This window comes from Monodon monoceros, unplaced genomic scaffold (genome assembly GCF_005190385.1).
Source record: "Monodon monoceros isolate NGI ecotype Baffin Bay Population unplaced genomic scaffold, NGI_Narwhal_1 Super_Scaffold_12, whole genome shotgun sequence".
Classification (NCBI taxonomy): domain Eukaryota; kingdom Metazoa; phylum Chordata; class Mammalia; order Artiodactyla; family Monodontidae; genus Monodon; species Monodon monoceros.
This window is the reverse complement of record NW_021703768.1, coordinates 158,418,065-158,489,085: the sequence shown is the minus strand read 5'-3', so window position 1 is coordinate 158,489,085 and position 71,021 is coordinate 158,418,065. Positions and strand designations below refer to the sequence as shown.

The following is a 71,021-nucleotide window of genomic DNA, read 5'->3' as shown; positions in this document are numbered from 1 at the left end:
TGTATCATGTTTATAAAATTGTCTTGTGAAAATTCTCTGTGAACACTTAAGATCTGACATATATCTACACACTTATTAATATCATGGCACTCTCTCCTGAGACCTACTTTCTCTAATGTATGTGTCACTCACCTCAAATGTGTTCCCTGGTTCTTGTGCTGATCTTCAATGCTATGGCATTTCCAGTTTTCTCCTAAAATGGAGAATCAGGAATCATTTCTTCTGAAACTTAACTATATTCTGTTCATTTCATACTTCCCCAAACATTCACTGTAGAGGACTTAACCCACTGATTTTAATTTGAGTGCCATAATATGAAAAATAGTAACAAGTTTACTTTCTTTGGAATGAACTGGTGGGATTAAGGCAAGAAAATAAGTAGGAAATATGTACATTTCTTTCCAAGAGCAACCCAAGAGATAAATTTTATAAGGAAAAATGCACTTTTGAGTAGAAAAAGAATTGGAGGAGTTCTGGCTACTTGAGGACTTTGACAATAATAAGGACAAGAAGACAAAATGGTGGGCAATTTACTGGAAATACTTCCATGAAGACTGAGACTTCTGGTGACATAAATGCCCTATTGTCAGGAAGCAACATAGGATGGAATTGGACAAAATGCATATGCCCAAATATAAACTTTCAAAGAGGAAATATGGAAGGTCTTTCAATGTGCACAAGGCCATTCATGAAGATGGATGAAAAGTCAAAAAAAGGGAAGCTAACGTATCTGCAAAATTCAACTTCCACAGAAAGAAGAATAATTTCTTTTGCTAATTAATATTTCCAAATGTAATGTTCCCCAGCAAGGGCTGTTCCTCTTAAGGAACAGTTATAACCCTTACAGAGGCTAAAAACATTTAATGAGAAAGTAGTAGGTTTCATACATACATGAGAAAGCTGTTAGTCTATATGCTCCATAGTAATGTGACCATGTCTGTCTTACTTAGCAATAAATTCCCACTGTTCAGCCCAAGTTCTAGAGCAAGCTCAATAGCTTGGGGATACCTGTCCTCTAGAGAGTCAGTAAAGGAATGATGTCATCCTTACCCACTGAGGCCAGGTTCCTGAAGGTCTCCAGCATCACATCTCTGTAGAGGTTCCTCTGAGCTGGATCCAACAAAGCCCACTCCTCTGGGGTGAAGTCCACAGCTACATCCTCAAAGACCACTGACTCGAAAACATCCAACAAATTCTGGTTTAACGAGGTACCACTCTCCACCTGTGTGTGCAGAAGGAAGGGGGAGGCTGACAGCATTGGGGAACCAGGACTCAATTCACAGCAAGTTCATCCATGGTTCTGTGGTCTCCCATCAACTCTAGGGTTCTGCCATCATCTCTTCCCCTCTCTTCAGCGCTGACTTCCTCTGAGGTGCCAGCCTGCCTCATAGATTTAACACCCATCTCTCTAGTTTGACTCTGGCTCCTTCCACTCTTCCCCTCCATCTGAAGGGTCCAGAACAGTCCACAATACATGGGAGATACGTAAGAAATACTGTACAAATAAAACAATTATTTTATCTTTAAAAACATCAGTTCCTTGTAATGAAAATGATTTCAACTCCTTCTTCATGGTCCAATACAGGCCAAAGCACGATATGAAACCAAGTCAGACCTGGATGAGGTTTTAATGAATTAAAACACAGTGAGGGTCCAGGGGCATTTCTTGCTTGCCCCCTCACCAACAATTTGATTCTCAAGAGGCCTGATTATGCCCAACCTTCAACCCAGGCCCTGAGATGGATATAGTTCCTTGGAAAATTCCAATCCATCATAAACTGGCAGGTCCACCTTTATGCGAAGCATTAATATTTACTTATCTGTCTCCTGTTCTTTTATGAAACAGCACCTTTTCCTTTCTCTCCATGCTCTCCAGGAGGCAGTCAGTGTATTGACAAGTTGGAGCCCAGCCAAGAGAAGGGAAGCCTAAGACTTCAGACCTCACGACAGTGCCTGCAATCAGGGGCCTGAGTGCTGATAATTATGAGTGATGTCAAAATTATGGGTGGTGGCTCTTCCTCAACTGATGTCACTGATGTCACAAGACACCAGAACAGCCTTGCCTTCCCCAGAAAAGAGTGCCCTGGTCCTTCCTGCCTGTGAAGAGGCAGTTCTGAGCCCACTGTGGAAATGAATTAATTGAAGTCCAGAAGGGTTTGGCTGTGAATCTGCCCAGATCATAAAAGGTATAAAGGGATCAGGTGGCACCTTCCTCCCGAAGGACATCTGCTCCCACTGAAAAGCCAGAGGTACTGACTTATACACCAGCCTCCTAGGGGCACTACACACAGCAGTCATTTCTGCACCCCGTGGCATGCAGACAGGCATAACTGCCCAACCCCTGAGCATGGAATCTGATGGCTTGCAGGGTCCCCCAACAGCCTGGCTTTTGAGGAAGTGCATCACTCCATCAGCTTCCACACGCAGAGGTGTGAACATAGGCTGCCACACTCCAATGCAGGGGATACGATTTACCTGTTCAATAAACAGCAGCAGAACGAGAATGCTTCAGAATGGGAACACTCTCTCATGAGGCTGGTAAGTAAAGTCAGCTGCTTTGGGCATCCCTAATTACTAATTACCAAGGTACTCTGGTATCTAGCACTGTCTCAAGACAAACTTTTATCCACAGATAAAATTCAACTAACTCTTCCACCACTGTGTATCAGGTGACATTTAAAAGCCATCAAAACCTGTAACAATCTCACAACAGCATTAATAAGAAAATGTGCTATTTGAGCATCCATGATGTGTGAAATATTTTGCACACCTGAGTTCATTTATGTCTCATAATAAATCTCACAGTAGATATCATTACAATCAGTATGTAGCAGAGGAAACTCAAAAGGACAGAATAAATTAATAATATGCTCAATGTTACCCAATTAGAACCTTGTATGTAGGTCTGACTGCTTTAAAAACCTAAATGTCTAGCAGCTGCATTTCTGTACATACATGTTACAGGATGATTATGCCCATTATTCCTCAAAATATGTACAATGACCTAGAGCAGAGATCAGCAGACTTTGTCTGCAAATGTCAGAGAGTACATTGTTAGGCTTTTCTAGCCACGTGGTCTCTGTTACAACTGCTCAGGTATGCCTTTGTCACACAGAAGTAGCCAGAGACAACACGTCAAAGAATGGATGTGGTGGTGTGCCAATAAAACTTTATGCAAGTAGGTGGCAGGCTGGGTTTGGCCTGTGGGCTGTAGTTTGCCAACTCCTGATCTAGAGCAGTGCCATTAAATAGGAAGACAATACAGACAACATATCCAAATTTGAATTTTCTTGTCACTACCTTATAAAAATGTATTGAAATTTTTAATATTTATTTACCTATTTATTTATTTGGCTGCGCTAGGTCTTAGTTGTGGTACGTGGGATCTTCATTGCAGCACGCGGGATCTTCACTTGTGACATGTGGGATCTAGTTCCCCAACCAGGGATCGAACCTGGGCCCCCTGCACTGGGAGCATGGAGTCTTAACCACTGGACCACCAGAGAAGTCCCTGTATTGAAATTTTAATAATTTTCATTTTGCCCACTAAATACAAGTATACAGATCATTTCAGTACATAACCAACATAATTACTGAGATAGTCTATGTTATTTTTGTCATACTTAATGCTAGAAATCTGGTATGGATCTCACACATGCACCCAACTCAATTTTGATAGCTGTACAAGAGCTCAAGAGCCATGTGTGGCCAGGGGTGCTCTAGTGGACAGTGCAGATCTAGACTCTGCCTGTCTCCTGGAGAGGACAGTGGAGACTAGAAAAATGGAACATTCTCTTCACATCAGACATCCTTGGGCTCTTTCTACTGGCAAAGCCCTCTGTCTCAGGCGAGTTGCTTCTCTATACAGCTGTAGCTCTGACTCATTCATTTGCTGAAAATCTATTTAGGTGGTAATTCCTACTACATGCAGTTATAGAGATACAGCACTTGAGAAAAATTCTGAACCACATGGATCTTAAAATCTCACTGTGGAAGACAATAAGTAAATTGAATATTATCTAGATGAAAGGGTAAGTGCTGTAGGTAAAATACAGGACAATGAAGGCATTTGGAACTAGGAACATGAGCAAAGGGACTGGGGCAGAATGAAATCATAACAGTGACATAACCATCTGGGTAACATTGGAAATGGATACTGTGGCTTGGTTTTTTGTTTGTTTTTAATGCCACTGCATTTTTAAACTATAAGGATTAGAAACAGAATGTTGTGATTTCACAAAATCTCTGGAAAGGTTACAAGTGCTTGTTAACTTCACCATGTCCCACTGGAGAGACACTAGAATCAAAGTGTCCCCAGCCAAGAGCAGAAGCACCATCTACTCCCAGAAAAAGAAAGAAAGAACGAACAGTACCAATGGGCTAAAAATGAACTCAAGAATCTGGAAAAAGAGAAGCAGAATAGAAGAAGAAAGCACAGAATGAAATGTGAAGGGCAAAATGAACGATATAAAAGGGAGGCTAAAAACACATCTCTTGGGAATTCCCTGGTGGTCCAGTGGTTAGGACTCTGTGGTTTCACTGCCAAGAGCCTGGGTTCAACTCCTGGTTGGGGAACCAAGATCCCACAAGCTGTGCGGTGAGTCCAAAACAAAAAACCATACAAACCACATCTCTTAGAACTAATCAGATTGCAACCTCTAACAATTTTTTTCAAGAAAAACAAAGCATGGGCAAATAAAGTTACAAATGAAAAAGCAGGCATAATTAGGGATGTTCTAGGGATTAAACACGAGAGGAGAGGAATGGTCTAAAATAAAATTTTAAAATATGAATACTTCCATACTACTCAGTAGTCGAAAGTAATTTAAAGATAATAAAAGGGTATTTTCAAACATTCACAAAAAGGAAACAAAAATCCCAAATTGTTTTACAGGCTAGTTTTATTAAATATTAACGAGATCAATAATTCTATGTGCAGAAAACAATTCCTTTTTCAGAGACATGCCAAGAGCAGAATGGTACAAATGAAAAAAATAAACTATCATTAACAAACACAGGTGCAAAATTCTATTAAAAATTAGTTCCCTAAATAATGAGTAATGTGCATAATCAAGCACGACCAAGCTTTTTTTTTTTTTTTTTGCCAAGCCATGGGGCATGTGGGATCCTAGTTCCCAGACCAGGGATCGAACCTGTGCCCCCTGCAGTGGAAGCATGGAGTCCTAACCACTGGATCGCCAGGGAAGTCCCACAACCAAGCACATTTTACTCTAGGAATGCAATAATGTTTAAAAATTAATCCATTTTATAAAACCAGGAACTCAGTGCTCTGTGGTGACGTTAATGGGAAGGAAATCTAAAAAAGAGGGGATATATGTACACGTATAACTGATTCATTTTGCTGGACAGCAGGAACTAACACAACATTGTAAAGCAACAATACTACAATAAAAATTAAATAGATTTTTTTTGTAGTTTTCAGTATATAAAAGTTAATCCATTTTACTATATAATAGAAATGCAGAAAAATCATAATTCATCCTCAAATCCAAAACAATGACTATCATTAATGGACATAAAAATTTAATACATCAGAACTAGAAGGAACATGGCTACCTGGAGAAGATGGTGCATAAAAACACTGCAATGGTAAATGAAAAATCTGAAATAGTTAAACAGCTCTCTTGTCAAGAAGACAAGACACACAGAGTACCTTATTCTACACTGGACAGGAGGTCCTGGGAATCATTTAAAAAGAAAAGAAAAAGGTAAAATGACAGGACAAGAAAAAAGCTGAAGTATCATTATTTGCAGGTAAGATTTTGTAAGTAAAGATTCAAAGATTTTACAGATCAATAATTAAAATCTATGCTTGCACCTAACAAAGACACTAAGAAAAATGCTCAAAAATGAGTTTACTTCTATGTACCAGGAACAGTATTTTTTTTTAAGATACCATTTAAATCAGCATCAACATTACATGCAGAACAAGTCTAACAAAGGTTTTGTAAAACATGACGAAAACAGTAAAACATTATTAAAGGAAATTAATGGAGAGACATACCAAGACCGTGGATCGCAAAGTTCAATACCGTAAAAGGTGTAGATCCACCCTCGAATTCATCTACAGGTTCAATGTAATTGCAACTCATTCTTTGTACTTGAAATGCTGACTCTAATCCTAGTTTTCTATATGCGAGAAACTCAATCCCATGGGCACCAGAATCCATCCATTTAATGAAAAATACCTTGAATGTCTAATAAGTGCTATATACCCTCCCCCCTGTGGTTGCGATAAACGAACGAGAAATTAAAAGATCCCCTCGTTTAAAGCCTCATATTTAGGAAGCTTGGTGAGTCACTAAAGAAAAAGGGAATACAGGGGGACCCCCCACCCCCACCCCGCGACCAAGGGCGGGGACTCTGGCCGGGACCCTGGGGGAGGGGCGTGGAGACCCCGGTCCGCGTCAGCTTCCAGCTGGTTCCTGCCGGTTCGAACCAGCCCCTCGCAGTCTCCGACCCGGTCAGCGCACTCACCATCTCCGCCCCGCTCCGGACTCTGCCGGAAGTCCTTCCCGCGGTCTCGCGGCCCCGCGACCTGGGCAGGTGAGAGCGATGCGGAAGATTAACCTCGGGCTGCACGGGGTAGCGAACCAGCACCACTGCCGGCCGAGAACGACCCCCTACATGGGCTGGGAGCGTGCCCGCCCCCAGGCCCTGATTGGACGGTGTTCCGGGTCCCGCGCCCTGATTGGATAGAATTGGGATTCCCTGCACTCTGATTGGACGGTTCTCCAGGTAATCCCTCCCCATGGGGACTCTGATTGGGTAGTTTCCCGAGGCACGCATCCTGATTGCACAGCGCTTCGGGCACCACTTTTGGAGCCTCTGAGGATAGTGCTACAGGCCCAGGTGCCCCTGATTGGGCAATTTGAGTGTCTGCACCGACCCTGCCTGGGAGATGGGCGGGGGCAGGGATCACGTGGAAAAGCCGGGCGGAAACGTGGATTCTCAGCTTCTGCCCTGTCTTTGTCCGGTCTTCTACCCTGGACGCGGAACTGCCTGCCCGGGATGTGGCCTCCGAGCAGAACTCGCCCCGGGCAGGTCGGACTTGGCGTCAGCCCGCAGCTCGACGGCCCCTCTTCGTCCTCCTTTCTGGTCTTGGATGTCCTGACCCAGTTTCCACGCGGAGCACCCCGTGTCTGGAGGCGGGACTGGACAGGACGCGGGAGACTGGTGACTTCCAGGGTCAGGGGTGGACTTGGGGCTTTAGGGACCACGACCTCTAGTATATCAGCACCTATACTGAAAATTGATATCATTGTGTCTGAGTTTTCTGGGAAACCGTATTTTTTCCACTTTGGTCTCGAAATCTGATTTTTTTTTTTTTAATGCACTTAGATCTGATTCTGGTTTGCTTCTATAAGATTTCATTTCTATCATTTTAGCGTATGATCAGGATTTTTCTTGTCAATGTTCCCATTTATATTCTTTGTCCTTCCCTCCGTTATTTTCTCTATTATTTTTCCTTTGTTTCGCCGCGCGGCTTGAAGGATATTAGTTCCTGGACCAGGAATGGAACCCATGCCCCCTGCAGTGGAAGCGCCCTGTCCTAACCACTGGACTGACAGGGAATTCCCTTCCCGCCTTTATTTTGTTTAAAATCTGTGCGGAGGCACCCCTACTCCCCCAGCTTCTGTTGCCATAGGTCTGCAGGGGTCCAACACCACCCTCTCTCCATTCTGCAAATCTAATTCCATCAATTAAAAAATCAGTGACATTTTCCCTGTAAGAAAACATCCCCTCCTCTCTCTCTCCACAGTCGGACACCTCGTATTCTACTCCTTGGTCTCAGTGTAAAGGTCTGTCTCTCACGTGACCTTTTGAGGAGTCTCCCCGGAAGCATTATCTCTCCTTTTGTTAATTGCTCTAATAGGAGTCTCTCTTGCATTTATACTCCCCATTTTCTGTGAGTTTATTTGGTGCTTATTGTCTGTCTCCCCGACGTAATTTCAGCACTATTGGAAAGAAGTCTGTGGCCTTATTTCACAATCTTAGCTGCTAGAGACACTGCCATTATTATTATAATTACTAAATTTTCTCTGATCGATTTTAGGCAATGACTGCCGGGCCAGGCTGCGACTCATTGAAGGTGTTTGAGAGCAGGAAGTGAAGAGGAACTGATATCAGTAGGACTTCCGAATGAAAGGAACAACCAAACAAAACAAATAGTCTATTTTCACCTCAATTATTTATCATTGCTTTAATCTGTAATAAGGTCATGTCAGAATAGACAATGAGCCCTATAAAGGATAGGAATAAATATTGTGATTGGAGGTGATAGCATTGCTTTCTTGAGCAACTAAAGATGAAACAACTATAAAACTGTTAGAACTATTGGCAATTTACTAGTTACTGATTAAATATATATGATTTACATAATAAAATACATTATTGGACTAAAATTGCATTTTCTGGGAAACTATATATTAGATATTGCAGGATAGGCTTAATGCCATGTGCAGGATCCATATAAGAACACTTAAAAGTGTTTCCTGGGGCTTCCCTGGTGGCGAAGTGGTTGAGAGTCTGCCTGCCGATGCAGGGGACACGGGTTCGTGCCCCGGTCCGGGAAGATCCCACATGCCGCGGAGCGGCTAGGCCCGTGAGCCATGGCTGCTGAGCCTGTGTGTCTGGAGCCTGTGCTCCGCAACGGGAGAGGCCACAACAGTGAGAGGCCCGCGTACCGCAAAAAAAAAACAAAAACAAAAACAAACAAAAAAAAAAACAAAAAAAAAGTGTTTCCTGATGAAGTGACAAAGGTGTCACCTTCATGGATATATAAATAACATTGTTGGATTGAAGACTCCTCAGTTCAAAGATGCAGGTTTCTCTAAACCTAGCCATAAAATTTAGAGAAATTTCCAACCAAATTTGCATCAAGAAGTACTTTATGCTTCATAATAAGATAATTATAAAAGAATTTCTGAAAGTAGTGCAAGGAGTAGGTAGGCAAATGTAAATGAAGAATGAGGAAGAACTTCTGATCAGATCACCAGTTAAAATAACAAATGAGTACAAATAATTGAAATGGCCCTCAGAAACAAGGAATTATCTGACTCAAAATAACAATAGTGCCATTGTTGAGAAATCTTGGAATGAACATATACGCCCTTGAGAGTCTATAAACAGACACAAGAATATAATAAAATACTGTATATGATGATTTATGGCAAGAGATGATTCAATCTCAGCCCTCTTTCTACTACATCCACATAAATTCCAGATGAGATAAAGATTTAAACTTAAAAAAAGAGGGACTTCTCTGGCAGTCCAGTGGTTAAGACTCCACGCTTCCTCTGCAGGGGCACGGGTTCTATCCCTGGTTGGGGAACTAAGATCCCACATGCCGCAGGACATCTAAGCCTTTGTGCTCTAAAGCCCATGCACCGCAACTAGAGAGCTTGTGTGCCACGAGTACTGAGCTTGCATGCTCTGGAGCCCATGCGCCACAACTAGAGAGAAGCCCATGCTGCAACGAAGAGTCTGGGCGCTGCAATGAAAGATCCCGCATGCCACAAGGAAGGTCCCACGTGCCGCAACGAAGACCCAATGCTGCTTTAAAAAAAAAAAAACTAAAAGAAAACATCAGTAAGTATTTCTGTATACTTAGGGAGTGAAAGTCACGACATCCAAAGAAAAACTATAAATAGAATGATGACAAGATTTGAAAAAAATAAAAAAGTAAAAACGTCATAAATGATAAGATGAAAGATATAATAACTTGGAAATGTTTTCAATGCTGTCATAGCAAAAAATGCAATATCATTAATCATTTTTTTTTTTTTGTGGCTGCATTGGATCTTCATTGCTGCGCAGGGACCTCTCTGCATTTGGGGCGAGCGTGGGCCACTCTTCTTGCGGTGCACGGGCCTCTCATTGCGGTGGCTTTTGTTGCGGACCACGGGCTCTAGGCACACGGGCTGGCGGGCTCTACAGCGCAGGCTCAATAGTCGTGGTGCACGGGCTTAGTTGCTCCGTGGCATGTAGGATCCTCCTGGGCCAGGGCTTGAACCCGTGTCCCCTACATTGGCAGGCGGACTCTTAACCACTGCACCACCAGAGAAACCCTAATTAATAGTTTTAAAAGCACTTATAAATCAGAAGCAAAATGTTGAAGTCCAAGAAAAATGTGCAAAGCCTGTGCACAGAAACTTACAAAATCATAAATTACAAAATGCCCTATAAAAATAACGAAAATAGATTAGTTCCTCAGGCCCAGGATGGATTGTAGAAATAGATACATTTACTAACCACTAAAATTACCATTTTGGTTTCCTTGAGGCATATTGTTGGGGAAAGGTCAAAGAGATGCTTCTAGAACTGTTCCTTAAGATAGTAAGCCTGAAGCAACACCTCACTCATGGAGGAATTTCAGAAATTAGTATTGCCATCAATATACTGAGAGATGCAGGGACTTTTTAAACTACCTTTTCTTTAATTTGAATGGTTGTTATAAAACTATGGAGGTTGAGTTTGGAATATCACAATCTTTTTTTTTAAGGTTTTTAATTTTATTGAAGTATAGTTGATTTACAATGTGTTAATTTCTGCTGTACAACAAAGTGATTCAGTTATATATATATATATATATATATATATATATATATATATACACACACACACACATTCTTTTTCATATTCTTTTCCATTACGGTTCATCACAGGATGTTGAATACAGTTCCCTGTGCTAGACAGTAGGACCTTGTTTATTTTATCACTGATACATTATTATTGACTAAAGTCCATGCAGGCTAGTGCTGGAGTTCCAACCTCAAAATACAACCATATGTATTTTAATTGGCAAACAACCTGATACCTTATGAACCACATACACCCAAATCTGGTCATATGACTTAAAACCTATTTGCAGCAGAACCATCTCATCATCCTTCTGGGCAACACCTTGGACTGTTGGGAGCTTCTAGATTCAGCCACCCATAACTGAGGCTTTAATTGTGCCAGTTAAGTCCAATGATGGCAGATTCAGAGAGGCTGCCATCACCCTTGCTAGCTGTGCCCCTTGATTTGAAAGGTATTTGCAAGTCAAGCTCCCAGACCCACAATTGCCATTGAATTCTGCAAGTGGCTCAGCCACTATGGCTCCTACCATAGAGCCACAAAAATTGGATGCACGTCAACCCAAATGCGTATCCACTGGGAAAGGATATCCCAGTGCCATATCACCCTGGGCAACATGGCCCTAGAACCAAGCTCTCAGGAAGCTGCAGGATTCATCATTTTAAAAGAATGTTTATGGGATTTCTCTGGCGGTCCAGTGGTTAGGGCTCCATGCTTCCACTGCAGTTGACACGGGTTCGATCCCTGGTAGGGGAAGTAATATCCCACATGCCCCATGGTGCGGCCGAAAAAATAAAAGTATGTCTAATAAAAAACTAATCTATACTTAAAGAGAAACTTTATTCACAAAGATTGTTGCAACAGGGCTGAGGCTCGGATCTCAGCGATGTGTCAGCCTCTCCAGCCACAAAGAAAAGGGCTTTTCTCGTCTGTGTGAGGAAGGGAGGAGGAAAACTGGGCGAGTGAGGGCGGTGCGCGGACTGCGGGTCAGTGTGACTGGACTGGACAGGGCTCCCTGGGTGGCCTATTCTCTGGAGAAGCTGACCAAGGACTTGCTCTGAACCTCAGGGTTGCTCAGACGTGGGGGCGACCCAACGGTACCCCCCTCCTGTGGGGAGGGAGCCTGATGCTGTGGGGTAAGAAATGGGACACAGAGAACTTGGTCAAGCCCAGATATGCGGGCGGGTCAGGAGGGCGGTAGGTGTCAAAGGTCACACGTCAAACCCGGCCGGATCTTGCCTTACAGGCGAACGTTTCTTTGTTCTTAAAGAAAGGGCACAGACACATGGTGACCTTTGATCCCGGGTCGACAACTGACCCTGGAGGTCACCAGCCTCTCCCGGCCCATCTGGTCCAGTCCCGACTCTGGACAGGGGTCTCTCCGCGGGGAAACTGAGTCAGGACGTCCCGGTCCGGGTCCGTCTGCCCGGGAACAAGTTCTCCTGGGAGCCCACGGCCCCGGCCTCGAAAACCGCACTTCTGCCCGGCTTAGGGACCTGACCAACGTCCCAGCTTATCACTGAGGCCTTAGGGACTATAACACTGTCCAATCAAGGGAGAGGGGGGCGGGGCCCGGGAAATAATCAGAAGCGCTAGGGTGGAGCCCGTGAAACTGGGCGGAGGGACAGGGAGGGTCTGAACAACTGTCCAATCAGAATCCGGAAGCTTGTCCGCGCACTACACATTCAGAGTCCTCAATAGGGTGAGTGCCTGGAGTGCCGTCCAGTCAGAGCGCCCGTTCCCGGAGAACAATCCAATCAAGGACTGCGGGGGCCGGTTCTGGAGTCATTTTCTAAAGGTCGCCGGGGGCGGGTCACGGAGTAGCGTACACTCATAAGCCCCGGGGAGGGGGAGTGCTTGGAGCACCGCCCAATCAGAGGGCGGAAGCCCGGAGCTCCGTCCAATCAGGGTCGGGGGTGGGTGCCCTCTCAGCCCTCCCAGCCCTCCCAGCCCTCCCAGCCCTCCCAGCTTTCCCAGCCCGCGCAGGCGTCGCTCTCGGCGCATCTCGGCGCGCCTGCGCACCTGCGGGGCGCGGACCCAGGTGCCCAGTGTCTGTGGCTGTCACCGGCCCAGATTGCAGGGCCGCGGGAGGACGCCCTGGACACCCACGACCTGGACGGAGATGGTGAGTGCGCGGGCCGGGGCCAGAGACCGGAAGGGGCTGATTAGGACCGCCTGGGAGCTGAGGCAGGCCCGGGTCTTCCGCGCCCGCTCCCCTGGATTCCGACCCGAGTCTCCCCCTCGGCCGCGGGGTGGGGTCCCGGCGTCCTGTCTTTCCCGTCCTCTCGTGGGGGGCGGGGGAGTCCCGACCTGAGTGTGCGTCCCTTGGGGGTCCCAGGGAGGACCAGGTGACCCGGGCAGTGGTCAGGGGCGGGGGTGAGGGAACGCGCCGTGACCTGACAGATAAAGTCAAACCCTTATTGGGTAAGGAGAGACTTTATTCCCGTTAAAAAACAAAATTCAACTGAGTACATTTTGAAGCTCTTACGTCTGTATGCAACAATTCATGAATCTGGCAGCTTCCCATCCAGCATATCTATAAGGGCGCTGCCAGGAGCTGTACGGAATGAAAGTCTTCCATAGGCAGAGGGAGCGGGACAAAGAAAGTAGCGAAAAGTGGATTGTCTGTGGCCAGGTTACTCTACAGAGGGCAGGGGTCTGTCAGGCAGATCACTTCACTGTGCTGACCAGGTAATTCTTGACTGACTGGTTTCAGATTCCGTTTCTGGGAGAGGCTGAAACTGTAATTAAGTCTCTGTTTGGTGATTTGGGACTTAGCATAACCGATTCCGTTTGGGGCTGTGGTCTTGTTTTTAATATTCCAAAGATTTGGAATAGGGACAGGGCTCGGATACCACAAATGTTCCAGGGTCTCAGACTAAACAGAAAAGGGCTATGGGTGAGGAGGGTGAGAGCAAGGCTGTTTGACAGAATGGGGCGTCCCTGTGGTCAGCGCATTCTCAGCCCGGGGTCGGGGAGGGGGGCCGGGGGGAGGGTTTGCTCTGCAGCACAGTGCTTCTCAGTGGGGGGCGGGGGGAGGGAGTGGTGACTCAAAGTCAGGGGCCTGTGGGTAGACAGGAGCCTAAGTAAAGTTTGGGTAAGAAATGGGTAATTGTGAACACTGGGTCAAGCCAGTGTCAAATAAAAATCCAAACTTCCTAAAGGCAGACTTTCATTCCAATGATTTCCTGCAGGGGAGAAGGGTCTGCTGCACGAGGCACAGGGGGCTTTGCAGGAAGGGGGATATCTGACCCCAAGATCTGCAAGCGTCTCAAGAGTTGGGCAAAGAGTTTCTTTTACACAGAGGCTTAAACAACACCAGGAGGGACCAGGTGTGATGCTCGGATAGCAGATCCCTGAGGCCAGCCTGTCCTTAGGGGTCTGCCGTCTGGCTGCGGTGAGGCCAGGTCAGGGGGAAGGAGAGGAACTGAACCAAAGTTTGGCCAACAAGCATTTGTTCTGCTTGGTCAGTGGGGGGAACAGTTCCGCTAATCACTGATGAGGTGGAGATGGGGCTCTGAGGGGACTGTGTCTGGCCTTGTCCTGGATAAACAGGGGGCCTCCGTGTGAGTCTTATCTGAGTCAGGTGGGGCACGGGGGCGGTTTTTTGCAGCCTGCCGTTTTCCAGAAGAGCAAAGGGTGGGGGGGTCCTTTCACCTTCCATCGAAGTTTCCAGGAGCACATGGCTCAGGGAGGGTTCAGCATTGTCCCCTGACACCTGTGAGCAGCCTCCTCTGGGTCCAGCTCAGCACTAATAGCTTCCCCTGATCCAGCTTCCGGTTTCAGCAAGTGTAAAATTCTGCATTCTTTCTGCCTGGTTTCTTCTCCTTAGTGAGGGTAGTAAGCATCTCAGGTCTTTGCCCGTTCCTGCTGACTTGTATTATTCTGGGCCTTTGGGCCTTAACCAGAGATGCCTCTGGGGAGAATTGTCTCAGTATAGAAAATGTTTTCTCTTCCATTAGAATTTCAGGAAATGCAGGCAGTCCCACCCCTTCATGTGAAATGGGTGGACATACTGATTAAAAAGATTCATAGGAATCATAGTGACTCTTCCATGCAGGGTGCAGAGTTCTGACACTGTCTGATTCTTGTCTACTTCCTGTTATTAGCTGGTCATCAGGGATGAATGGAAATTCTGTGAAATGTGACCAGTGCTACTGAGACTTGCTCACTTCTGATTAGATGAGTTACAGCTTGTCATCATGAGGATATTAGTGAACTGATGCCTGTCTTCTGAAAGGGATGAGCAGTAACCAGTAGCTCAAACCATAAAAGTGCCCTAAAATTTCCCTCTCCTGCATTATCCATGAACACAGGAGGAAGCAGTGATCCTGCAGGTTCTCATTTACACACTGCTGGGGTCTTTGTCTCCTGTAAATGACCCACAGTGCTTGAAGTAGATGCATCACCTGGGGCAGGGACAAGCTGAGCCTATGAGGGAGGTGAAGGGAGGTGCTCTGGGCCCTTGCTGCCACCCCTCCCCACACATGTGGCCTCCAGACTGTAGAACCACCACAGAAGGAGGTGTTTATGGCATGAGCATGGGGTAGGGGATCCACCTGCAGAAGGGCTGGGGGTGGTTTGTCAGCCGAGGTTTTGTTGTCCTCAGCTGTTTCCTGACCTTTGCTTTTGGCCTCATCCAAGGAGTTGGTGGATTGAGTGTGATGTGTGCACCCTGAGTGAGTCTGTGAAGGTCAGACGTGGGGAAGGCTCCTTGGGCTCAACTGCTGCTGAGAGGGTCGATGAATTAGAGAGTTTCTCTGGGTCAGAACTTCAACTTGAGCGTTTCCTCCTGGGTGAGAATTGAGACCCAGAGGAGGGGGCATTCCTACACTTAGGTGGAGCTCAGTCCTTCCCTCTGCCCTGGGGGTACCCATCCAGCTCGGATGGCTTTGACCTTCTGACTTGGGGTTTCCTTGTGCACCGTGGGCAGCAGGCTGCTGATCTGAGCGGCTCACACTTGGCTGCGCTTCCCTTTTGTTTCTTTGATGGAATCTTGTGTCATGTGACTCAGTGTGAGTACTAAAGACTTTTGTTCCGTTACTTGAAGGTGTAGATATTTATTCCCTTGGTCAGTTGGTAGCACTTCCCAGTGAGCGGTCCCCAGAATGCCGATCATCCTGGTGTTTTTGGTATTCTTTGCAGCTTTACACCTGTCCCTCATCACCAAGCAGCGTTTTGATTTTGCTTCTGCTGAATCTGCAATAAGTGAATATGACTCGTACCACACCAGTAATGGCACACTGGCACACTGTAGGATGCTTCTACATGGTTCTTGGCCCCAGTCTGTTTCACATGTGCTGGTTTCAGAGGAAGGGAGTCACCAGGTGGTATCCTCCATCCAGTTCTGTGGGGCTTGGGTTGTCTCATGGTTAGTTTTGATTTATCAGCAGTGCTATTATTTATACTCCTTGATTTTTGTCTCCAAATGCCAATGCAATATAAATTTTGTACATGTGGAAGAAAAAATGAAGGATTGTAGATTATGGATATTTTCAAAATACTAGGAAGTGTGGATGGAGGGCTGGAGTCTAGTGTTGATTCTACGCCATTTCCAGCACTTGGAGTATTACTGACCAGGGTTCTTGGACTTGAATCAACAGAAGTTGATAAGAGGCCAGACAAGAAATTCCAATCAAGGCTTTATTGGCGCTCCTGCGGCAGCAGGAGGGAGCGAAAACAAGCAACAGGTTTCCTTGCTCACTCTCTGAGGAGGGGGTGGGGATGAGCTGCGTTCTCTTATATTGGGTGGGGGTACTCTAGTCCAGCAGCTGTGCCGGAGGGGTGGCTTGTGTGGTGTGCCCACCCCCTTGGTGGTGCTGTGTGCCAGGTGCATGGGCAATACCCTGCTTTTGCTCCGGACTCCTCAGAAGTGGCAGCTGGATTTTTTGGTCTTTTTGTATCTTCTTGTTCCTAATTTTCCCCAAGCCTGCCGTGCAGTTTTTTTAGTCCCTTATAGTCTCTTTGTATCTTGTTGCTGGAGGAGATGGTTGTCCAGTTGCAGGCACTGCAGCAAAGCTTCCCAGGTTCCAGCCTGGCTCAGGAGTATCCAGCTTAATTTTGTCCATCATAATATGCGAAGTGGGATCTCCTTGTGATTGTATATTGGTTTCTACTGTTAACTATTGGGGTTGAGCACTTCTTATAAGTGGTGTTCGTCTTCTGTGAAATAGTTTTCAGTCATTTTCTCACCTGTAATTCATTTGTATATTTACTGATTTATTATACTTTCTTTACATACTCTGGACATTCAACCTTTTTCATTTCTCGGTATGGCAAATATGTTCTCTCAGATCGTGGTTCATCAGTTCTCTCTATTCTATTTGATGGACACGTCTTAACTTTAATAGACTTGACATTCTCCATCTTCCTTTGTAGCTTACTCTATTTTTCCTCTATAAGAAAACTCCCCTGATTGTCGAGTCATAATGCATTTTCCTGTAACTTCTCAATATGTTCTACTTTCGTCTCTCATAGTTAAGCCCACAGTGAATTGGTTATTGCACATGCACTTATAAGGAAAAAGATTTCTTATTCCCCTGTAGATATCCAGTGGTCACTGCCCCATCAAAGTGTCATCACCTGGCCCCTGCCCAGCATCGGGTGCTCTGGCGTAGATCCACGTGCTGAAAACATGTGGGTCTGTTTCAATGTGTTGTGGTTTTTTTCCATTGGTGTATTTGTCCATCCTTCTGTTAACACCATCCTGTCCTAATCACTGCAGCTTAAGAAGTTTCAGTGTCTGTTAGGGAAAATCCCACCACCTTGTTCTGTAGAAAGTCTTGGCTATTTTAGAAGTTTGTCTTCCATTTCAGTTTTTAAAAGTAGTTTTTATTAAGTTCACACAAAACAGAAAAAAACCCAGACCAAAACCCAAAGCAAACCTTCAATGGAATTGAATATCCAGTGGAATTTTCTTAAACCCTTGACCTGTTTGGGAGAAGCTGATGTCATGGTGACATCAAGTCCCCTTACTGAGAATGTGCCCATCTCTCCATTTATTTCATTTTACTGTGGGGTCGTTTGATAACATTTTGGACTTTATCCACAAATCAGCTTATATCCTTAGTTAGACATAATTTAGGACTTAAAGAAAATTAGTTTTGTAGCAATTAGTTTTAAAGATCTAATATTTAAATTTTTTACTTTTTTTTTTTGGCCGTACCGTGCAACATGTGGGATTATAGTTCCCCAACCAGGGGTCGAACCCTCACCCCCTGCATTGGAAGCATGGAGTCTTAACCACTGGACTGCCATGGAAGTCCCGAAAATTTTTACTTTTCAATTGCTTGTTTCTAGTGATTCAAAATACACCAAGATTTATTTTTATGAGTTTGTATACTGGAAACTTACTAAAAATCTCATTCTGTGATTATTTTCGTATTCTTTTGGGGCGTGACATACACAAACATTTGAGCAATGAATAAAGGTAAATGTTTTCTTCTATTACAATATTTTTTTCTGGTGAAACTTACTCTATTAGTGTCCCCTATTAACAGTTTTTTAAAATCAAGCATGTACTACAGGTCAGCATTAGAGGGATTTCTGTGTCTATTATTATTTAGAGATCAGGGTGATAAATACATTTGAATACTTGAAAAGATTCTCTGAAAAGAAACAAAACTTGAAATGTGGTTTTATGACAAACCATTTAGAAGACCTCAGTTATTAAACAACTAAAAACACAGAACACAGATTTCCTTGGTGGTCCAGCAGTTAACACTCCGCGCTTCCAATGCTGGGGATGCGGGTTCAGTCCCTGGTCGGGGAACTAAGATCCCACATGCCACGCAGTGCAGCCAAAATAAATTAATTAATTAAAAGAAAAAATAATAATAAAAACACAGAACAGAAAATAAACAGGCATTTACCAACCTCATTGTCTCCAGCACATGACATGTGACATATTAAGGCATCTTTTGCTCCCATCCTGGTATATGCAGGTTAAGAGACAGGCTTTAAATAGGAACCAGCACTTCTGCTCAAATGCATTGGGAAGATTTGTTTTTTATATTCTCCCGTTCCACACACACTGAAAGCTTTCGTGATGAAGCACATCTTGACCCAGAGCAACCCAGTGGTGTACACCCATATCTGTTTAGTAAAGAGGAGCAGTTCCCCGTTGAACAGTAGGAAGGAATGACAAGAAGATTATGTAAAAAAGTTCCAAGACTGGTATTTCAGTTGCTCTCAAGAAATTTATGCTTCAGTGATAAGGAGATAGACAAGATGAAGACTTGATTGACGATGAGATTCCATTAACATGGATCCTCCTGGGGAAGGATTGTTCATTGCTATTTTGCTGCATTGGGATGAGAGTTTGGAAATCACTTCATACACCTTAAAAAACAAAAATCACATCCACTAGAATAAGATCATTTAACTTAATACTGATTATTTATTATTTCCCGTATTTGACCATTTTCAAAGCTCAACAGGCTCCATAAAGTACATAGAAGAGTGACCTGTTCACCTGTTTTTTTTTGTTTTTGTTGTTGTTGTTGTTTTTTGCGGTACGCGGGCCTCTCACTGTTGTGGCCTCTCCCCTTGCGGAGCACAGGCTCCGGACGCGCAGGCTCAGCGGCCATGGCTCATGGGCCTAGCCGCTCCATGGCATGTGGGATCTTCCCAGACCAGGGCACGAACCCGCATCCCCTGCATTGGCAGGCGGACTCTCAACGACTGCGCCACCAGGGAAGCCCATGTTCACCTGTTATTAAGGCAGGTGTGTGAAAATAGTGTACTAGAACTACATCTTTCATGAACTGTCAGCTTGCAACATTTATTTATTTATTTGTTTGTTTGTTTATTTATTTATTTATGGCTGCATTGGGTCTTCGTTGCTGCGCACGGTCTTTCTCTAGTTGCGGCGAGCGGGAGCTACTCTTCATTGTGGTGCACGGGCTTCTCACTGCAGTGGCTTCTCCTGTTGAGGAGCATGGGCTCTAGGCACGTGGGCTTCAGTAGTTGTGGCTCACGGGCTCTAGAGAGTAGGCTCAGTAGTTGTGGCACATGGGCTTAGTTGCTCCGTGGCATGTGGGATCTTCCCGGACCATTGCGGTGGCTTCTCTTGTTGCAGAGCATGGGCTCTAGGTGCGCGGGCTTCAGGAGTTGTGGCACACGGGCTCAGCAGTTGTGACTTGCGGGCTCTAGAGAGCAAGCTCAGTAGTTGTGGCCCACGGGCTTAGCTGCTCCGCAGCATGTGGGATCTTCCCAGACCAGGGTTCGAACCCATGTCCCCTGCTTTGGCAGGCAGATTCTTAAGCACTGCGCCACCAGGGAAGTCCCTCATGAAGCATTTTGAACCCAGTTTCCTTTTTTCTTTTAAAGATTTATTTATTACTTACTTATTTTATTTATTTTTGGCTGCGTCAGGTCTTAGTTGCGGCATGCGGGATCTTTTGTTGTGGCTCTCGGGCTCTTCGTTGCGGTGCTCGGGCTCCTCTCTAGTTGTGACGCACAGGCTCTAGGGCGCATGGGCTCTGTAGTTTGTGGCACGTGGGCTCTAGTTGAGGCGCATGAGCTTAGTAGTTGTGGCTCGTGTGCTCTAGAGTGCAGGCTCAGTAGTTGTGGCGCGTGGGCTTAGTTGCCCCGTGGCACGTGGGATCTTAGTTCCCTGGCCAGAGATTGAACCCGCGTCCCCTGCATTGTAAGGTGGATTCTTTACCATTGGACCACCAGGGAAAATCCCCCGTTTCCTTTTGAAAGGCTCTTTCCTTGCTTTCAAGTCTGAGGGCAAATCATCACATTTAGGGCCAGTTGTGTTTAAAGACTTACGAGATTATAGAAGATATATGTTGGTCTCTGCCCCTGGCTCCTGACACTCCTCTAACCTCCTGGGTCATAGAAGTGCCTTTTGTTCTAATGAGGTGACTCTGGGCTCATGGATGCCTCCTGGATGAGGTCAGGTCACTGGAAAGACAAGTCATAATAAGAAGCTTGGAACTCTCAGCCCCACCCCCCCATTCTCTTAAGGAAGAAGGGCTGAAAATGGACTTAATGACCATTCCTGCCTCTGTGATGAAACCTCCACAAAATCCCAGTTGTTTGGAGTTCAGAGAGCTTTTGGGTTGGTGACCAGGGGTAGGTGTGGGGAGGGTGATGCCCAGAGAGGGCATGGAAGCTCCGTGCCGCTTCCCACATTCCTCACCCTACTTGTCCCTTCATCAGGATGTTCGTATGTATCCTTTATCGCATCCTTTATTAAACTGGTGAACGTGGGTAAGCGCTTCCCTGAGTTTTGTGAGCCACTCTGGCAAATTAATGGAACCCCAGGAGAAGGGGTCATGGGAACCTGTGATCTATAGCTGGTAGGTCAGAAGAAGCACAGGTGACAGCCTGGTCTTGAGACTGGTGTCTGAAGTGTGTGTGCGTTTGGGGGTTGGGGTTAGTCTTGAGGGACTGAGCCCTTAACCTGTGGGATCTCTCCAGGTAGAGTGTATCAGAACTGAGTGAAAGCATGGGAAACCCAGTTGGAGTCACAGAGAATTGCCTGGTGTGGGGAGAAACCGCCACACATTGGAGACCAGAAGTGTCTGAAGTGAAGTGTTCTCTGTGAAGGTAAAGAGACACACAGGGAAGAAACACACAATAGGGAAAACTGATTTTTTTCCCCAGCACAGAAGAAGGAAAAACTACTTTTCCCTCTACGAGGTTTCACCACATCATCAACCCAGCCCTTCCCCAGGGAGGTTCTCCTTGCTGACTCCGTGTATCTGCCAGCTCTCGATTCTGGACTTTTGAAAGTGGTTCTTTTTGTCTTTTTTCTTACTTGATGCAGCTGTAATAGGAGTTTCAACAAGGATGATAAGGCTTATAGATGGTGCAGGGTAATGGGCGGACTCTTCTCCAGGAATTGTCCTTGGCAGATACAGACAATACCTAGGTGGTGGCAGTTCCTAAATGAGCCTGGCTGACCTGCTCTGCTTTAAGCTGGCACGTGGAGGAGTCTGGGGCCATGTTTCTATTCAGGAAGCCTCTATTATTAAGGTAGCTTTGGGATCACCATTTTCACTCTGTTGTATTGAAAGGAGACCAGGGACTTCCCTGGTTGGCACAGTGGTTAAGAATCCACCTGCCAATGCAGGGGACACGGGTTCGGGCCCTGGTCCGGGAAGATCCCGCATGCCATGGAGCAACTAAGCCTGTGGGCCACAACTACTGAGCCTGCGCTCTAGAGCCCGCGAGCCACAACTACTGAGCCCACATGCCACAATTACTGAAGCCCACACGCCTAGAGCCTGTGCTCCGCAACAAGAGAAGCCACTGCAGTGAGAAACCCGTGCACCACAATGAAGAGTAGCCCCCGCTCGCCACAACTAGAGGAAGCCCACACGCAGCAACAAAGACCCAACGCAGCCAAAAATAAATAAATAAAATAAATAAACTTACTAAAAAAAAAAACAGAGTTACAGATGTAGAAAACAAACTTATGGTTACCAGGAGGTAAGGGGAGGGAGGGATAAATTGGGAGATTGGGGTTGACATATACACACTACTATAGATAAAATTAGCTAATAAGGGCCTACTGTATAGCACAGGGAACTCTACTCAGTCCTCTGTAATGGCCTATATGGGAAAAGAATCTTAAAAAAATAGAGTGGATATATGTTTATGTATAACTGATTCACTTTTCTGTACACCTGAAACTAACACAACAGTGTAAATCAACTATACTTCAATCAAAAATTTAAAAAGAGGGCTTCCCTGGTGGCGCAGTGGTTGAGAATCTGCCTGCCAATGTAGGGGACACGGGTTCGAGCCCTGGTCTGGGACGATCCCACATGCCGCGGAGCAACTGGGCCCGTGAGCCACAACTACTGAGCCTGCGCGTCTGGAGCCTGTGCTCCGCAACAAGAGAGGCCGCGATAGTGAGAGGCCCGCGCATCGTGATGAAGAGTGGCCCCCGCTCGCCGCAACTAGAGAAAGCCCTCACACAGAAACGAAGACCCAACACAGCCAAAAATAAATTAATTTAAAAAAAAATTTTTTTTAAAAAAAATTTTTTTTCCCTTGTGACAAGAACTCTCAGGATTTACTCTGTTAGCTTTCATGTATAACATACAGCAGTGTTAATTATATTAATCATGTTGTACATTACGTCCTAGTGCTTATTTAACTTGTAACTGGAAGTTTGTACCTTTTGACCACCTTATCCACTTTCCACTCCTCCAACCCCTTGCCTCTGGTAACCACAAATCTGATCTCTTTTTCTATGAGTTTCTTTGTTTCTTGAAGTATAATTGACCTACAGCACTGTTAGTTCCAGTGCACAAAATAGTGATTCACTATTTCTGTACATTACAAAATGATCACCACTGTAAGTCTAGTTACCAACTGTCACCATGCAAAGATATTATTATTGATTATATTCCCTACACTGTACATTTTATCCCAGTGACTTATTTATTTTATAACTTATAAAGGAAGTTTTTACCTTTTTAAAATTAAATTTATTTATTTATTTATTTTTGGCTGCATTGTGTCTTCGTTGTAGCGCGGGCTTTCTCTAGTTGTGGTGAGTGGGGGCTACTCTTCGTTGCGGTGCGCAAGCTTCTCATTGTGGTGGCTTCTCTTGTTGCGGAGCATGGGCTCTAGGTGCGCGGGCTTCAGTAGTTGTGGCTTGTGGGCTCTAGAGTGCAGGCTCGGTTGTTGTGGCGCATGGGCTTAGTTGGTCCGAGGCATGTGGGATCTTCCCGGACCAGGGCTCGAACCCATGTCCCCTGCATTCGCAGGCAGATTCTTAACCACTGCGCCACCAGGGAAGCCTGGAAGCTGTTACTTCTTAATCTCCCTCAACTATTTCAGTCATCCTCTCAACCCCTTCCCCTCTGGCAAGTGCTATTTGTCTGTGCATCTCTGACTCTGTTTTGTTATCTTTGTGCGTTTGTTTTGTTTTTTAGATTCCACATGTAAGTGAAATCATATGGTTTATGTCACAAATGGCAAGATGTCTTCATTTTTTATGGCTGAGTAATATTCCATTATATATATATATATATATATATATATATCCATATCCATTCATCTATCAGTGGACACTTAGGTGGCTTCCATATCTTGGCTATTCTAAATAATGCTTCAATGAAAATAGAGGCACCTGTATCTTTTCAAATTTGTGCTTTTGTTTTCTTTGGAAAAATACCCAGAAGTGGAATTGCTGGATTGTGAGGTAGTTCTATTTTTAATTAAAAAATTTTTTTTAATTGGAGTATAGTTGATTTGCAATGTTGTGTTAGTTTCAGGTATACAGAAAATGAATCAGTTATAAATATACATATGTCCACTTTTTAAAAAAGTTCTTTTCCCTTAGAGGCCATTACAGAGTATTGAGTAGAGTTCCCTGTACTATAGAGTATATTTTTAATTTTTTGAGGAAACTCCATACTGTTTTCCATAGCAGCTACATGAAGTTGCATGCCCACCAATAGTGCACAAGGGTTCCCTTTTCTCCACATCTTCACCAACATTTGTTACCTGTTTTCTTTTTTCTTTTCTCTTTTTTTTTTTGCGGTATGCGGGCCTCTCACTGTTGTGGCCTCTCCCGTTGCGGAGCACAGGCTCCAGACGCACAGGGTTAGCAGCCGTGGCCCACGGGCCTAGCCACTCCGCAGCATGTGGGATCTTCCTGGACCTGGGCACGAACCTGTGTCCCCTGCATCGGCAGGCGGACTCTCAACCACTGTGCCACCAGGGAAGCCCCACTTGTTTTCTTTTTGAAAATAGCCATTCTGACAGGTGTGAGGTGATATCTCCTTGTGGTTTTGATGAGCATTTCTCTGATGATTAGTGATGTTGAGCACCTTTTCATGTGCCTTTGGGCCTTCTGTGTGTCTTCTTTGGAAAAATGGCTGTTAAGGTCCTCTGCTTATTTTTCAATTGAGTTGTTTGTTTTTGTCTGAGTTGTGTGAGTTCTTTATATGTTTTAGATATCAATTCCTTACTAGACATATCATTTGCAAATGATATGTCATTTTCCCAGTCAGTAGGTTGCCTTTTCATTTTATTGGTGGTTTCCTTCACTGTGCAAAAGCTTTTTAGTTTGATGTAGTCCCATTTGTTTATTTTTACTTTTGTTTCCCTTGCCTGAGGAGACATATCCAAAAAATATTGCTAAGACCTGTCCAAGAGCATCAAGCCTATGTTTTCTTCTAGAAGCTTTATGACTTCAGGTCTTATATTTAAGACTTTAATCCATTTTGAGTTTGCTTTTGTGTATGGTGTGAGAAAGTAGTCCGGTTTTGTTTTTTTGTTTTTTTGCATGTAGCTGTCCAGTTTTCTACTTATTAAAGAGGCTGTCTTCCCCCCCGCCCCCGTTGTATATTCTTGCCTCCTTTGTCATATATTAATTGACCAAATAAATGTGTGTTAATTTCTGGGCTTTCTATTCTCTTCCGTTGATGTATGTGTCTGTTTTTGTGCCACTGCCATACTGTTTTCATTCCTGTAGCTTTGTTGTATAGTTTGAAATCAGAGAATATGATACCTCCAGCTTCATTCTGAAAATTGTTTTGGCTATTTGAGGTTTTTTGTGTTCCCATACAAATTTTGGAAGTGTTCATTCTAGTTCTGTGGGAAATGCCATTTGTATTTTAATAGGGATTGCCTTGACTCTGTAGATTGCTTTCAGTAGTATGGTCATTTTAACAATATTTATTCTTCTAATCAATGAGAACAATAAATCTTTCCATTTCGTTTTGTCATCTTCAGTTTCATCAGTGTTTTATAGTTTTCTATGTACTGTTCTTTTACCTCCTCAGATTTATTCCCAGGTATTTTATTTTTTGATGCAGTTGTAAGTGGAATTATTCTTAATTTCTCTTTTTGATAGTTTGTTGTTAGTGTTTAGATACTGAACAGATTTCTGTATACTCATTTTATATCCTGCAACTTTACTGAATTCATTTAATCTAACAGTTTTTTTTGTGCGTGTGGCATCTTTACGATATTTTCATATAGTATCATGTCATCTGCAAACAGTGACAGTTTTACTTCTTTCTTTCCAATTTGGATTCCTTTTATTTATTTTTATTGTCTGATTGCTGGGGCTATGACTTCCAATACTGTGTTGATTAAAAGTGGCGAGAGTGGGCATCCTTGTCTTGTTCCTGATCTTCAAGGAAATGTTTTCAGCTTTTCACCATTGAATATGATATTGGCTCTAGGTTTGTCATATATACCTTTATTGTGTTGAGGTATGTTCCCTTTATACCCACTTTGTTGAGAGTTTTCATCATACACAGATGTTGAATTTTGTCAAAAGGTTCTTCTTAATCTACTGAGGTGATCATATGATTTTTAATCTTCAATTTGTTAATGAGTTCTATCACGTTGACTGATTTGCAGATGTGGAACTATCCTTGCATCTTTGGGATAAACCCCACTTGATCATAGTGAATGATCTTTTTAACGTATTGTTGATTTTGGTTTCCTAGTGTTTTGTTGAGGATTTTTGTGTCTATGTTCATTAGTGATATTGGCATGTAGTTTTCTTTTTGTGTGTAGTATCTTTCTGATTTTGGTATTAGGGTGATGCTGGCCTCATATAACGATCTGGGAAGCATTCCTCTTCAATTTGTTGGTATAGTTTGAAAAAGATAGGGATTAACTCTTCTTTAATTGTTTGGTAGAATTCATCTGTGAAGGTATCTGGTGCTGGACTTTCATTTGTCAGGAGGGTTTTTTTTGCTTTTTTTTTTGTTTTTAAATTACTGATTCAATTTCATTACTAGTAACTGGTCCACTCATGTCTTATGTTTCTTTTTCTTTTCTTTTTTTTAAAAATATTTATTTGGCTGCCCCAGGTCTTAGTTGCAGCATGCAGGATCTTTGTTGTGGCATGTGGGATCTTTAGTTGCAGCATGTGGGATCTTTTAGTTGTGGCATGCAGGGTCTTTAGTTGCAGCATGTGGAATCTATTTCCCTGACCAGGGATTGAATCCAGGCCCCTTGCACTGGGATCAAGGACTCTTAGCCACTGGACTACCAGGGAAGTCCCTCTTATATTTCTTTCTGATTCAGTCTTGAAAGATTGCACATCTAGGAATTTATCCATTTTTTATTAGTGTGTAATTGTTTGGTGTAATCTCTTATGATCCTTAGTATTTCTGTAGTTTTGGTTATAATTTTTCCTCTTTCTTTTCTGATTTTATTTATTTGGGCTCTCTTTTTTTTTTCTTGATGAGTGGGCCAAAGGTTTATCAATTTTGTTTATCTTTTAAAAGAAGCAGCTCTTCATTTCATTGATCTTTTTCGTTGTTTTTCTTTAGTTTCTATTTCATTTATTTCTGCCCTGATCTTTATTATATCTTTCCTTTTACTAACTTTGGATTTTGGTTGTTATTCTTTTTCTAGTTTCTTTAGGTGTAAGGTTAGATTGTTTATTTGAGGTTTTTCTTGTTTCCTGAGGTAGGATGTGTCACCGTGGACTTCTCTCTTAGAACTGCTTTTGCTGCATCCCATAGATTTTTGAAACATTGTGTTTCTATTTTCACTTATCTCCAGGTATCTTTTTATTTCCTCTTTGATTTTTTCAATAAACCATTAGCTGTTTAATAGCATGTTGTTTACCCTCCACATTTTTGTGGGGTTTTTGCTGTTCTTTTCTTATATGTATATATATATAAGAATATATTTCTCATACTGTTGTGTTTGGGAAAGATGCTTGATATGATTTCATTCTTCTTAAATGTATTGAGACTCGTGGTCTAGCATGTGATGCATCCTGGAGAATGTACCATGTATACTTGAAAAGAATGTATATTCTGCTGCTCTTGGATGGAATGTTTTATATATAAAAACTCTAGTGTGTGTGTGTGTGTGTGTGTGTGTGTAATTTAAAGTCCATCTGACCTAATGTGTTGTTTAAAGCCAGTGTTTCAGTACTGATTTTCTGTCTGGATGATCTGTCCATTGATGTATGTGGGGTGTTAAAGTCCCCTGCTATTGTGTTACTGTCAGTTTCATTGTTTATGTTTGTTAATATTTGCATCATATATTTAGGTGCTCCTATGTTGGGTGCATATATATTTACAAGTGTTATATCTTCTTGTTGGATCGATACTTTTTTCATTAAATAATGTCCTTCTTTGTCTCTTGTTACAATCTTTGTTTTAAAGTTTGTTTTGTCTAAGTATTGCTATTCCAGCTTTCTTTCTGTTTCCATTTGTTTGGAATCCCTTTTTCCATCTCCTCACTTTTAATCTGTGTATCTTTAGATCTGAAGTGAGTCCCTATGGGCAGCATATATATGGGTCTTGGTTTTGTATCCATTCAGCCACTTTGTGTCTTTTCTTTTTTTAATGATTTTTTTCTTTCTAACTGATATTTCTTCATTTAAAAAAAATGTAAAAATCTCACCAGAATGTGAGTCATTCTTTTTTGTTCATTTGTTAGTTTTTTTTAATTTTATTTTTTATACAGCAGGTTCTTATTAGTTATCTATTTTATACAAATCAGTGTATATATTTCAATCCCAGTTCATCTCACCATCACCCCCTGCCCAACACTTCCCCCCTTGGTGTCCATACGTTCGTTCTCTATTTGTTTCTCTATTTCTGCCTTGCAAACGGGTTCATCTGTACCATTTTTCTAGATTCGACATATATGTGTTAATATACGCTATTTGCTTTTCTATTTCTGACTTACTTCACTCTGTATGACAGTCTCTAGGTCCATCCACGTCTCCACAAATGACTCAATTTCGTTCCTTTTTATGGCTGAATAATATTCCACTGTATATATGTACCATATCTTCTGTATTCATTCATCTGTCAGTGGGCATTTAGGTTGCTTCCATGACCTGGCTATTGTAAATAGTGCTGCAATGAACACTGGAGTGCATGTATATGCCCAGTAGTGGGATTGCTGGGTCATATGGTAATTCTTTTTTCAGTTTTTTAAGGAACCTCCATACTGTTCTCCATAATGGCTGTATCAATTTACATTCCCACCAACAGTGCAAGAAGGTTCCATTTTCTCCACACTCTCCCCAGCATTTGTTGTTCATAGATTTTCTGATAATGTCCATTCTAACTGGTGTGAGGTGATACCTCATTGTAGTCTTGATTTGCATTTCTCTAATGATTAGTGATGTTGAGCATCTTTTCATGTGTTTGTTGGCCATCTGTATATCTTCTTTGGAGAAATGTCTATTTAGGTCTTTTGCCCATTTTTGGATTGGTTTGTTTGTTTTTCTGATATTGAGCTGCATGAGCTGCTTGTATATTTTGGAGATTAATCCTTTGTCAGTTGCTTCATTTGCAAATATTTTCTCCCATTCTGAGGGTTGTCTTTTCATCTTGTTTATGATTTCCTTTACTGTGCAAAAGCTTTGAAGTTTAATTAGGTCCCATTTGTTTATTTTTATTTCCATTTTCCTAGGAGGTGGGTCAAAAAGGATCTTGCTGTGATTTATGTCATAGAGTGTTCTGTCTATGTTTTCCTCTAAGAGTTTTATAGTGTCTGGCCTTATATTTAGGTCTCTAATCCCATTTTAAGTTTATTTTTGAGTTTGGTATTAGGGAGTGTTCTAATTTCATTCTTTTACATGTAGCTGTTCAGTTTTGCCAGTACCACTTATTGAAGAGGCTGTCTTTTCTCCATTGTATATTCTTGCCTCCTTTATCAAAGATAAGGTGACCATATGTGCATGGGTTTATCTCTGGGCTTTCTATCCTGTTCCATTGATCTGTATTTCTGTTTTGGTGCCAATACCATATTGTTTTGATTACTGTAGCTTTGTAGTATAGTCTGAAGTCAGGGAGTCTGATCCCTCCAGCTCTGTTTTTCTCCTTCAAGCTTGCTTTGGCTATTTGGGGTCTTTTGTGTCTCCATACAAATATTAAGATTTTTTTGTTCTAGTTCTGTAAAAAATGCCATTGGTAATTTGATAGGGATTGCATTGAATCTGTAGATTGCTTTGAGTAGTATAGTGATTTTCACAGTACTGATTCTCCCAATCCAAGAACATGGTATATCTCTCCATCTGTTTGTGTCATCTTTGATTTCTTTCATCAGTGTTTTATAGTTTTCTGAGTACAGGTCTTTTACCTTCTTAGGTAGATTTATTTCTAGTTATTTTTTCTTTTTTTGCAGTGGTGAATGGGATTGTTTCCTTAATTTTTCTTTCCGATCTTTCATTGTTAGTGTATAGGAAAGCAAGAGATTTCTGTGCATTAATTTTGTATCCTACAACTTTACCAAATTCACTGATTAGCTCTAGTAGTTTTCTGGTGGCATCTTTAGGATTTTCTATGTATAGTATCATGTGATCTGTGAACAGTGACACTTGTACTTCTTCTTTTCCAATTTGAATTCCTTTTATCCCTTTTGGTTCTCTGATTGCCATGGCTAGGACTTCCAAAACTATGTTGAATAATAGTGGCGAGAGTGGGCAACCTTGTCTTGTTCCTGATCTTAGAGGAAATGCTTTCAGTTTTTCACCATTGAGGATGATGTTTGCTGTGGGTTTGTCATATATGGCCTTTATTATGTTGAGGTAGGTTCCCTCTATGCCCATTTTCTGGAGAGTTTTTATCGTAAGTGGGTGTTGAATTCTGTCATAAGCTTTTTCTGCATCTATTGAGATGATCATATGGATTTTATTCTTCAATTTGTTAATATAGTGTATCACATTGATTGATTTGCATATATTGAAGAATACTTGCATCCCTGGGATAAATCCCACTTGATCATGATGTATGATCCTTTTAATGTGTTGTTGGACTCTGTTTGCTAGTATTTTCTTGAGGATTTTTGCATGTGTATTCATCAGTGATGTTGGTCTGTAATTTTCTTTTTGTGTAGTATCTCTGTCTGGTTTTGGTATCAGGGTGATGGCGGCCTTGTAGAATGAATTTGGGAGTGTTCCTTCCTCTGCAGTTTTTTGGAAGAGTTTGAGAACGATGGGTGTTAGCTCCTCTCTAAATGTTTGATAGAATTCACCTGTGAAGCCATCTGGTCCTGGACTTTTGTTTGTTGGAAGATATTTAATCACAGTTTCAATTTCATTACTTGTGATTTGTCTGTCATATTTTCTATTTCTTCTTGATTCAGTCTTGGAAGGTTATATCTTTCTAAGAATTTTTTTTTTTGGCTGTTTTGGGGCTTCGTTGCTGCATGTGGCCTTTCTCTAGTTGCGGCAAGCAGGGGCTACTCTTCATTGCGGTGTGCGGGCTTCTCATTGTGGTGGCTTCTCTCGTGGAGCAGGGCTCTAGGCCCACGGGCTTCAGTAGATGCGGCATGCGGGCTCAGTAGTTGTGGCGCACGGGCTTAGTTGCTCTGCGGCATGTGGGATCTTCCCAGACCAGGGCTCAAACCCGTGTCCCCTGCATTGGCAGGAAGATTCTCGACCACTGCACCACTAGGGAAGCCCCTCTTTCTAAGAGTTTGTCCATTTCTTCCAGGTTGTCCATTTTATTGTCATAGACTTGCTTGTAGTAGTCTGTTATGATGCTTTGTGTTTCTGTGGTGTCTGTTGTAACTTCTTTTTCATTTCTAACTTTATTGATATGAATCTTCTCCCTCTTTTTCTTCATGAGTCTGGCTAAAGGTTTATCAATTTTGTTTATCTTCTCAAAGAACCAGCTTTTAGTTTTATTGATCTTTGCTATTGTTTTCTTTGTTTCTATTTCATTTATTTCTGTTCTTATTTTTAGGATTTCTTTCCTTCCACTAACTTTGCGTTTTGTTTGTTCTTTCTCTAGTTACTTTAGGTGTAAGGTTAGATTGTTTATTTGAGATTTTTCTTGTTCCTTGAGGTAGGATTCTATTGCTGTAAATTTCCTTCTTAGAATTACTTTTGCTGCATCCCATAGGTTTTGGATCATCATTTTTTCATTGTCATTTGTCTCTACCTATTTTTTGACTTCCTCTTTGATTTCTTCAGTGATCTCTTGGTTATTTAGTAGCGCATTGTTTTAGCTTCCATGTGTTTGTGTTTTTTACGGTTTTTTTCCTGTAATTTATTTCTAATCTCATAGCTTTGTTGTTGGAAAAGATGCTTGATAACGACTTCAGTTTTATTAAATTTACCAAGGCGTGATTTGTGACCCAAGATGTGATCTGTCCTGGAGAATATTCCATGTGCACTTGAGAAGAAAGTGTAATCTGCTGTTTTCAGTTGGAATGTCCTATGATATCAATTAAATCTGTCTGGTCTGTTGTGTCATTTAAAACTTGTGCTTCCTTATTAATTTTCTGTCTGGATGATTTGTCTATTGGTGTAAGTGAGGTGTTAATGTCCCCCCCTAATTTTGTGTTACTGTCGATTTCCTGTTTTATAGATGTTAGCATTTGCCTTATGTATTGAGGTGCTCCTATGTTGGCTGCATATATGTTTATAATTATTATATCTTCTTCTTGGATTGATCCCTCGATCATTATGTAGTGTCCCTCCTTGTCTCTTGTAACAGTCTTTATTTTAAAGTCTATATTATTTGCTATGAGTATTGCTACTCCAGCTTTCTTTTGATTTCCATTTGCATGGAATATCTTTTTCTGCCCCCTCACTTTCAGTCTGTATGTGTCCCTAGTTCTGAAGTGTGTTTCTTATAGGCAACATATATATGGGTGTTGTTTTTGTATCTGTTCAGCCAATCTGTGTCTTTTGGTTGGAGCATTTAATCTATTCACATTTAAGGTACTTATCAATATGTATGTTCCTGTTACCATTTTCTTAATTATTTTGGGTTTGTTTTGTAGGTCCTTTTCTTCTCTTGTGTTTCCCACTTAAGAGAAGTTCTCTTAGCATTTGTTGTAGAGCTGGTTTGGTGGTGCTGAATTCTCTTAGCTTTTGGTTGTCTGTAAAGCTTTTGATTTCTCTGTCAAATCTGAATGAGATCCTTGCTGGGTAGAGTAATCTTGGTTGTAGGTTATTCCCTTTCATCACTTTAAATATGTCATGCCACTCCCTTCTGGCTTGTAGAGTTTCTGCTGAGAAATCAGCTGTTAACCTTACAGGAGTTCCCTCGTATGTTATTTGTCCTTTTTCTCTTGTTGCTTTTAATAACTTCTTTGTCCTTAATTTCTGTCAATTTGATTACTGTGTGTCTCAGTGTGTTTCTCTTTGGGTTTATCCTGCCTGGGACTCTCTGTGCTTCCTGGACTTGGGTGGGTATTTCCTTTCCCATGTTAGGGAAGATTTTGACTATAATCTCTTTAGATATTTTCTTGGGTCCTTTCTCTCTCTCTTTTCCTCCTGGGACCCCTTTAATGTGAATGTTGGTGCATTTAATGTTGTCCTAGAGGTTTCTGGCTGTCTTCATTTCTCTCTTCTTTAATCTGTTCCTCAGTAGTGATTCCATCATTCTGTCTTCCAGGTCACTTATCTGTTCTTCTGCCTTGGTTATTCTGCTATTGATTCGTTCTAGTGTATTTTTCATTTCAGTTATTGTATTGTTCATCTCTGTTTGTTCTTTAATTCTTCTAGGTCTTTGTTAAACATTTCTTGCATCTTCTCAATCTATGCCTCCATTCTTTTTCCGAGGTCCTGGATCATCTTCACTATCATTCTGAATTCTTCTTCTGGAAGGTTGCCTATCTCCACTTCATTTAATTGTTTTTCTGGGCTTTTATCTTGTTCCTTCCTCTGGTACATAGTCCTCGGCCTTTTCATTTTGTCATTCTTTCTGTGAATGTGGTTTTCATTCCAAAGACTGCAGGATTATAGTTCTTCTTGCTTCTGCTGTCTGCCCTGTGGTGGATCCACTCTATGTCTTTTGATTGGAGCATTTAGTCCATTTACTTTAAAGTGATTATGGATAGGTGTGTACTTATTGCCATTTTGTTAATTGCTTTCTGGTTGTTTTTATAGCTTTTTTTTTTTGTCCTTTATTCTTCTTTTGCTCTCTTGTGATTTTATGACTATCTTTAGTGTTATGTCTGGATTACTTTCTCTTTTGTGTGTATCTATTATAGATTTTTAGTTTGTGGTTACCATGAGGTTTATACATAGCAACCTTTCTATATACATGATTACCTTAAGTTCTAACAGCCCTGCATTTTTAGTCATCCCACTTGTGTTTAATTTTTTAAACTTTATTTATTTATTTATTTTTGACTGCATTGGGTCTTCATTGCGGTGCACAGGCTTCTCATTGCCGTGCCTTCTCTTGTTTCAGAACGCAGGCTCTAGGCACGCGGGCTGCAGTAGTTGTCACTCACAGGCTCTAGAGCACAGGCTCAGTAGTTGTGGTGCACTGGCTTAGTTGCTCTGTAGCATGTGGGATCTTCCGGTACCAGGACATGAACCCGTGTCCCCTGCATTGGCAGGTGGATTGTTAACCACTGCACCCCCAGGGAAGTCCTTTAATATTTTTTGTATCATATTTTACATATGTTGTTTTCTGTATTCCTTAACTACTTATTATGGATATAGATAAATTTACTAGTTTTGTCTTTTAACTTTCCTACTAGGTTTGTAAGTGGTTGATCTACTACCTTTACTTTATCTTTGACTTTACCAGTGCAACTTTTCCTTTCTGGTTTTTATATTTCTAGTTGTGGTCTTTTCCACTTAGAGAAGAACATCATGAAAAGGTGATGTTCTAACAGATACTTTTCCTGAGTCTATTGAGGTGATCATATGGTTTTTGTTCTTTGTTAATAAGGTATTTGATACCAATGCTTTGTTTCTTTGAACCAAACTTTTTATTCCTGGGATAAATCCCTCTTGGTGATGGTGTTTAGTACTTTTTATATTTCTCTAGATTTGGATTGTGGATATTTTTGAGGAATTTTTTTGTCTATATTTATATGGAATACTGCTCTGTAGATTTCTTTACATGTGATGTCTTTTTCTTGTCTTGGTATCAGGGTAATACAAGCCTCATAGAAGGGGTTGGGAAATGTCTCTCCACAATTCAATTTTGTATATGGATCACCAATTACTCATGCTATTGAGCCTCTTTTCATATGGTTTTTGGCCATTTGTATATCTTCTTTGGAGAATTGTCTATTCACATTTATTGCCCCATTATTTAACTGTATTATTTGTCTTTTATATTCTTATCTTTTATTTTTTTATTGTTGTCATATGGGTTCTTAAAATATATTTCTGATACAAGCCTCTCATCAGGTGTGTGATTAGCAAACCCAGTTGCAACCCTAGTTGAAGTAACCTTGCCTTCTTTGTAGCTGATATTGTGGGGATTTGTTTTTCCTTCAGATTTTGAGACCATATTTTTTGTTTTAAAAAATCTCTAATTTTTAATTTTGTCATTGTCTGTTTATATCATCAGCGCAGTGTGGTCCCATATTTCTTTTTAAAAAATTTTATTGATTTTTGGCTGTGTTGGGTCTTCATTGCTGCAGGCAGGCTTTCTCTAGTCGTGGTGAGCAGGGACTACTCTTTTTTGAGGTGTGTGGGCTTCTTATTGCAGTGGCTTCTCATTGCAGAGCGTGGGCTCTAGGTGCACAGGCTTCAGTAGTTGTAGCATGTGGACTCAGCATTTGTGGCACATGGGACCTGGAGCACTCAGGCTTCAGTAGCTGAGGCACGTGGGCTCAGTAGTTGTAGCACACAGGTGCAGTAGTTGTGATGCATGGGCTTAGTTGCTCCGCGGCATGTGGGATCTTCTGGGACCAGGGCTCAAACCCGTGTGCCCTGCATTGGCAGTTAGATTCTTAACCACTGTGCCACCTGGCAAGTCCCCAATATTTCTCTAAAAATAATAATTAGGTTCTTTTTTCTCCCTGTTAAAGTCAACTTGACTCCATTACCATTAGATCCTTCAACAGCTCTTGTTTGTGGGGCCTGTTCCTTGAATTCCGAGCACTCTGTTATTTATTTGAGAGGCCCCGCTGGCTTGACAGATTCCTGAGGAACCAGGCCTTTTCTTACCCAGTGGATGTGCCAGGCCCTGGGCCCTGGACTGCCTGTATACCCCTAGTGTCCACCTCATCTTGGCAGGGGGTCATATCTCTGCCTCTGTTGGATATGAGGGGGCTAGACCAGACTCCCTGCTGCTTTTGCCTTCAAGTTAAGTGTTATTCAGATCCAGCAGCACTGACGTTCTGTTTCCGGTTCTTGGAGGTGACAAGGTAGTAATAACTTTTGACCAAGCCAGGTATCCATTTCCATGTTATCTGAATGATGATTTCATTTTTCAGTCTTTATCATACCTTAGGATATACTCTTTCAGTAAAAACAATTCTTTCTAATTATGTGTGTGTGAGTATTTATCAAGTATTGCTGTTACACTTTGCTTCAGTTTCCAGCACTTAGCATCACTGAGTAAAATGCATTTTATTGGCTTGTATGTGTTCATTTCCCACAAGAGTGTAAGCTCAGGAGTTCTAGGAATTGAGTCCAGTTCCCGACTTTCGGCCTCCCCATCTTCCCACACACGGGGGTGAAGAGGGAGCCTTGCTGACATAGAACCTGTGGCTGTTTCAGGACTCGGTGGTCTTTGAGGACGTGGCTGTGAACTTCACCGTGGAGGAGTGGGCTTTGCTGGACCTGGCTCAGAGGAAGCTCTACAGAGACGTGATGCTGGAGACCTTCAGGAACCTGGCCTCCGTGGGTGAGGATGGCTTCCTCCCTGCACTTAGTCTTTAGGGAACAAATATTTCTTACAATGTTCTTTCTTATTAGGGACAAGGATGAGAACATGTTGGAAAAAAGACAAACACAGTCCAGCCTTTCATGAAACCTACCTAGGGTCAGGTAGCTTTTCCATGAAAACAAAGTTTACTGTATTGATTGACTTTTTGTCACTCTTGATTAGAATCCTGAGGGTCCCGAATTTTATAAATGTGAGCATATTCTGCAGTGTCACCTAGAGCAGTGGGAGAAGCGTTATGGTTTTCACCCTGTGAAAGTTACACTGTGATCAGTATACATTTGACATGATAATTTTGCTGCAGTTAAACCCACACTTACCCATTGTGAGTGACTTGAGGACCAGAGAATTGGCCCATCTCATGGATGGCTTGTTGTCCTTCATCCTCCCCATGAGGAGCTTTTCTCCATGAGCAAGACAGCAGCCACACACCATCCGATCTCCCAGTGGCAGCTGGGTCAGTGGAGATAGGCTTTGTCTAGGGCCTCTGTGCTTGCGATCACCGGGAGGGCACACCTCTCAGGAGGAGAAGGTTCTGGATCAGGGAGTGATATTTGGAGGTATCTGTTAGAAATATGACTCTGTCTTTGAGAAGGTGATGTTTGTCATTAACCTGGCTTCCCTCTTGGAGTTTTCATCCATCCTTGCCCACTTGGGAAGTCTTTCTGTAGCTCCTCTTACAAAGGGAGCACTTGGGAATGTGCATTTTACCCAGTTCCATCCTACTTTACTTTTCTGAAAATACTGATGTCGACATCAGTCTCCATTCTTTTTGAAGTACCTCTTAGTGAACAAGCTGCCACTTTGACTCATTTTTCGTACGATGGCCAAAGTTCCAAATAGCTAGGGTCCTCAGAGTTTTTCTTTGTTCCCATGTCCATTTTTCCTTATAAAATGTGTTTACATTTTTGGGTCAGTATATGGAAAGAAATCTGCATATGGTTTCTTTTCTTTCCTTTATCCCACCATTTCTTTCCCAAGGGTTTAGTTATGTTACCAACTGTTGCAGGTTCTTGCCCTCAAGTTAAAACCAGTGGATCAAGTCCTCAGTGGGATATTTTGGAGAATGAACTATGCAGTGAAAAGAAAATAGTAAGATGCACAAGAAATGATTCCTGTTCTGTTTTTGGAGAAAACTGGATATTTCATAACATCCGAGGTCACCAAACTCAGGAGAGGGATTTCAGGTGAGTGGCACAGCTACAGGGGAAGGCGGATCTCTGCAGACTGTTAGACTAACTTGAAACTAAAGAAAAGGTATAAACCTAGCTAAACAATTTTTTACTTAGAAAATTTTCACAAGAGAATACTTTCATAAATGTGAGGTATCTGAAACATAATTCAGTTGGAAACAACGACCAGGAAACCCTGTATGTAAGAAACACAGAACGTTATGGCTCTGTCTGAGCCCTCAGCCAGAGTATTAAGCTTGTTACATGTTGTCACAATGCAGACAGTGCCTACAACATACCCATTCCTTGAAAATGGCAAATACATAGTGAAAATAATAATGAACAACCATCAATAAATCATTAATGAAGAAATCAGTTATAATCATTAATCCCTAATACTGTTCTTCCCATTTTGAACAGAAATGGTTTGGTGGAGCATCTCTGCAAAGGTAATGAAGGTCATCAATGTGGAGAAACCCTGAACCAGATTACACATCTTACTGTGCATAAGGGTTATCCGACTGGAATTCAGCCCTATAAATGCACTAAGTGTGGAAAAGCCTTCAGGGATTGTTCTTTCCAGAAGAATCAGCAAAGATCTCACCCTGGACACAAACCTTATCCCTGTGAAGAATGTGGGGAAGCCTGCAGCTGTGTCTCGTGCCTAAATCCTCCTGGGGAAACACACCTTGTAGAGAAACCCGAAAAACATCAGGATGCTGGGAGAGCATCTAAGAGATATGTGAAGAGTGGCAGTAGTAAACAGTCTTTAGAGGGTAAGAAGTCTGGAAAAACTCTCACTTGTCCCTCATCCTTTAAGGGACGTGAGAGAGGTCACCATCGACAGAAAATCCATGTGTGTAAAGTATGTGGGAAATCCTTTATGTATTATTCCTACCTTGCACGGCATGTGAGAACTCACACTGGAGAGAAGCCCTATGAATACAAGGAATGTGAGAAAACCTTCCGATATCCTGCATCCCTGGGAGGACATGTGACAATGCACACTGGAGAGAAACCTTACGTGTGTAAGGAATGTGGGAAAACCTTCAGTTGTCCCAAATACTTCAGAAGACACGTGAAAACACACAGTGGCATGAAACCCTATGAATGTGTGGAATGCGGCAAAGCCTACAGTTGCTCCTCATCCCTTCGAGAACACGCGCGAACACACAGCGAAGAGAAACCCTATGAATGTCAGCACTGTGGGAAAGCCTTCAGGCATCAGCGATATTTTAAAAAGCATGTAAGAATGCACAGCGGAGTGAAACCCTATGAATGTATGGAATGCGGGAAAGCCTACAGTTGTTCCACATCCCTCCGGGAGCATGAGAGAACGCACACTGGGGAGAGGCCCTTCGAATGCCAGCACTGCAGGAAAGCCTTCACTCGCCATGCCTCCCTTCGAGGACACATGAGAACGCACAGTGGGGAGAGAGCCTACAGATGTACACAGTGTGGGAAAGCTTTCTGTTGGCCCTCGTCCTTACGAAAGCACGTAAGAATGCACAGTGAGGAGAAGCCCTATGAATGTCAGCAATGTGGGAAAGCCTTCTGGTACCCCGCAAACCTGCGAGGACACATGAGGCTACATGCTGGGGAGAAACTCTGAATCCAAGGACCGTGGGAGAGACTTCATTGTCTCTTCAAACTTGTAATGTGAGCAGCACACTGTAGAGAAAACTTATGAAAGGGAAAACGTGGGAAAACCTTCAGCACTTCACTTACTTTGTACATGAAAACTCAGAGCGCAATAGAAATCTTTTAACAGAGATAAATATGGTTTTGCCTTGGTAAGTGCCTCATCCTGAATAGGGATCCCAGTGTATTAATTTCTAGCTCATATTGCTGATCTGAATACTTAAGATAATAACTATCTCTCTATGTCTACTTCATCTGTACTACTTATATTTTGTTATCTCCAACTTTAAATAATCATACAGTCATATAAAGCTTGCCTCATTTCCATCACAGTGTCTTTTTTTTTTGGCTGCCCTGCTCAGCCTGTGGGATCTTAGTTCCCTGACCAGGGATCAAACACATGCCCCCTGCAGTAGAAGCACAGAGTCCTAACCACTGGACTGCCAGGGAATTCCCATTATGATGTCTTTTGAACCCAGGGGTGATAAGTGGTTTTCAGTTTTTGGTTTTTTTTCATGTGTAACTTGGTATAATTTTTAGGTGAAAAGCTTTTGATTCTTACTTTGCATTATCTTCCTAATATGTGATCATGATATGAGGTCTGTATAGTTGAAATGTCTTTCCTGGTCCACTGTTACAGATACTGGAATTTTCTGACTCAATATTTACCCTCCCCTTGCACCTTCATTACTGAAAGGTGTGTCTTCCAAGTTGTTTGTTGCTAGCAGATACCATATCTTTGTTTCTCACAGAAATTAGTAATTGTAGAAGGTCTTGGAAAATAACATTCTCATCTGATTATGTTTGTAATTTGGCCTCTGTTCATGTCCATGATCTTGGTTGGAAATCGGACATGATAATTGAGTTAAGAAGTGCAACTTGCTGGCATGAAGATGAAAGCTCCTGTCCAGACGGTTCTACTGAATTGTGTTGTCAGCTTGGGTAAGGTGGGAAACTGTATATCCAGAGTCCTTCTGTTAGTGGTTCTGAGTTAAAGTTCTTAAGATGAGGAAGAAGCATGAGGTCTGGAAAGCAGAAGTGTGGAAACCATGATTCTCAGGCTTCTGTACCATCAGGAGACAGAGATGCATGGCAACCTGGTGAGCCTGAGTTCCAGCACCGTTTTTTGACTTCTGGCTCTGCCCATGTGGAGCAGTCCCAATCAGACATGTTTGATGAACCCAACCCTGTGGATTTCTGGCTACAGAATCTGATCCATGATGGGGGTTTATAGAGGTTACGTGTGGAAGCCAGGACCCCTAGAAAATGGAAGAGAAAAAGTTGGCATCTGGTTTGATTACTTACTTGATTGACCTGGCTGGTGATCACGAGCTTCTACCTGGTTGCCCCAGAAGCCCCTGTGCACTGGTCTGTCTGTATATGGTGGTTCCAAACCCTGGGAGGAATGATTTCTTCACTGGTGCCTTCCAAATCTCATATGAGTTAAGCTGTTGGTGAATTGTAACCTGGAATCGTAAAGACGGGGATCCTGGGAAACATACCTCCCAGCCTTACCCTCAGTGAAACAACAATTCAGCAGAAACATATCTACCTTTAGATTTCATTGACCTTTCACAGTAGTACCAAGAAATGTAGCACAATGGGGATGAGAGGGATATGGAGATGGAAGTTTCATTCATTCATTTATTCCAGGGAATATTATAGCGGAAGAGTAAACTAACTATTTCAGATAACACTGGAAGTTGATACCTAAATGGATTATTAAAATATATACAAATGTGTGGGACTTCCCTGCTGGTCCAGTGGTTAAGACTTCACGCTCCCAATGCAAGGGGCACGGGCTCGATCCCTGGTCAGGGAACTAAGATCCCTCGTGCCACACGGCACAGCCCCCCACATAAAATACATATACATATACTGACTTAAGTAGTGTGTCCTCCCCTGCCCCACCACCGATTTCATGTCCACCTGGAATCACTGACACAACCTGATTTGGAATAAGGTCTTTGCAGATGTAATCAGGATGTGGTCATATTGGATTGGTGTCGGTCCTAATCCAATGATGTGTATCCTTATAAAAAGAGGGAAATTTGGGCACAGAGACCTGCACAGGAGACAGACATGTCTTCACCATGTAAAGACAGAGAAGAGATTGGTGTGATCTCTGTACAAGCCAAGTCATGCGAAGGATTGTTGGCAACCTCCAGAAGCTAGAAGATATGCCTAGAACAGGTTCCTCCTCAGAGCCTCCAGAAGTAGCCAGCCCTGCTGATCACTTCATTTCATACGGCCAGCCTCCTAAACTGTGAGAAAATAAGTTTCTGTTGTTTAAACCACCATGTCTCCGGTGCTTTGTTAGGGCAGCCCAAGCAGACTAATGTAGTTCCTAAGGAGGGTGTGGGCCTTGGATATTTGAAGGACAGCCAGAGGCCAGTGTTTCTGGAGCAGAGTGAGCTGGTGGCAAGAACAGCAGAGGTGAGAGGAGAGCAATGGTGGTGGGTAGGCACATCATGTCCTGATGCACTGACCTGCTGTGGTGCACTGACATTGGCCATGAGTGACATAGAGCCTAAAAGTGAGATGAGGCAGCTTTACAAAGTTCCTGTGTTACCTTGAGAATAGACTCTAGGATGTTGTCACTTAAGGTGGTGGATCAGATGGGGTTGGTAGCAGTGACAATGATGTGCCAGGTTAGAGCCCGGATGTAATTTGAAGTAAGAGCCATCAGAATTTCTTGATGGCTTGAAGGTGGGGTGAGAGGAAGATTCAAGAGTGGCTCTATTATTTTGTGCAGGAAAAACTGGCATGATGGTATTGCCATTAACTGACATGTAGGTCGTGGGCAATGGAGAAGAATATTGGTGGAGTGTAAGGAGTTGAACTTGGAGTGTGCTGAGATGAAGATGAGATCAGGGCATACTAAGGCAGAAGATAAACTTATGAGAATTTTATTAGATTTTATTACAATTTAAAAAATATTTTAGGGACTTCCCTGGCGGTCCAGTGCTTAAGACTGAGCTTCTACTGCAAGGGGGTGTGGGTTCGATCCCTGGTCTGGGAACTAAGATCCCACATGCCCCGTGGTGTGGCCAAAAAATAAAAGTAAAAATAAATTAAAAAAATAAAAACATATTGTAAGAGAATGTTATTACAAACATTGGTCCCAATGGCAAAAATGTGGGGGGAAAAAGCTCCTAACAGTTGAATCATTACATGAAAATGGTATAGTCCTACAAGCATAAAAATAGATTAATAAAAGTGCATAAATTACCAAGCTGTGGACGGCAAAACATTTTTGAATAAAAGACACTTGATAGGGACTTCCCTGGTGGTCCAGTGGTTAAGAATCCACCTTCCAATGCAGGGGACACGGGTTCGATCCCTGGTTGGGGAACTAAGATCCCACATGCCAAGGGGCAGCTAAGTCCGAATGCCACATCTAGAGAAGCCCTTGCGCCATAATGATGACCCAGCACAGCTAAAATTAAAAAATAAATAAAATTTAAAAAGTGGACTGTTAAAGCTGATATTTAAAAAAAAAAAGACACGATATAAAATGATACATACCATTTGACTCTATTTACATGCAATATAAAACAGGAAAAATTATTGATGAAACTAAAAGTAAATGAAAGGAAATGATTTTTAAAAGTTTGGGATATTGGTAACTGTGAGAGGGCAGGGTGGGGCTTCTGATGGGGCATAAACCCAAGTGGGATGTGGGGGGTGTGACAGCAGCCTCCCTGTCTTGTCTGGATTATGACATCATGTGTTAAAAAAAAAGGAGACATCGGGCCCAAAATGTAGTCACTTGTGCTGAATCCCATGTCAGCAAGCCAAAACTTACTACCTAGCCAAATTGCACTTTCAGTCTTTCCCAGGAGTGTGACCTTTAACCAGTCGATCTGGGTTTTCCTGCTCAGCACTAGTGAGGTAATCCCCTTGATAGGCCCCCTCCATCCCCCTTAGGAGGGCGGCATTGCCTGAAACCATGCATTCTTTGCTAATAATTTCCTTTCCACTTTTGAAAACCTTTCCTATTCTGAAGCTCAGTGGTGCGCGTTTCTACTTGCCAGATGGGACACTGCCCAGCTCATCAATTGTTCAATAAAGCCAATTTGATCTTTAAATTTACTCAGTGAATTTTTGCTATTTAACAGATTTGGTGGCAGCAGTGGGATCAAAGGACTTTCCAACGGTATTCAGAGATGACCAGAAACAGAGGCATGGGGGACTTCCCTGGTGGTCCAGTGGTTAAGACTCTGCACTTCCACCGCAGGGGGCACAGGTTCATCCCAGGGAACTGAGATCCCACATGCCGTGTGCCATGTAGCACAGACAAAAAATAATTAATTTAAAAAAACACACACACAGCCATGGTACCAGCAAACCTTTTTTCGAGTTCACTGTCTTTCTCACCATTTCTGAGGGTTGTGGATAAGTTCCTCTCATTTCTGAGCTCTGCTCTCTGTTGTACTCCCAATCGAATTGACTTTCCAGTCAAGGGTTTAGTGGGTCAGCTTGAGCTGGAAGATGGTTCCATCCAGAACCCTAGTCCCTAGTTCTTAGTTCAGTCTGCAATCTCCTGCTTGTTTGGAATCCCTTTCACAAGTTGCACCCTGCATTTCCCCTTTACTGGGGTTGCTGTTACAGTCCTTTCCCCAGTTCCAGTCTATTGACCCCATTTGCTGGAGTCTCCTTATTTAGTCCATGCTGGGATTTTTTTAAAAATTTGGCCATGCCCTGAGGCATGCTGGATCCTAGTTCCTGACCAGGGATTGGACCTGTGCCCCCTGCAGTGAAAGTGCAGGGTCCTAACCATTGGACTGCCAGGGAAGTCCCCCATGCTGGGAGTTACTGGTGGTGTACATGGACTTCTGCAGCAGTGTGTCTTGGTTGCTGCTGGTTTGTTTTGGTGAACATGTTTATCTTGTTTTGTATAGATAAAGGCTACTGCTAACATGGATCTCAGAAACCAAAAAGCCACAAAACTTGGTGGTCACAGATCAAGAATTTAAGAACTGTTAGAACACTTGCCACCTAACTCAAAGACTCCCATGTTGGGATAAGTTGGTCACAGAATGGGTTGGAATGGTACAAGGTCCCTTGCCAAACTCAAGAAAATTTCTATGCAGTGTAGTACATTGTAAACTACCACAGTTTCCAACTGAGTGGCATGTCCCTTTTAGGTATTAGTTTGACTCCAAGTGACCGAAAGTATAAGAAATAAATGGAGGGAGGGAGGGAGGAAAGAAAGGTACATACATACATAAATAAATAAGATCCTTAAATCCACATGGTTAATAAGCATGCCACCTTCCAGTACACCTGTTAGGAACTGTGGTCCCAGAAGCTATAAATATCTGTAAAAATGGCAAAATCTTACTGAAAACAACCTACAAATTTTGTGTGTTGAGAACATGGCTTGGGAGCCCCAAAATATGGCCAAACAGAAATGTATATTAATCTCCATTTGCAGCTAGGGTCCTACCAAACTGCTGCCATTCCTCAGGGAAATTAAAACCTAGCGTTACAATGGTTGTTATAAGGAACATTCCAATTAGATAAGATCATTTAAGAAGTGCACTTGGGCTTCCCTGGTGGCGCAGTGGTTGAGAGTCCGCCTGCCGATGCAGGGGACACGGGTTCATGCCCCGGTCCGGGAAGATCCCACACGCCGCGGAGCAGTTGGGCCCATGAGCCATGGCCGCTGGGCCTGCGTGTCCGGAGCCCGTGCTCCGCAACGGGAGAGGCCACGACGGTGAGAGGCCGCGTACCGCAAAAAAAAAAGAAGTGCACTTAATAAAAATTTTTTAAATAATAAAAAATTTTAAGAATTAAAAACAAAGTGCACTTAAAAGTGAGGGCTTCCATGTGAAACAAACAGAATGGGATTAATTGGCATGTAGGGGGGGCCTCCAAAAGTCAAAAAAATTTTCTTAAAAATTCATTACAAAAGGCTAATAGAAAATTAAAGCTACAAGAGGTACCTAAAACAAAAGAACTCGTAAAGACAACACTGAACATAGTGGTTATTTTGACAAAACATGTCCACCTTTTATAGTCTCTTATTATCACGAGCAGACCACTAGAAAAAAAAATTCGTTCTTTTAACAGAACCAATTTTTACTTTTGCACTAACTTACTTGTCATATTAAAACTTGTTCACCTAAATTTATTCCAATTTTAGCCAGTCCTGATGACTCAAAAAAATCCTTTCTAAAGATTCCTTTTTTTCACAAAACTTTTACAACTTTCTATGTCTATTTTACCTGTCCTTTGTTTTCTTTCCCATTTAGAAATAAGTAGCTTTAGGACAAAGTCACTTCATTTTCCCTTAATAAAATGCATTCCCATTCCTTATACATTTTTCTTTTAATTTTCTTGCATACAAGGATATCTTCCTTATTAATCTTAGTAGTTTTAGAGACCTTAATTTATAATGAAACTAAGAAGTAAGCAATTGTGAACTGTTTGTTATACCAATATTTCTTTTCCAATTCAGTAAAAAGTATCTTATTAATAGATCCAAATATCTTTTGTTTTCTGTAATAAGGCAAAAGTAGGTAAACTTAGACTTGTTTAGTATTGAATAACTAGTGTTTCAGTATTTTATCTTACTCAGAAATGACGTAGACATTCAATGAATTCCCATCATTCAATTTAACGTAGCAAACTCTAAGGGTGTAAATTACCCCCTCAAAATTGGTAAGCTATTCTGAATAGATCTAGCATAAAACAATTATCACTTAAAACTTCATGTAGGGAAAATGGCGGACTAGGAAGACGCGGAATTCGCGTATCTGCACAACTAGGGCACCTACCAGGCACCAGCGGGGGACCACAGACACCTAAGGGGATGGGAGGAACCCCCAGCGACTGGTTGTTTCAATTATATTTTTATTTTACTTAATATATTTTTCATCTTTCTAATTTTATTTTGTTCTTTGATATTGTACTGCTTCCTTTTTTCTTTCTTTCTTTTTTTTTTTTTTTTTTTTTTTGCCACACCACGCAGCTTGCAGGGACCTTGGTCCCCAGGCCGGAGGTCAGGCCCGAGCTCCTGTGGTGGGAGCTCCGAGTCCAAACCGCTGGACTAACAGAGAACCTCAGACCCCAGGGAATATTAATCGGAGTGAGGCCTCCCGGAGGTCCTCATCTCAGCACCAACACCTGGCTCTATCCAACTGCCTGCAAACTCCAGTGCTGAACGCCTCAGGCCAAACAACCAGTAAGACAGGAATACAGGCACTAGCAACACAAGAAACAAATAGATAAACTGGACCTTATCAAAAGTAAAATCTTTTGTGCATCCAAGGACACTATCAAGAGAGTGAAAAGACACCCCACAGAATGGGAGAACATATTGGGAATCATACATGCGATAAGGTTTTATTATCCAGAACACATTAAACAGCCATCAATAATAAAAATGCAAACAACCCAGTTAAAAAATGGGAAAGAAGTTGAATAGACTTTTGTCCAAGAGTGATAAACAAATGGCCAATAAACAGATGAAAATTTTCTCCACGTCGCTAATCATCAGGAAAATGCATGTCAAAACCACATGAGATAACCACTTTGCACCTACTAGGATGGCTAGAATCATGGCCAGAAGTGTTGTCGAGGAGAAAAGCAGCGCGGCGGCTCTAGCGGCAGTAGTAGTAGCGCCGGGTCCAGAGAGTGGAGGTGCTCCTAGAGCAGCGGCAGTTCTGACTACAGCGCGGGGACGAGTCCGGTTCGTGTTCGTCCGCGGAGATCTCTCTCATCTCGCTCGGCTGCGGGAAATCGGGCTGAAGCGACTGAGTCTGCGATGGAGAGAGAAAAGGAACAAATCCGTAAACTCTTTATTGGTGGCCTGAGCTTTGAAACTACAGAAGAAAGTTTGAAGAACTACTGCGAACAATGGGGGAAAACTTACAGATTGTGTGGTAATGAGGGATCCTGCAAGCAAAAGATCATGAGGATTTGGTTTTGTAACTTTTTCATCCATGGCTGAGATCGATGCTGCCATGGCTGCCAGACCTAGTTCAACTGATGGGAGAGCGGTTGAGCCAAAACATGCTGTTTGCAAAGGAGGAATCTGGGAAGCCAGGGGCTCATGTCACTGTGAAGAAGCTATTTGTAGGTGGAATTAAAGAAGATGCTGAGGAACATTATCTTAGAGATTACTTTGAGGCATATGGACAAATTGATACCATTGAGATAATTACTGATAGGCAGTCTGGAAGGAAAAGAGGCTTTGGGTTTGTTACTTTTGATGAGCATGATCCTGTGGATAAGACTGTGTTGCAGAAATACCATACCATCAATGGTCATAATGCAGAAGTAAGAAAGGCTTTGTCTAGACAAGAAATGCAGGAAGTCCAAAGTTCTAGAAGTGGAAGAGGAGGCCATTTTGGTTTGGAGATTCTCACGGTGCTGGTGGCAATTTTGGACCAGGACCAGGACCAGGACCAGGAAGTAAGAGGAGGACCTGATGGATATGGAAGTGGTCTGGATTTAGAGATGGGTATCCTGGGTATGGAGGAGGGCCTGGAGGTGGCAATTTTGGAGGTGGCCCAGGTTATGGAGGAGGAGGATATGGTAGTAGAGGTTCTGGATCTGGCAACCAGGGTGGGAGCTCCTGGGGTGGGTATGGCATCTATGGAGGAAGAAATTGTGGAAGTGGAAATGGCAATGATTTTGGAAATTATAACCAGCAACCTTCTAACTACGGTCCAATGGAGTGGAAACTTTGGTGGTAGCAGGAACATGGGGGGGACCATATGGTGAAGGAAACTATGGTCCAGGAAGCAGTGAAGGAAGTGGGGGTTATGGAGGGAGAAGCCGATATTGATCTTCTTCCTATTTACCATGGGCTTCACCGTATAAATATGAGAGGATGAGAGCCCAGAGGTAACAGAACAGCTTCAGGTTATGGAAATAACAATGTTAAGGAAACTCTTATCTCAGTCATGCATAAATATGCAGTAATATGGCAGAAGACACCAGAGCAGATGCAGAGAGCCATTCTGTGAATGGATTGGATTATTTAATAACATTACTGTGGAGGAAGGATTGTAAAAAAAAAAAAAAGTGCCTTTGAGACAGTTTATTAGCTTTTTTTTTTTGTGGGCCTCTCACTGTTGTGGCCTCTCCCGTTGCGGAGCACAGGCTCTGGACGCGCAGGCTCAGCGGCCATGGCTCACGGGCCCAGCCGCTCCGTGGCATGTGGGATCCTCCCAGACCGGGGCATGAACCCACGTCCCCTGCATCGGCAGGGGGACTCTCAACCACTGCGCCACCAGGGAAGCCCTCTTAGCTTTTTATTTGTTGTTTCTTTCTAGCGGTCTTTGTAAGTGTAGAAGCATTCCTTCTTTGATAATGTTAAATTTGTAAGTTTCAGGTGACATGTAAAAGCTTTTTTAAGATTTTTCTCAAAGTTTTGAAACGCTATTAGCTAGGATCATGGTGTAATAAGACATAACATTTTTTCTTTAAAAAATTTAAGTGTGTCTGTAGAGTTAAGAAGCTGTTGTACATTTATGATTTAATAAAATAATTCTAAAGGAAAAAAAAAGAAGTGTTGTCAAGGATATGGAGAAATTAGAACACTGTACACTGCTGGTGGGAATGTAAAATAGTGCAGGCACTGTGGGTAAGAGCTTGGTGGTTCCTCAAAAAGTTAAACATGAAATTAACCCTGTGAGCCAACATTTCCACTCCTGCCTATACTGAAACAGATGCTCAAATATGTGTACGTGAATGCTGGTTGCAGCACTATTCACAATAGCCAAAAGGTGGAAATGTCCCGAATGTCCATCAGTGGCTGAATGGATAAACTAAGTGTAACCTGTACATAGGATGAGAATAATAGTCATAAAAAGTAAGGGAAGGGCTTCCCTGGTGGTGCACTGGTTGAGAGTCCACCTGCCGATGCAGGGGACACGGGTTCATGCCCCGGTCCGGGAGGATCCCACATGCCGCGGAGTGGCTGGGCCCATGAGCCATGGCCGCTGAAAGTTTTTTTTTTTTTTTTTGTGGTACGTGGGCCTGTCACTGTCGTGTCACAAAAAAAAAAAAAAACTTTCTGTCTGTGAATTCCCTGGCATTCCAGTGGTTAGGACTCTGCAGTTTCACTGCTGAGGACCTGGGTTCAATCCCTGGTGGGGGAACTAAGATCCCAGAAGCTGCGAGGCATGGCCAAAAAAATTCTTAAAAAAATTTTTTTTTTCTGTATTTGGATTTACCTAGTCTGGACATTTTATATACCTAAATGAAATCATACAATATTGGTCTTTTGTGTCTGGCTTTTTTCCTCAGCATATTTTCAAGGTTTCATTCATGTTGCAGCATGTGTCAGAGCTTCCCTTATTTTTTTTTTTTTTTTTTTACCGGTACGCGGGCCTCTCACTGTTGTGGCCTCTCCCATTGTGGAGCACAGGCCCCGGACGCGCAGGCCCAGCAGCCATGGCTCACGGGCTCAGCCGCTCCGCGGCATGTGGAATCTTCCCGGACCGGGGCACGAACCCGCGTCCCCTGCATCGGCAGGCAGACTCTCAACCACTGCGCCACCAGGGAAGCCCCCAAAAAAGTATTTTAGTGGTGACCAAGAGGTAGGGTTATCATGGCTATAATGGCCTTATAATTGTTTTTAAATGAGTATACAGTTCACATACCATAACGTTCACACTTTTAAGTGTAAAACTCAGTGGCTTTTTGTACATTGCACAGCTGTCCAACCATCACTATACAGTGTGAAAAAGGAAATATAACTTTTTACATTTCAAAATTCACGGAGACTGACTAAAAGCTGATCTGACATAAATTTCCCTGAAGTATAATATGCACACCTGAAAACTGTGACATCTCAGTGTCTGTGCTGAGACCAGTCCTGCAGAGAGACTGGGACCTCAGGGTCTGACTTCCCATGGGGTAAAGTTCCCTGGGCCTTGGGTAGCTGACCTCAAGCCCCAGCGGTGGGAGCTTGGACTAAGGGCAGAGCCTCCTGCTGTTAAAGGTCACACATGGACCAGGCCTGACCCTGCGTTGCACATGGTGGGTGGTGTCACTGAGTCTTTGTTCTTAAAGGGCACGTTTCCACCATGACCTTGCCCTGGGCCATGCCCTGACACTGGAGATCACCAAGCTGATGAAAGAAATTTTCACCTATTGAGGTATGGGGAAGTTATTCGGACTTATACATGATTTAACTCGAATTTTGTACTAACTAAAATGGCCTGTTTGTGGCCTATCAAACACATTGTCTGTCTGCTTTAATTATTAAAGGGCACATTGACCAGAACAAAAGATGTCCGTGTTAAAAATAAAGACTAGATGTCTCCCTTCCTAGGACATCAATGCTGGTCCTCCTTCAATAGCTACTCGTTGCCTCCTGCTGCAGCCTATGTGCTGATCTGTTTTTTGGGGTTTTTTTTTGTTATTGTTGTTTGTTTGTTTTTGCCGTTTTTTAAAAAAATATTTACTTATTTGGCTGCACCGGGTCTTAGTTGCAGCACGCGAGATCTTCATTGTGGCATGCGGGGTCTTTAGTTGCAGCATGTGGGATCTAGTTCCCTGACCAAGGGTTGAACCCACGCCCCCTGCACTGGGGGCACGAAGTCTTAACCAGTGGACCACTGGGGAAGTCCCTGATCTGTTCGTTTTTGAAACCTTGAAGGAATGTTTCCCTGCATTGTTTGCTGTTAAGAGTTCTTACAAGATAGAAAACGGTGCTAAAAACCATGCTTTTCCTGCGCAGGTCCTCTGAGTTATCTGAGAGGCCGTCTTAAGGGCTCTAGTCTTCAGTTTGGCTCAAAAGATTTTTCTATTCCTATTATAGATCGTTTATTTTTTATTTCCATCAACAAAGCCCTATGACCCGTATTTTCTCATCCTCATTCCGGGTATGGAGCGATCCCCGGGGAAACTGAGTCTGGACTTCCAGGTGCAGGAGGAGGACACAGGGGAGCCACCGAGCAGATGCCACAGGGTGTGCCGCGCCCAGAGCCCGTTCTGCACGGAGCCCAATTCCCAGGCCGGCGTATCAGCCACGCGTGTCCCTGTGCCCTGTCATTCGGAGGTAGGGGCGGGGTCTGGTTGAACTGTCCAATGAGCGGCGACTGGGCGGGGTCCGGACAAAGCAATCAGGATAGAGTGGGACTAGGAGGACTGTCCATCAAGGCAGGGGCGGGGCAAGTATTACTGTCCAATCAGAGCCCGGGCCCCGAAGAGGGCGGGCAGCGTGCGCGTTCCCAGCCCGCGGAAGTTTTTCTGCGCTTGTGCGAACTTGTCCTGCGCGGCTTCAGGTGTCGCGTCTCCGTCGGTCTCACCTGCCCAGGTCGGAGGGTCGCTCCGAGGACGCTTCGCAGAACCCGAAAGGAGGCACAGATGGTGAGTGCACCGCTCAGGGCCCTAACAGGGAAAAGGCTGGTTCGAACGGTCCGGAACTTGCCGACAGCGATGGCCGGGCCAGGGTCTCCCCGCGTCCCACCCACCCCAGAGTCCCGACCCGAGTCTCCCCCTCGGCCTCGGGATGGGTACCCGGGATCCGGACCCTCCCACTCGGCCGCGGGCTGAGGACCTGCCGTGTTGCTCCGTCACTGCTCGGGGTCCGGGGGCGTCCGGACCGAGTCTTTGGCCCCGTGGGGGTCGGAGGGAGGACAGGACTATTCCCGACGCGGGCCGTTAGGCGCTGGGGCGTGGGGGACCCGCCCTGGACCTGACAGATAAAGTCAAGCCCGGACTTGTCAAAGAGACTGTATTGCAAATACTGTTGCGATAGCGCCGAGGCTCGGATCTCAGAGATGTGCCAGCGTCTCCAACCACACAGCAAAGGGCTTTTCTGTGTGAGGAGGGCGAGCAGGAGGGAAGTTGGGCGAGTGAGGGCGGTGTGCGGAGTGCGGGGCCAGCGTGGCTGCACTGGACAGGGCTCCTTTGGTCACCTGTTGTCTGGAGAAGCTGATCAGGGGCTTGTTCGGAACCTCAGTGTTGCTCAGACGTGGGGGCGACACCCTGTCCAGGAACCTGTGGGGAGAAATCTGACGATGTGGGGTAAGAAACAGGACACAGAGAACTTGGTCAAGCCCAAATGTGTGGGCAGGAGGGCCGGATCTCCTGGTGTCAAAGATAAAATGTCAAAGTGGGGCTGGCCCCTGAATACATGCAGGGAGCATCACAGAGTGTCTTTGTACTCTGGGAACAGATTCACAGTGACCTTGCCCCCAGGCCGACCCCTGACTCGGGAGGTTCCCCAGGCCCTCCTGTGTCATGTGGAACAGTAATCAGTATTGAGCTTATTTGAGGTCTTCGGAATTGCAACTTGGGGGACCCAGATTTGAGTTGATGGAATACAATTTATTTTTTTGAGGCATAAGAAAGAAAATTTAAGCATAACATTACTCTCTGCCCTTATTGGGCCCTCCCTAATGTGCATTGTGCATCTGCATTATGCATTAACAGACCTTCTCAAAGGTAGGAATGTCTGCTCCACCAGAAAGATCAAATTTTTTTCCTCGTTCTGCCACCAGCAATGTAACTCCAAGATAACATACCTTTCCTAATCCTGTCAGGGGTCATGCTGATCTGCTGCAGATCTAGACTATGTATTTTTGGTGAACCTTATGTGAGATGTCATTGTGTCATTTTGATATATGCTCCTTTGCCTCAAAAATGTATATGATGGTCTTAGACTTCTAGTAAGTGGAACAGCCCTCTGAGTTTTATGAGAGACTGTCTCCTGGGTTATAATCCTCTCATAGGCTTAAACAAAATTTTCTATTTTCTCTTTTAGATCGACTATTCATTAATTTTTCATCAGCAGCGTAACACTGAAAGTGTTGTAGGGAGGAGGAAGAGTAACAGACTTATTAAAGGAAAAGCCACAGGGTTGTTAAAGTTGCCTGGCATGAATTATGATAGACTGACACAGGGAATGAAAAATTTGTCCTTAAGGAATAGGCCGTCACGAGTTATTTAGGGGAAGGGTCCAATAAGTATCTTGACTTTCTGGGTCATTGGGCAGATGTTCTGGATGCCTGCGTTAAGGCAGTAAGTGGTCAAAAGTTCAGATTCCATCTGGGCTGAGACCTGCATAAGCCCTACATCCTCAGTGACCTCCTGCCTGCATTTTAGAGTGCTCTCTTAGCAATACTGACTCCATTTTGATTCTCCTTTCACACCTGTCCCCTGCTGTCCTGGCTCCCGGACTTAGGGGGGCAGCCCTGGACGGGGGGCACTGAGGGGAACTGAGTGGCACATTTCTGTTCAGGAGAAAGGGACTGCAAGCTGTGGGCTGATGCTGTGTCTGTCTGGCCAGCAGTACATTCGGCTTAGAGTCCACCAGGGCAGCCAAGTCTGGCGCCCCATAGAAAGCCAGGCAGTAAAGGGCTGAAGCCAACCACCCGCACTTCCGCCCTGCTCCGTCACGTGACCTACAGACCGCCCTTCACTCAGAATCCAGACCTGCACCCGTTGTCAATCAGGGCCCAAGAAGGGGGTGTGCCTAGAGACCCGTCCAATTAAGGTGCGAAGGCTTGGAGCCTCATCCAATCAGAGACGGGGGCGGGCGCATTCGCTTACGTTGTGACGTCGCTCTTAGCCGCCCGGGCATTCCGTCGCACCTACTTCAGGGGACCTCAGGTGTCCCGTCGCTGTTGCTCTAACCTGCCGGAGCTGTTGGGCTGCAGGGCCGCGGGGAGGACGACCTGAATGCGCGGAGAGGGGCTGAAATGGTGAGTGCGTGGGGCTGGCGCCGAGACCGTCTGGGGCTGGTTCGAATTGGCCGGAAGCGGCAGCAGGATAGGACTCCCTGACCCCGGTCCGGACCCTAGTTTCCACCCTCGACCGCGTCGCGCGGTCCCGGGGTCCTGTCCGGTCCTCGCGTGGGGTCTCGGGTCCCAACTCGGGTCTCCGCCCTCGACCGCAACTTGGGATCCCGTGAGTTCCGACCCAGTCCCTGTCCCGGTGGGTGTCTGAGCGAGGATGGGGCGAGCCGCCGGAGCGGGCGGTAAGGCGCTGGGGTCCCGCCCTGGACCTGAGAGATAATGTCAAGTCCAGGGTTGGTCAGGGAGACTATTTTGCAATTAATGTTGCGATAGGGCCGAAGCTCGGATCTCAGGGATGTGCCAGCGTCTCCAACCACACAGCAAAGGGCTTTTCTCTTCTGTGAGAGGAGGGTGAGAGGGAGGCGGATTGACAGAACCAGAGGTCCTGTGGTCAGGGCGTCCTCGGCCCAGGTGAGAGGGGATTTGCTCTGCAGCTCAGTGATGCTCAGTTTGGGAGGTGTAGCGGGGAGTGACCCAGAGTCAGGGGCATTTGGGAAGAAGCCTGAGTAAAGTTTAGGTAAAAAAATGGATGTTGAGCTTAAAAAACAGTTATTTACTAGGAAAAATGGATTTATTTGGGAACAGCAAAAAATTGCAATTCGGGACAGACAAGGTATAGCAAAAGCCATAGGCAAGTCCAACAGACTTATTTATTGGAGAAAAAGGAGGGAGTTGGGAGGGGTTGTATTGATGTAAAGTCCGTGGAGAGATGGAGAATTAGGTTGATGCTGGTTTCTCATTGGCTAGTTGCTGGGGTAGCCAGTTTCTTGAGAAGATGCAATGTATGTACATTTTTTTCTGTTGGGGCCTGTAATTGTTGATTCTTTCGTGTTTTCAATTTTTCTGTTGGGGGCTGTAATTGACACTTCTTCCTGTAATTGATGTCAAGTGGTTCTGGGTGAAGCTCTCCCTTCTGCACCCACACCCACTTCTTTTTAGTGCGTTTTCTCTTTTTTAATTTTCACAAGGGCCGTTGAGAACACTTGGTCAACCCTGTGGCATTAAAAAAATTACAAACTTTACAACAAGAGACCTTTATTCAAATGAGTTCCTGCAGTGGGAGAAGGGTCTGTTACACCAGGCACAGGGGGCTCTGCAGGAAGGGGGACATCTGACCCTAAGATCTGCAAGTGTCTCAAGAGTTGGGCAAAGAGAGTTTTTCTCTTATACAGAGGAATAAACACCACCAGGAGGGACCAGGTGTGATGCTCGGATAGCAGATCCCTGAGGCCAGCCTGTCCTTAGGGGTCTGTCGTCTGGCTGCGGTGAGGCCAGGTCAGGGGGAAGGAGAGGAGCTGAACCAAAGTTTGGCCAACAAGCATTTGTTCTGCTTGGTCAGTGGGGGGAACAGTTCCGCTAATCACTGATGAGGTGGAGATGGAACTTTGAGGGGGCTGCATCTGGCCTTGTCCTGGATAAACAGGGGGCCTCCGTGTGAGTCTTATCTGAGTCAGGTGGGGCACGGGGGTGGTTTCTTGCAGCCTGCCGTTTTCCAGAAGAGCAAAGGGTGGGGGGCCCTTTCACCTCCCATCGAAGTTTCCAGGAGCACATGGCTCAGGGAGGGTTCAGCACTGTCCCCTGACACCTGTAAGCAGCCTCCTCTGGGTCCAGCTCAGCACTAATAGCTTCCCCTGATCCAGCTTCCGGTTTCAGCAAGTGTAAAATTCCACTTTCTTTCTGCCTGGTTTCTTCTCCTTAGTGAGGGTAGTAAGCGTCTCAGGTCTTTGCCCTTTCCTGCTGACTTGTATTATTCTGGGCCTTTGGGCCTTAACCAGAGATGCCTCTGGGGAGAAGTGTCTCAGTATAGAAAATGTTTTCTCTTCCATTAGAACTGCAGGAAATGGGACTTCCCTGGTGGTGCAGTGGTTAGGAATCCGCCTGCCAATGCAGGGGACACGGGTTCAAGCCCTGGTCCGGGAAGATCCCACATGCCGCGGAGCAACTAAGCCTGTGCGCCACAACTGCTCAGCCCGCGAGCCACAACTACTGAAGCCCGCGCACCGACAGTCTGTGTTCCACAACAAGAGAAGTCACCACAATGAGAAGCCTGCGCACCGCAATGAAGAGTAGCCCCCGCTCGCTGCAACTAGAGAAAAGCCCACGCGCAGCAATGAAGACCCAACACAGCCAAAAATAAATAAATTTATTTTTTATAAAAAGGAAGAAGAATTTCAGGAAATGCAGGCAGTCCCACCCCTTCATGTGAAATGGGTGGAGAGATGGATTAAAAAGATTCATAGAAATTGTAGTGACTCTTCCATGAAGGGTACAGAGTTGTGACACTGTCTGATCCTGGTCCACTGTTACTACCTGGTCAACAGAGGTTAGTGGAAATTCTGTGGAATGTGACCAGTGCTACTGAGACTTGCTCACTTCTTTTTAAATGAGTTACAGCTTGTCATCATGAGGATATTAGTGAACTGATGCCTGTCTTCTGAAAGGGATGAGCAGTATCCTGTTCCTCAAATCATAAAAATGCCCTAAAATTTCCCTCTCCTGCATTATCCATGAACACAGGAGGAAGCAGTGATCCTGCAGGTTCTCATTTACACACTGAGATGGGTCTTCATCTCATGTAAATGACCCACAGGGATCATCATGATGCAGGTGCATCATCTGGGTCGGGGACAAGCTGAGCCTGTGAGGGAGGTGAAGGAAGGTGCCCTGGGGTATTGCCCCACCCCATCTCCCCCATCCCCCCATTGCAGGTGGCCTACAGACCATAGAACCACCACAGAAGGAGCTGTTGATGGCACGAGCATGGGGCAGGGCATCCAGCTCCAGAAGTGCTGGGGGCGGTTTATCCTCTGAGGTTGTGCTGCCCTCGGCTGTCTCCCGACCTTTGCTTTTGGCCTCATTCAATGAGTTGGTGGATTGAGTGTGATGTGTGCACCCTGAGTGAGTCTGTGAAGATCAGACGTGGGGAAGGCTCCTTGGGCTCAACTGCTGCTGAGAGGGTCGATGAATTAGAGAGTTTCTCTGGGTCAGAACTTCAACTTGAGCGTTTCCTCCTGGGTGAGAATTGAGGCCCAGGGAGGGGGCATTCCTATACTTAGGTGGAGCTCAGTCCTTCCCCCTGCCCTGGGGGTACTCATCCAGCTCGGATGGCTTTGACCTTCTGACTTGGGGTTTCCTTGTGCACCGTGGGCAGCAGGCTGCTGATCTGAGCGGCTCACACTTGGCTGCTCTTCCCCTTTGTGTCCTCCTCAATACAGTGTTCTGCCCTGTGACTCAGTGTGCAAGCATGTAAGACATTTTTGTTCCATTACTTGAAAGTGTAGGGTTGTTTGGTTTTTATAGATTTCACCAATTTTATATGTATGTGTATGTGTGTGTACAGTTTTATCATGTGTACATGTGTATAGCCATCACCACAATCAAGATACAGCACTATTCTATCATTACAAAGATAGTTCCTGCTATCCCTTTATAGTCACACAAACCCCACTTCCTTCTTACCCTCACCCCTAACTTCTGACAGCCACTCAACTGTTCTTCATTTCTATAATTCTTCTAGTAGTTTTTTAAAAATTTTATTTTGTTGCACTGGGCCTTAGTTGCAGCAGACAGGCTCCTTAGTTGTGGCCTGCAAACTCTTAGTTGCGGCATGAATGTGGGATCTAGTTCCCTGTCCAGGGATTGAACCTGGGCCCCCAGCATTGGGAGCACGGAGTCCTATCCACTGTGCCACCAGGGAAGTCCCTCTTCTAGTAATTTTCTATTGCATACTTTTTTCCACTTTTTCTGAGACTCCAGTGATACTAATGTCTTATCTTTTGTGTTTGTCCCACAGGTCACTAAGGCTCTTTCACTTTTTTTTTGGTCTATTTTCTCTGTTGTTCAGATTGGGTAAATTCTGATGTTCTACCTTCAAGTTGACTGATTCTTTCCTCTGTCATATTCATTCTGTATTGAAACCATCCAGTTTTTTAGTTCAGTTATTGTATTTTTCAGTTCTAAAATATCCATTTGGTTCTTCTTTGTATCTTTTCTTTCTTCGCTGAGACTTTCAATTTTTTATTTGTTTCAGGTGTGTTCGTAATTACTCACTGAAGTATTTTTCAGTGGCTTTAAAATCCTTGTCAGATAATTCCATGTGTGATTCTGATGTTGGTGCCTGTTGATTGTCATTTTTTGTTTGTTTGTTTGTTTTATTATTATTTGGCTGCGTCGGGTCATAGTTGTGGCACACGGATCTTCGTTGTGGCACGTGGGCTCTTCCTTGTGGCGCGCAGGCTTATTTGCCCTGCGGCATGTGGGATCTTAGTTCCCCCACCAGGGATCCAACCCTCATCCTCTGCATTGGAACCCGGATTCTTTACCACTGGACCACCAGGGAAGTCCCTTGCATTTCAGTTTTTGTTGCACTTTGCAGATACTGTGTTGTTTGCAAATTGAAGGTGTTGTGCAACCCTACATCTCAGCAAGTCTGTGGGTGCCATTTTCAAAGAGTATTTGCTCACTGATGGTCAGCATTTTTTAGCAATAGTGTTTTTAAATGTATGTACAAGGTTTTTTAGACATAAGTCTATTGAACACTTAAAAGACTATGTGACTTTTACCTGTACAGGGAAGCAAAAAAATTTGTGTAATTCACTTTATTGCAATATTTCCTTTATTGTGGTGCTCTGGAATTAAACCCACAGAGTTGCCAAGGCCTGCATGTATTATTTCCTGGTAAAATGACGCCATTAGTTTCCTCTATTAATGATTTTAAAACTCAAGCATGTACTGCAGGTCAGCATTAGAGAGATTTCTATGTCTATTATTACCAAGAGATCAGGGTGAGAAATACATTTGGATATTTGAAAAGACTCTCTGAGCAGAAACAAGACTTGAAATGTGGTTTTATGATAAACCATTCAGAAGACCTCGGTCATGCAATACTAAAAACACAGAACAGAAGATAAACAGACACTAAGCTATTGTCTCCAGCATGTGACACGTGACACATGACATATTAAGGCATCTTTTGCTCCCATCCTGGTATGTGCAGCAGAGAGAGAGGCTTTAAATGGAAACCAGCACTTCTGCTCAAATGCATTGGGAAGATTTGTTTTTTATATTCTCCCATCCCACACACCCTGAAAGCTCTCATGATGAAGCACTTCTTGACCCAGAGCAACCCAGTGGTGTACACAGATATCTGTTTAGTAAAGAGGAGCAGTTCCCCGTTGAACAGTAGGAAGGAGGGAAAAGAAGATTATGTAAAAAAGTTCCAAGACTGGTATCTCAGTTGCTCTCAAGAAATTTATGCTTCAGTGATAAGGAGATAGACGAGATGAAGACTTAACTAAAGATGAGATTCTATTAATATGGATCCTGCGGGGGAATAATTGTTCATCGGTATTTTGCTCCATTGGGATGAGAGTTTGAAAAGCACTTCATATGCCTTAAAAAAAACATGTTTACTAGAATAAGATCATTTAACTTAATACTAATTTTTTATTATTTCCCATATTTGTCCATTTTAAAAGCTCAACAGGCTCCATAAAGTATACTGAAGAGTGACCTGTTCACCTGTTATTAAGGCAGGTGCGTGGAAATAGTGTACTAGAACTACATCTTTCATGAACTGTCAGCTTGCAACATTTTCCCCCCAAGAATGGTATCAAAAATTGTGCTTTATGGAAACCTCCCTCCATACTAGGGAAGACTATGAAAGATTTTGAGCCCAGTTCCTTTTTGAAAAGACAGTCTTTCCTCATCTCCAAGACTGAGCATCGTTCATCATCTTTAGGGCCAGTCGTGTTTAAAGGCTTCACATCCACTCAGCCCATCCTCAGGAGCTGCTTCTTGCTGAGCCATGTTATCTGCCAGCTCTTCATTCTGGGCTTTTGAAAGTGGTTATTTTTTGTCTTTTTTCTTTCTTGATGGGGCCGTTTTAGGAGTTTCAACTCCTAAATGATCAGGCTTATGGATGGTGCAGGGTATTAGGAGGACTTTTCTCCAGGAGCTCTCCTTGGTGGGTGGAAACAGTCCGTAGGTGACAGCAGTTCCAAGTTGAACATGACTGGCCCACTCTGCTTTCAGCTCACACATGGTGGAATGTGCGGCGTTACTTCTCTCCAGAAAATCTCTGTTAAGGCAGTTTGGGGAATCACCATTTTCAGCCTGTAGTCTTGAAAGAAAACCAGACTGAATTTTTGTCTCCTGTGGAAATAGAACATCATGCAACAAGTTCCATCTCTGGGCACTTGTTTCATCCTTGACAATTGGTTTGTGATATCTCCTCAACCTACTGGATCTCTGAAACGTTTGTAACTTTGTTCCTTAAGCAATTCATATTCTTTTATTTGCCCAAGTTCTGGTGCTTTTGAATAAAATTGCCATTAGATTAAGAAGAACATGTTTTTAGCTAGTCTGAATCTTTTTTTTTTTTTTTTTGCTGTACGCGGGCCTCTCACTGTTGTGGCCTCTCCCGTTGCGGAGCACAGGCTCCGGACGCGCAGGCTCAGCTGCCATGGCTCACGGGCCCAGCTGCTCCGCGGCATGTGGGATCTGGGATCTTCCCGGACCGGGGCACAAACCCGTGTCCCCTGCATCGGCAGGCGGACTCTCAACCACTGTGCCACCAGGGAAGCCCTGAATCTATTTTTTAAACAGTTTTTATTGAGGTATAATTTATGAACCGTAAGGTTTCCTGGTTTAAACTGTAAAATTCAGAAGTGTTAGAATGTTTACTGGATTGTACAACCGTCCTCATATTCTAATTTCAGATATTTTTATCACCCCAAAGAACTTGTACCTGCTGGCAGTCACCTCTCATTCCAAGCCTCCACCCGCCCTTCGTCTAGGCAGTTTATTAATCTAATTTGTGTCTCTATAGCTTTGTTCATTCTGTACATTTCACATAAATGATATGATACTGCCTGTGGGCTTTTGTGAAACCTGTTAATGTTTTTAAAGTTCATTGATTTTGTGTCGTGGATTAGTACTTCATTCCTCTTGTTGCAAATAATATTCTGTTGTGAGATTACTGTGTTTGCTTATCCAAATCAGTTGATAACCTTTTGAGTTGTTTCCACTTTTTGGCTGTTATGAATCATGCTGCTGTAAACATCTGTGTATTACTTTTGGGGTTTTTAAAAATATTTATTTGGCTGCATCAGGTCTTAGTTGTGGCACGTGGGACCTTCTTCGTTACAGTGCACAGACTTAGTTTCCCCGCGGTGTGTAGGATCTTAGTTCCCCGACCAGGGATCGAGCCTGTGTCCCCTGCACTGGAAGGCGGATTCTTAACCACTGGACCACCAGGAAAGTCCCTGTGTATTAGTTTTTGTGTTGGTGTTTGCTTTCGCCTCTCTTGGGTAGATAGATACCTAGGGTGGAATTGCTGTGTTATATGGTGAAACTGTGTTTATCATTTTGAGGATCTGCTGGACTGTCTTCCAAAGTGGCTTCATTTTACCTTCCCACCAGCAGTTTGTAAGGTTCCAACTTTCCCACATCCTCGCCAGCATCGATTTGTCTGTCTTATAGCCTTCTTAGTGGGTAGGAAGAGGTATCTGCTTGTAGTTTTCATTTGCATTTCCCTGATGACTAATGTCCCATATTTTCAGGTGTGTGATTAGCAAACCCCAGTTGCAGGCCCGGGTGAGATAGCCTTGCCTTCTTTGTAGCTGATGTAGTGGAATATTTTATCATTTCAATTTTCGGAATATATTTTTAATTAAAATTCTAATTGATAAAGATAGTTTGCTTTATATTTCAAGGGTGTAGAGTCATACCATATTGTCCTAAAAACATTAATTCGGTGATTTTTCTCTGTGTTAAAGTCATCTTTGGCTCTAATGCCATCAGATCCTTCTATGACTCTTCTTCGTAGGGCATTATTCTTGATTTCTTGATTATTTATCTGAGAGGACTTGCTGGCTTGACAGATTCCTCAGGAACCAGGCCTCCTCTTACCCCACAGGTGTCCCAGGCCCTGGGCCCTGGCCTGCGTCTGTGCCCTCGGTGTCCACCTCATCCTGGCAGGGGGTTCGTATCTCTAACTCTGTCGGATATGAGGGGACTGGCCCAGGCTTTTACATGCTCTTCAGTCCAGGCGAGAGTGGTTCAGATGCAGCGGCCCTGGAAAATCAGTGTTCACGACCTCCTGACAGTCTGCTCCAGTTCTAGGAGGTTCAAGGAAATAACTTATGAGCAGGCCAAGTGTCCATTTCCATGTCAATTGAATGATGATTTCATTTTCAGTATGTGTCATACCTCACAGTCTGCTCTATCTCAGTAAAAACCGTTCTTTTTCATTATGTGTGCATGAGTGTTTATCAGGTATTGTTGTTACATTTTGTTTCAGTTTCCAGCACTTACCATCACTGAGTAAAATGCATTTGATTGACGTGTGTGTGTTCATTTCCCACAAGAGTGTAAGCTCAGGAGTCCTAGGAATTGAGTCCAGTTCCCCACTGTTGGCCTCCCCATCCTCCCACACATGGGGGTGAAGAGGGAGCCTTGCTGACACGGAACCTGTGGCTGTTTCAGGACTCGGTGGTCTTTGAGGACGTGGCTGTGAACTTCACTGCAGAGGAGTGGGCTTTGCTGGACCTGGCTCAGAGGAAGCTCTACAGAGACGTGATGCTGGAGACCTTCAGGAACCTGGCCTCCGTGGGTGAGGACGGCTTCCTCCCTGCACTTAGTCTTTAGGGAACAAATATTTCTTACAATGTTCTTTCTTACTGGAACCAAGGAATAAAAATATGTTGAAAAACAGGCAGACGTGGTCCCCACCTTTATAGAACCTACCTAGAGTCAAATAGCTTTTCCATGACCATAAATATTTCTATATTGAATTGATTTTTATTGCTCTTGATCAGAATCCTGAGGCTCCCTAATTGTGTAAATGTGAGCGTGGTCTCCAGTGTTACTTTGGGGCAGTGAGAGCAGCGTTACAGTTTTCAACCTGTGAAAGTTACACTGCGATCAGTACACATTTGACCTGATAATCTTGCTGCAGTTAAACCCAAACTCACCCATCCTCAATGACATGAGGACCAGAGAATCGGGCCATCTCATGGAGGGCTTGTTGTCCTCCCTCCTCCCCCTGAGAAGCTTTTCTCCACGAGCAGGACAGCAGCCACGCACCATCTGATCTCCTAGTGGCAGCTGGGTCACTGGAGATAGGCTTCCTCTAGGGCCTCTGTGCCTGCGATCACCAGGAGGGCACACCTCTCTGGAGGAGCAGGTTCTGTATCAGGGAGAGATATTTGGACATAACTGTTAGAAACATGACTCTGTCTTTGAGAAGGTGACGTTTGTCACTCTGTGTTTGAGAAGGTGACCTGGCTTCCCTGTTGGACTTTTCATCCATCTTTGCCCACTTCAGAAGTCTTTCTGTAGCTCCTCTTACGAAGGGAGCATTTAGGAGTGTGTATTTTGCCCAGTTCCTGCCTGCTTTGCTTCTGTGAAGTATCTCTTCTGAAGTATTTCTTAGTGAAGAGTCTGCCATTTTGACTCATTTTCCCTATGATGGCTAAAGTTCCAAATAGCTGAGGTCCTCAGAGTTTTTCTTTGTGTGTGTGTTAAATTTGGTTTGGACCCAATTCCAATGTGTGTGTGGGTGTGTGGGTGTTAATTTTGTTTTGGACCCAATTCTAATGTGTGTTTGTGTGTGTGTGTGCATGTGCACATGTGTTAAGGCACCTCACACCAACAAACAATTATTGGGCCAGCAGCACATCATAGAATTCAACTCAATCCTGACACCATCTACCCAGTGATAGCCACAGATTCCAGAGCTTAAGGTTTCAGTCCTTCAAGACTTACTCCATTTTCCCCCACTTCAGATGCCAATCTCAAGTCCAGGCTTTTACCTGTCCTCCTGACCAACTGGTTATAAATCAGAGGTTCCCATGACCCTCTCCTTGGGTTCAACTAATTTATTAGTGTGGCTCACAGAACTCAGAGAAACATACTACTTACTAGATCACAGGTTCATTTTAAAAGGATATAATTCAGGAACAGCCAGATGTAAGAGATGCATAGGGTAAGATTTTGAAAAGGAGTTTCTGTGCCTCTCCAGGTGCCAGTCTTCCCACATCTCCACGTGTTCATCAACCCAGAAGCTCTCTGAACTTTTTTTTCATGCCTTCATTACATAGGCATGGTTGATGAAATCATTGGCCATTGGCAGTGGATTTGATCTCTAGCCCCTCCCCCACCCCCAGAGGTGTTGGGGTGTCTGGGAGTGTGGGTGGGAAAGTTTCAACCCTTTAATCACATGGTGTCTCCATTGGCAACCAGCCCCCATACTTCTTTCTAACAATTTTTTTCATTAATATAAACCCAATTGGGATGGAAAGGGCTTTTTATGAATAACAAGACACCTACTTCACCTTTCTGATCCTGAAGCGTTTTCTGGAAATGAGCACAAGAGACCACATATTATTCCATTGCTTTTACTGCTCAGGAAATTCCAAGGGTTTTAGGATCCCCGAGCAGGAAACTGTGGATAAGGACCCGATTTATCTGAGAAATATATGTTGGTCATCTGAATGACCAAATATATATATATATATTTCTGATATATCACACATTTTCTTCCTTTTTATAAAATTATTTTACATTTTTGAATTAGTGTATGGAAAGAAATCGACATGTGGTCTCTCTTTTTTCCTTTATCCCACCATTTCTTTCCCATGGATTTAATTATGTTACCAATTATTGCAGGTTCTTGCTCTCAAGTTAAAACCAGTAGATCAAGTGCTCATTGGGATATTTTGGAGACTGGACTATGCAGTGAAGAGAAAGTAGTAAGATTCACAAGAAATGATTCCAGGTCTTTTTTGGGAGAAAACTGGGCATTTCATAACATGCAAGATCAGCATCTAACTCAGGAGAGGCGTTTGAGGTGAGTGGCACTCCCACAAGGGGAAGGGGAATCTCGGCAGAGTATTAGACTCACTTAAAATTAAAGAAAAAGTGTAAACTTAGCTAAACAATTGTCTATTCACAGAATTCTTACAAAACTACTTTTATAAATGTGATGTAGGTATGGAGCTCCTAAAACTTAATTCAGTAGGAAACACTGGTCAGGAAACCTCGTATGTAAAAAACACTGAAAGTTATGGCTCTGCTTGAGCCCTCAGCTGAAGCATTAAACTTGTTGCACTTTGTCACAATGCATAGAGTGCTGAAAACATGCCCATTCATTGAAAATGGCAAATGTGTAGTCAAAATAATAATGAATAACCATCAACAAATCAGTAATTAAGAAATCACTTATAATCATTAATCCCTAATACTGTGCTTCCTATTTTGAACAGAAATAATTTGGTGGAGAGTCTCTGTGAAGGTAAAGAAGGTCATCAATGTCTAGAAACCCTGAATCAGATTATAGATTTTACTGTGCATAAGAGTTATTGGACTGGAATTCAGCCACATCAATGCATTAAGTGTGGAAAAGCCTTCAGGGATCATTCTTTCCAGAAGAATCAGCAAAGATCTCACCCTGGACACAAACATTATCCATGTGAAGAACGTGGGCAAGCCTTCAGCTGTATATCGTGCCTAAGCCCTCCCAGGGAAACAGACATTGTAGAGAAACCTGAAAAACATCAGGATGCTGGGAGAGCATCGAAGAGGTGCGTGAAGAGTGACCGTAGTAAACAGTCTTTAGAGTGTAAGAAGTTTGGAGAAGCTCTCACTTGTCCCTCATCTTTTCAGGAACATGAGAGAGGTCATTATGGACAGAAAATCCACATGTGTGAAGTATGTGGAAAATCCTTCAGTTATTATTGCCAACTTGCACGGCATGTGAGAACTCACACTGGAGAGAAACCCTATGAATGTAAAGAATGTGGAAAGGCTTTCACTCGCATCTCACACTTCCGAGAACATGTGAGAATGCACACTGGAGAGAAACCCTATGAATGTAAGCAGTGCGGCAAAGCTTTCAGTTGGTGCACTTACCTTCGAGAACACATGAGAACACACAGTGGAGAAAAACCCTATGAATGTAAGCAGTGCGGCAAAGCCTTCCCCTATCTCAAATCCCTGCAAGGACATGTGAGGATCCACACTGGAGAGAAACCTTATGTGTGTAAGGAATGTGGGAAATCCTACAGTTGTCCCAAATACTTTAGAAAACATGTAAAAACACACAGTGGAGTAAAACCCTATGAATGTACAGAATGTGGGAAAGCGTTCATTACTTCCTCATCCCTTCGAGAACATATGAAAACACACAGTGAAGAGAAGCCCTATCAGTGTCAGCAGTGTGGGAAAGCCTTCAGGTATCCCAGATCCCTGCAAGGACACATGCTAACCCACAGTGAAGGGAAGCCATATGAATGTCAGCAGTGTGAAAAAGCCTATAGGTGTCTCATATCCCTGCAAAGACACATGAAGACACACACTGGCGAAAAATTCTGAATAGAAAAACTATGGGAAAGCCTTCATTCTCCCTTAAAATCTTATAAATGGAGCAGTCACAGGAGAGAAACATTATGAATGGAAAGAATGTTGGGAAACCTTCAGCACTTCACTTATTTTATACTTGAAAACTCAGGGTAGACAAATTTTTTTAATGGAAAGAAATATGATTTTTCCTTTTAAGTGCCTCATCCTGAATAGGGATCCCAGTGTATTAATTTCTAGCTCATGTTAACTGACCTGAACACTTAAGATAATAACCATGCCTCTATGTTCCCATCATCTTTGCTACTTATGTTTTGTTATCTTGGACTTTAAATAGTTTTACAGTCATATAATACTTGTCTCAATTCCATTACAATGTCTTTTGAACCCAGAGTGAAAGTCTTTTTGGTTTGTGGTTTTCTTCATGTGCAACATGGTATGAGTTTAGATGAAAAAAAGTTTTTTAATGAATTTATTTTTGGCTGTGTTGGGCCTTCGTTGCTGCGCGCAGGCTTTCTCTAGTTGCGGTGAGTGGGGGCTACTGTTCGTTGCAGTGCACGGGCTTCTCATTGTGGTGGCTTCTCATCACACAGCACAGGCTCTAGGCACACGGGCTTCAGTAGCTGTGGCTTGTGAGCTCTAGAGTGCAGGCTCAGTAGTTGTGGCGCACAGGCTTAGTTGCTCCGCGGCATGTGGGATCTTCCCTGACCAGGGCTCGAACCTGTGTCCCCTGCATTGGCAAGAGAATTCTTAAGCACTACATCACCAGGGAAGCCCCTAGATGAAAATATTTTTGATTCTTACTTTGTCTTATGTTCCTAATATGTGATCATGACGTGAGACCTGTGTTGTTGAAATGTCTTTTCTGGTTCCTGAATGATACTGGAATTTTCTGACTCAGTATTTATGTTCCCCTTAGTTTATATTACTGAAAGGTGTGTCTTCCATATTTGTTGCTAGTGGATACCATATTTGTGTTCCTCACAGAAATTAGTAATTGTGGAAGGTCTTGGAAGACCTTCTGTCTCATCTGATTATGTTTATTAATTTGGCCTCTCTTCATTGTCCATGATCTTGGGTGGAAATTGCACACGAAACATTGAGTTAAGAAGAGCGACTTGTTGGTGTGAAGTTGAAAGCTACTATCCAGGTGGTTCTACTGAATTTTGTTGTCAGCTTGGGCAAGGTGGAAAGCTATATATCCCAGAGTCATCTTGTTAGTGGTTCTGAGTTAAAGTGTAGGGAAGAAAAAGATGCGTGAGGTCCAGGGCTTCCCTAGTGGTGCAGTGGTTAAGAATCCACCTGCTAATGCAGGGAACACGGGTTCAAGCCCTGGTCCAGGAAGATCCCACATGTCGCGGAGCAACTAAGCCCGTGCACCACAACTACTGGGCCTGCACTCTAGAGCCCGTGAGCCACAACTACTGAGCCCGTGAGGCACAGCTACTGAAGCCCGCGCACCTAGAGCCCGTGCTCTGCAACAAGAGAAGCCACTGCAATGAGAAGCCCCAGCACCACAACGAAGAGTAGCCCCCGCTCACTGCAACTGGAGAAAGCCTGCGTGCAGAAACGAAGACGCAATGCAAACAAAAATAAATTAAAAAAAAAAAAAAGATGTGTGAGGTCCAGAAAGCAGAAGTGAGGAATCCATGATTCTCGGATCTTCTGTACCATTAGGAGATGGAGATGCATGGCAACCTGGTAAGCCTGAGTTCCAGCACCATTTTCTGACTTCTGGCTCTGCCCATGTGGAACAGCCCCCAACCAGACACATGTTTGGCATTTGGGGACAATGAGAAACACAGGTACGGTACGAGGGAAACCCTTTTGAGTTCACTGTCTTTCTCATTCTCTCTGAGGACCATGGGTAAGTTCCTCTTGGTTCAGATCTCCAGTCTCTTCATATTGAGCTTCCCACTCTACTTGGCTTCTCAGTTTGTAATTTTCAGGTGTTTGGAAAATCCCAACCTTTTTTTTTGTCCCAAGATCCACATGGGAACTGTTAGTGGCAGCTTGCAGTTCCCCAACCATGTGGAGCCCTGAGTCCACAGTCCCCATTTGTTGAGGTCTGCTGGGTCAGCACTTTCCCTAGTCCAAGTTTCCACAGGAAGTGCTGGTGGTGCACACGGGGCCTTTTCTTGGGAAGTCTGCAGTAATTTCTAAGCCCCAGCCCTTGGCTCTGTTCCCAGTTTCCTTACTGGGATCTGCTGGTGGTTTAGTGTATAGTTCCCTATGTATTAGAATTTTCCTCCACAGTCCACATTGGGAACTGCTGATGGCAAGTGCAGTTCTCCATTTGTTAGGAATGAGTCCACAGTGCCCATCTGTGAGTTCTGCTGGTTTAATCCTTTCCCTGTCTCTAGTTCTTTGGTTGCTACTGGTGTCCACAGCTCCATTTCCTTGGTTACCATTGGATGCTGTTAATGTGCACATGAGGTAAAGGCTATTTGCTACATGGGAATTTCAGAAGCCATAGCCACAAAAGTTGGGCAAGGAATGCAAACTTCAATGCTGTTAAAGCACTTGCCACCTAACTCAGACACCCATGTTAGGTTAAGTTGGTTACAAAATGGGTTAGATTGATACTGGGTCACCCTCAAACCTCAAGAAGATTAATTTTCATGTAGTGAGGTACAGCGTAATACATCACACAACTTCCAACCCAGCATCATGTCCCTTTTAGGTATCAGATTGTCTCGAGAGACCCAAAAGCTTAGCTAAAAATACAAAACCAGTAATACAATGGGATCCTTAAAATCTAAAGAGTCAAGTGTATCCCCTTCTGGCACAGTTGCTTTTTTTTTTAATATCTAAAACGGTGGTCCCAGAAGCTGTAGATATTTGTAGTAATGGCAAAATCTTGCTAAGCTTGTTTTGTTTCCTGAGAACTTGGCTTGGTAACTGTCATGTTGGGGGCACCAAAACATGGCCAGACTGAAATGTGGGTTGCACCTAACCTAACAGACTGCAGAGTGCAGACTAGGGTCCTACATAACTACTGTCAGCCCCCAGGGGAATTGCAATGCCCATTAGAAGAACCTCTCTAATTGGATAAGATTTCAGAGGTGCACGCAAGAGTTCACAAATGAAACAAACAGAATGGGATACTTACTTTAATTGGCACCCAGAAGCTCCCAAAAGGCTTCAGAATTCCAAAAATACCTTCATTAAAAGCTTCCTTGCAAAAAGCTAATGAAAAATTAATGATATAAAAGGTAACATAAATCCAACAAGTAAACAGCCTCATATACACCCTCATACCTACCTTGAAAGGAGGATCCCTCCCAGAGTTGATGAGACTCAGAGATTTTCTGGTAAACTGCTGCATTATTCTCTTTAACAGCCTAGGGGAAACTAAAATTAAAATTAATTTAAAACCCTAGCCAAATTCTAGTAAAAATCAGAGCTACGCTCTCCACTTTCTACCCCACTCAGAACCTGCAGATGTGATCCTGGAAAAACTGGCAAAATCAGCTAAGGGTGAAAATTCTTATCATAGCACTCCCAAATCTCTGTCTGTACTGCCCAGTCGAGAGAGGGAAATAACATTTCACAGCTGTTCCTTTCCAAAATCCATACCAACTGGTTATTGGTCCTTTCTCTCCCAGGGATAGATTTGGTTCCTTGCATGTCTTGTTTTATGTCATAGGAACTTGGCTGGGGGACTTCCCTTGGTGGTGCAGTGGTTAAGAATCCGCCTGCCAATGAAGGGGACACGGTTCGAGTCCTGGTACGGGAAGACCCCACATGCCGCGGAGCAACTAAGCCCGTGCGCCACAACTGCTGAGCCTGTGCTCTAGAGCCCACGAGCCACAGCTACTGAGCCCACATGCCACAGCTACTGAAGCGCACGTGCTTAGGGCCCATGCTCCACAACAAGAGAAGCCACCATAATGAGAAGCCCATGCACTGCAACGAAGAGTGGCCCCTGCTCACCACAACTAGAGAAAGCCCACGCACAGCAATGAAAACCCAATGCAGCCAAAAGTAAATAAATAAATAAATAGGAAAAAGAAAAAACTTGGCTGAGCTTTCTGCTTTCCTGGGACATACAAGTTGATGGCACTTTCTTTGGCTCTTTTGTGAGTGACTCTAGATATCGTGAAGATAATATATTTTGTACCTCTTTGGGGACACTTCTTGAATCCAAGACCTTGTTCATATTGCCAAAAATATTCACTGCTCCTGGCTGAAACCTGACACGACATTTGAAAGGACTTAATAACTGTAAACCAGAAATTTGGCCAGATTAGAACCTGATATGCAGAGCCTGAAAGAAAAAAATTTCGTTAGGCCTTTTACCTTAAGTTAAATGTACCCATAGGGAAAGAAGAACATTCCAGCAAAGGTGGAGAGGTGGAGCAACGCATGATATCATTTACACTACAACCCAATTCTTTGAGGAACTGAGAGCAACTGTACTTAACAAATAAAAAAAACAGCTGTAGAGGCAATCCAATATCTATTTCTTTTTAACCAATCCTAAAACCTTCCCTATTTATCTCAAAAATCTTTTAAGTTATTGGTCTTAGGAAGCCAGAGTCCTTCTTAGAGGAATTTATATCATTTCCCTGTGCCTTTGAGATAAAAAATGTTAACTCCTAATCTAGGCCGTATGTTTAAAGTACAAACTTCAGGGATGTATTTGTAATGAGAAGTAAAATGAAAGGGGGAAAGGTTATTTTCAACTTAGAAAAACAAGAAACCCTTAAAGTGTCTTCTAAGGTCTCTGTTTGGATCTGTGTGTTTGTGTATGTCTATGAATGTACATTAAAGATACGGTGTTTTTTTTACCTCTGGATGGTATTGACAAAATTAATTTATATTGTAAAAGGAGCTCTATTTAATTGCCTTAAAGAAAATAAGCACTTATATAAATTAAATTCCCAGAAGTGTAGTGGAAACTAATCAAAATG

The 71,021-nt window shown here is 43.5% G+C and overlaps 3 protein-coding genes and 1 pseudogene across 4 annotated transcripts in view; 3 read left to right on the top strand and 1 right to left on the bottom strand.

Moving 5' to 3' along the window:
* Positions 1–3,403, bottom strand: part of LOC114893252 (zinc finger protein 791-like) — a 5,507-nt gene extending 2,104 nt beyond the window's left edge. Inside the window, exons 1-3 of the mRNA XM_029218936.1 lie at positions 3,339–3,403; positions 1,051–1,222; positions 133–193 (exon numbers count right to left, since the gene is read on the bottom strand). Of these exons, the coding sequence (XP_029074769.1) occupies positions 133–193; positions 1,051–1,084 (95 nt within the window). The 5' untranslated portion in view covers positions 1,085–1,222; positions 3,339–3,403. The remainder of the gene's footprint in view (positions 1–132; positions 194–1,050; positions 1,223–3,338) is intronic.
* Positions 3,404–12,614: 9,211 nt separating this feature from the next.
* Positions 12,615–42,537, top strand: LOC114893159 (zinc finger protein 77-like). The gene is made up of 4 exons (XM_029218757.1): positions 12,615–12,727; positions 35,999–36,125; positions 37,174–37,351; positions 37,757–42,537. Exons 1-4 carry the CDS (start codon positions 12,725–12,727, stop codon positions 38,946–38,948), a joined length of 1,500 nt encoding a protein of 499 aa, XP_029074590.1. The 5' UTR covers positions 12,615–12,724; the 3' UTR covers positions 38,949–42,537.
* A 4,190-nt stretch (positions 42,538–46,727) lies between these two features.
* Positions 46,728–48,016, top strand: LOC114893160 (annotated as a pseudogene).
* A 3,163-nt stretch (positions 48,017–51,179) lies between these two features.
* LOC114893091 (zinc finger protein 77-like) lies at positions 51,180–67,462 on the top strand. Of its 2 annotated transcripts, none has more exons than XM_029218605.1 (4): positions 51,180–51,313; positions 62,233–62,359; positions 64,417–64,597; positions 65,013–67,462. In XM_029218605.1, the coding sequence occupies exons 1-4, from the start codon at positions 51,311–51,313 to the stop codon at positions 66,118–66,120; spliced, it is 1,419 nt and encodes a 472-aa protein (XP_029074438.1). In that variant the 5' UTR covers positions 51,180–51,310; the 3' UTR covers positions 66,121–67,462. The 2 variants fall into 2 exon arrangements, with proteins under 2 accessions (XP_029074438.1, XP_029074439.1); XM_029218606.1 differs by lacking the exon at positions 51,180–51,313 and adding an exon at positions 53,513–53,652.
* The last annotated feature ends 3,559 nt before the right edge of the window (positions 67,463–71,021 follow it).

Excerpts from the sequence above, each read along its gene's own strand:
- LOC114893159 (XM_029218757.1), top strand. Across the intron at positions 36,126-37,173 it reads CAGGAACCTGGCCTCCGTGG|GTTCTTGCCCTCAAGTTAAA; the intron begins GTGAGGATGGCT and ends CAACTGTTGCAG. Across the intron at positions 37,352-37,756 it reads ACTCAGGAGAGGGATTTCAG|AAATGGTTTGGTGGAGCATC; the intron begins GTGAGTGGCACA and ends CATTTTGAACAG.
- LOC114893091 (XM_029218605.1), top strand. Across the intron at positions 62,360-64,416 it reads CAGGAACCTGGCCTCCGTGG|GTTCTTGCTCTCAAGTTAAA; the intron begins GTGAGGACGGCT and ends CAATTATTGCAG. Across the intron at positions 64,598-65,012 it reads ACTCAGGAGAGGCGTTTGAG|AAATAATTTGGTGGAGAGTC; the intron begins GTGAGTGGCACT and ends TATTTTGAACAG.